This window comes from Pteropus alecto, unplaced genomic scaffold, assembly GCF_000325575.1.
Source record: "Pteropus alecto unplaced genomic scaffold, ASM32557v1 scaffold81, whole genome shotgun sequence".
NCBI classification, from domain to species: Eukaryota; Metazoa; Chordata; class Mammalia; order Chiroptera; family Pteropodidae; genus Pteropus; species Pteropus alecto.
This window is the reverse complement of record NW_006433378.1, coordinates 19,040,973-19,102,948: the sequence shown is the minus strand read 5'-3', so window position 1 is coordinate 19,102,948 and position 61,976 is coordinate 19,040,973. Positions and strand designations below refer to the sequence as shown.

At 39.1% G+C, this 61,976-nt stretch overlaps 1 protein-coding gene across 2 annotated transcripts; it reads right to left on the bottom strand.

Moving 5' to 3' along the window:
• Positions 1-21,728: 21,728 nt before the first annotated feature.
• BACH1 (BTB domain and CNC homolog 1) lies at positions 21,729-55,739 on the bottom strand. Of its 2 annotated transcripts, none has more exons than XM_025044222.1 (5): positions 55,066-55,739; positions 40,243-40,536; positions 36,054-37,394; positions 34,226-34,432; positions 21,729-25,532 (listed from the first exon to the last, which is right to left on the bottom strand). In XM_025044222.1, exons 2-5 carry the CDS (start codon positions 40,474-40,476, stop codon positions 25,077-25,079), a joined length of 2,238 nt encoding a protein of 745 aa, XP_024899990.1. In that variant the 5' UTR covers positions 40,477-40,536; positions 55,066-55,739; the 3' UTR covers positions 21,729-25,076. The 2 variants fall into 2 exon arrangements, with proteins under 2 accessions (XP_024899990.1, XP_015442021.1); XM_015586535.2 differs by lacking the exon at positions 55,066-55,739 and adding an exon at positions 43,284-43,402.
• Between the last annotated feature and the right edge of the window lie 6,237 nt (positions 55,740-61,976).

The following is a 61,976-nucleotide window of genomic DNA, read 5'->3' as shown; positions in this document are numbered from 1 at the left end:
CAACAACAAGGAGGCAAGGAATTAAAATGATTGCCTAGAAATTTTAGTGGAAGCTTCCCAAGTTACCTGCCACACACAGGTTTGTTTTTCCTTAATGATCTGGGTAATTGTTTGGGTTCCTCTACTTGCCTTTTCCAAGAGACACCTGGGCAGAAGAGTAAGCAATCTAAGTTTTTATGAGGGCTGCCTGTTGAGTAGAGCTTCAGGCTGCCCAGCCCACAGCAGTTGCTCCTCTTTTGTCAGTGGAATGTTCCAGTGCTCACTAGATAGTTATCAGTGGAGTCTCTGAACATTATGCAATGGGAAAAAAAATAGAGGCAAAAATTGAGATTAGGGCTTGTGAGAGAGTTAACAAACACACCGTTTATGTGGAGGAAAAGATATTTCAGAGAAGTAGAAATATACCCCTTGGTCTGAACATAAAAGTCCAATTGCAAGTACACATCAAAGGGTAACCCAAAAGGCTCATAGGCTTTCAGATTGCAGATCCCAAATAATACAGATCGTCTTCCCCTAATGGATGACAACAGGAGGTTCAGTCTTCCATATTCTGCTTCTTTTATGTTTGTGAAAAATCCCACTGTATGTATGAGTCAGATTAGGCCAGGTTATGCTGCAGTAACAAATAACTCCAAAGCCTCAGTGGCTTATAACTACAAATGAGCTTACTTCTTGCCTACTAGATTAGTCAGGGTTCTCTAGAGAAACAGAAGAACCAATCCTCAGAAGTATAACAACCTGAGCATCACCAGAGACTTGTTAAGAATGAGGATATTAGAATTTTCTCCCATCTGCTTCCAACTAGATTTTGGTTTTTTGTCTTCTATTATAGACATGTCTGAACATGGAACATCTTTCCAACAGCGCCATACCGAAAGAAGAAAAGGGTTGTGGTATATTGGAGGACTGGTCCCAATTCTTCACCCCTCCATGTGCCCACACACTAGCCATGGCTTCCTCATGGCTGGTGTATACTTTTGCCATTTTTAGATTTGTTCATATGACCTGCTAGTCAGTCAGATGTCTTAAGGACAGGGTAATGGTGCCAGTTATCAGACAAAAATAGTAACTTTCTACTTGGTAATGTACCCTTATATCTTTAAAGAGTCAAATTTAAATATTCTTGTCATCCATCTTTCAAAACTAACATCAAAAATAAGTTTAGTTAATACAGTAGATAATAAAACTGTATGTAATTTAAATGTCCATTATGCCAGAGAGTAGAGAAAGAAGAAACAAAAAGGAATATTCACCAAAACTATAAGCAGCAGTAATATTTCTTTAGATAAAATATATTAAAAAGTACATTTGCTAATAAAGATATTTTGAAATCTAAGTAAAAAAGAAATCGATTTTTTAATATATCATTTTATCCCAACTGAGAAAAGCAAGAACTATTTTCTCAGAGAAGTCCAAAAGCATTGTCTCTCAATTCACAGGTGTAAAGGTCACCTTTAATATCTTCTTCTTGTCATCTGGCTACCAGCATCAGGGCAAGGGACTAGCACAAACTACTATTTGGTGCAAAATGTCAAGGGCTAAGGTGAACTGAGCTAGTCGGAGAAGATACACAAAGAAAGAAACTAGAAAAGTGAGGCAAAGGAGAAAGAAACAGTAAGCTCAGAACAGGGATCAAAACTCACAGCCAGAGAGAGTACAAAGAGGAGAGTTTCTGGTTCAAAGCACCTAGGAACAACCACAGGGATAGTCTTTGGTGGGCAAGGCAGAACACAGCCCAGCGGAGAACCCTGGGACTTCAGATAGCAGCTTCTGAAGGAGTCCGTCCAAAATCGAATCAGAGAGAGCTAAGACAGGAGCCATGGGCATGAAGTTTGCAGGTGGGAAGGACATGGCAGATCTTGTCTTGGGAAAGAACACAATAGCATTTGAAACCTAAGCACCTAAGAGAGCCAGACAGAAAGAGGGCGGGTCGGCAGCCTGACTTCCCTGGGAAGGGCATTTCAAGGATGAACAACTTTCAGTTATGAAGCAGCCAAAAACTATTTCTACATTTCATTATCTGGCAAGGACAGTTCTGTTGATGTGCTGCCTTGGTGGCCTCTCCTTGGGCCCACGATGAATTGAAAACAGCCTGCAGATAATTGAGTATTTAGTACAAACAGCTGGGATGGGGCTAGAACAAAGCAAAGACTGAAATTTGGGGGACCCTAAAGACTTTAAAAATTATGTTACATCATTATGACTATAGACATATGTTGGTCCAACTTTTGATATTTTCACTAGGAAATGGGGTTAAGGCTAGGGGTCTCCTGCACCTTGTCTGACATCTTTTTAAGCATTTATGACATCTATAAATACTGTTCCCCTTTCTATGAATAAGAACAATGGGTGTATTAGTTAGGGTTTTCCAGAGAAACGGACCAATAGGATGTGTGTGTGTATGTGTGCATGTGTGTGCACATACTCATATGCATACATATTGGGACTCATTTCTAGAGATGGGGTGGGATCATGTCACCCATACCACATGGTTTGTGAGTGGGGGAGGGGCTCTTCACTGGCTGGAGTAAGGTACATTACATGCTAGAATGGTGACTACTAGAAGCCTGTTACCACCAGATGACAAAAAAAGTGGCAGGGCCCTACCCTCTTTCATTCATTCCCTTCTATGAAATAGGGACCCCAGATAATTACAAGGAGAAGAAATCAAAGTAATTTGCAGAACACTTTATCCCAACTTTGAGTGCCTACTATATGCAAGTAAGATACGCAATATACTCAATCTCATCTATGCAGTTATTTATGGTTTTCAAAGAACTTTCTAGATCAGCACTTAACTTGCTCCACAACAACTCCAAATGGACAGCCTAGTGGACAATATTACCTCATAGAGACCTGAAGCAACGCAAGCCTCCCACCACTCACCACAAGCCATTTCGTGTTTACTGCCATGGAAACCCCCTGCCTACAGGTAAGCCAAGGAAGGAGAGGCTGGAAGATTCTGGAAGGCTGCCTGACAACAGAGGGAAGAGTGCAGCAGTAGCGGGAGAAAGGATCAAAGCAAGAAAAGGGAGCCTGCGGAGTTATGGAACGAAGCGACACTATCAACAGAAGAAACTGTATTCATCTCCTTGGGCTGCCTAGCAAAGTACATCAAACTGAGTGACTTAAACAACAGAAACGTTTTGTCTCACAGTTCTGGAGGCTGAACGTCCAAGGCCAAGGCGTCACCAGAGTCGGTCCCTTCTGAAGCTCTGAAGGAGCATCTGCTCCAGACCTTTCCCTGAGCTCCTAGTGGTTTGCTGACAATCTTTCGTGTTCCTTGGCTTGTAGACGCGTCACCCCATCTCCACCTTCAGCTGCACATGGCGTTCTCCCTGTGCGAGTCTGCCTGCCAGTTTCCCCATTTTATGAAAACATCGGTCATGTTGGATTAAGGTGGTCCCTGATCACCTCATTTTAACTTGATTATCTCTACAGACACCCTATTTCTGAATAAGGTCACCGTCTGAGGTACTGGGGGTGAAGTCTTCAGCATAAGAATTTGAGAGAAACATTTTAACCTAAAGCAGGTGCTAAGTCTTCAGAGCCCAGCTGGATATCACAGCGAGCACTGGCCACACATGGATACTGAGCACTTGAAATGCGGTTAGTCTGAACTGAGATGAGCTGTGAGTGCAAAATATACACCAGATTTCTAATACTTAGTGTGAGAAAAAGAACGTACAACACCTCAATAATTTTTATATTGATTGCCAGCTAAAAATACTTTCAGATACATCAGTTTCAATAAAATATAATACAGAATTAAGATTAACTTCACCTCTTTCTTTTAACTTTTTCGATGCAGCTTCTAGAAAATTTTAAATGTACATGCAATTTCACATGCAACTCACATTTGTGCTTTGCTTTATATTTCTATCAGACAGCACTGATCTCGAACCAAAAAGTCACCAGTTCCCTGACACCTGGTCATTTTGCAAAGCGTTTCCGCGCCTTTCACATAGTTCTCTGACGATGATGGCAAGATTAAGCATTAAATTCACCTAAACATGACCCATAGTAGTCAGTAAACATCAAACTTTATACCTGTGTGACCCACTCTAAATGTTAAATAAATTCTCATCTGACCTAAGTGGCAGACGAATTTGATCAATAAGGATCACACTTCATTTTTACTAGTAAAAATGCAATTTGGAACAAGCCACCCAATATCATCTTGTATGAGTGGCTTCTGTTTAAGGTAATCACCTTCTCATTTACCTTGTGTGAGAAAAACGAGGTTACTAGCAAGGGTGACTTTTATTAATGATTACATCAGAGTGGTACCAGTCCTTATTAAAGATGGTTTCCGAGTGAGGTTTTGCATACACTTCATGCAGATAAATCGTGAGTTCCATAGCAAAGTTACACCTGTGTAGCTGGGTTTTGCTTTATGAAATGCACTGGGTTATAAATATTCTGACCTTGTTTATAAAGGAAGCCGGTTAGTTCACTTAATGAAGACATTAATTTGCCATTCAGCTTGGACTGATTACTCATTAGCTGCTCTCTCCTGACCAACAGCTCTGACTTACAAACTCAGCCTGTTTTTCTGACTGTAGGTAGTGGCGTGCTGCCATCTATAGACAAAAAGGAAAAAGATAATGTGCAGCAAGTTCTGACAAAGCCACAACTTTTGAAGAGTCACGGGGATAGAAAAACAAAACACATTCTAAAGTATACAACTTTCATGGACCTTTAACATGGACCTTTCTCCATGTTAAAATTCTTATAAGGCACTGACTGATTTATAGGCGAAATAAAACCTGGATAACGTAAGCCCTATAGTATCACAGCTGCAAAGCTTTAACTCAATTTTTTTTGGTGGAGCAGATGACTTAAGATCAGCAATACTGATAAGTCAAATGGCATAAGATCTACTATAATCACTTTCTAAGTAAGTCACTGTTTGCATTGCCCAAACTCACCTTGCAAGAATCTTTTTCACTCTTCAGTCCTTTACTACAGGATGCCACCATCAGCAACATTCAACTCCTAGGTTCCAGGAGTCATCCTGGGTACTTGAGATGCAAAATGGACCAAACAAATCTCCTGCCTTTGACATGCTTACATTCTAGTGGAGTGAAACAGATAATAAACACTAGACAAAAGATATAAGCCAATTTTATACGATGTTGGAAGGGTGTTATGGCGCGAACGATTCTGAGATCCACGTAGCCAATTGAGATTAATTATGAACCTTTATTAGCCAGCCAGCGACTGACTCTCTACCACGCAGGGCTAGAGGAGATCAGCCCCAAGCTTTCAGAGGAGGCAGCTGATAAAGCTTAAGGCCATATCCTGGTGGTCTCCTGAACAAGCAAGCAGATTACAGAAGCGGCTGTTAGCATATCTTTGCCCGGAACAACGCCCTTAATTAACAAGTAAATGGATTACAGAAGTAGACATTGGCCATCTTATATTTTATCCAATTCATTTCCTAAACCACACACAAGCAAGTAGGACAACTTCTGGTATCTAAAGATATTTCTTCCCTGTAGCTGACTTAGCTAGTTGGCTCACTTGAAAATCTTCTACCCTTAACAAGGGCACAGGTGTTATGGAAAGAGAAAATAAAGAGCATGATATGGGGGTTGGAACTAGGATGTTAGGATGGAGGTATCATGCAATCTGAACTACAGGAGTCTCATTGAGAAGGTGGCATTGGGTAAATGTCCCCGAGAAGGAGGTTAGAAGTTTCTGCAAGAAGGGAATCCCAGGAGGATGGATGACTTGGGCCAACGTCCCACGGAGTGACAGTGCCTGATGTGTTGAGAAAGAGGAGCTTTGTGGAGCTGAGGACCCAATAGAGGACAAGGGCTAGGGGATGAGGCCCGCCTGAGAGAAGGAGAGGGAGCCCATCATGGGAGGCCGTGGAGGCCACAGTCAAGATTTCAGCTTTTAGCTAAGTGAAATGTAACTTCTTGCTTTTAAATTTCTGGCTGACATATCCTTAAATTTTTCGCTTTTAGGTTTTTGTTTTTTAAAATTATGTTTGATAGTTTTCTTGTTGTAGTGGTTATTATCTCAAGACTCCTGTGTACTGATAAAAGCAAATTTGAACAAAAAGAACTGTTCGTCTTTGGTAGAATTCCTTTCAATATTTTTATATTCACAGAGAGATTTTAATATGCATGGTTATAATCATTCTGGGTACTTAAGTGTCTTGCTTTTATATTTAGCATTTGTCACATTTTTCATGTTATTCTATGTTTATCATAAACTTTTTATTAGTTGAATAAAACTCCTAAATCAGGATAATAGTTATATCTATCTTTCGAGGTTATTGTGAAAATTAAGTGAAATAATTCATGGAAAGAGATGAGCGTGGTGTATGGCCCAGGATAAGCCCTCACTACATCTTGAGTTCATGTATAGAAATTTACTTTTTTCCATTTCTACAGGCTAGTTCCCAACTATTTACTGTACTAAATAATGCTATGATGAACATCTTGGTACATAATGGAACTTTTGGGATTATTCTTCGGGATGGATTTCTACGAGTAATGTTACTGGATAAAAGTTTATGGCTGGTATACCATGTTTTAAATAACAAACTACTTTCTCAAAAAATGAAACCTATTTTAAATCCTACCATCCTCCCGTGAGAATGGCAATTTCACTACCCCTCACTGTTTCTATATTTTCTAATGTAACAAAATTTTTAGCTATTTTTTATTTAGCATTTTTTTACATTTCGAATAATAACAATATTCATCTATCATTTAAATAGTGTATATGCCAGAGATAGTCTAAAAGCCTTACATTTATAAACTCATTTGGTACTTAAAACAACCATGAGGTAAGTGCTACCTTTATTGTCATCAATTACTTCATTATCATCACCATCATCATCATTATTATTCCCGCTTACAGATGAGGAAATCGAGATATAGAGATGCACAGGTAACAGGTGGAGGAGACGGAATTTTAACCTGTGCACTCTAACTCTAAAGTCCTTGACCTTGTGCTTGCTGAGAACTCCTGTTTGCTCTTCTGCATATTGCCTGTTCATGTGTGTTGCTCTTTCATCCTTTGAAGTTTGGTGTTTTTTATTGAGTTCTGTCAAATGTTTTCATAGTAAAGATATTAGCCCTTTAGCGTGGCTTGGTTGACTATTTTAAATCTTGGTGCCAAATCAGTTTTTGCTTTTACCCTTAATTGCCATCATTCCAAAGCACCCTTCCTGCCCACATCCATGAAGAAACAGGCAGAAGAAGTGACCTGACTGGCGTGGTGAGAGTCCTCTCTCTCCCCCGGGTCGAGGATGAAGCATCAACTCATCTCTTTGGACCAGTCACTCCAAAAGAAAAGCCTAAGAAAAGGGTAAAAGTGAGGGAGCAGATGCCAGGCCACATGGAAAACTCCAAAGGGACTGTGGAGGCTGTGGGAGTGAGAACGTGAGAAGAAAAAGGATTGTACTAACTCCAACAGATCTCACAGGAGGGAGCAGGGTTAGTCTCTGCAAAGTCGTCTGATACCCCGCCCTCGGTCCCCATCTCCCTAGCCCGACATTCTGCAATCTGGGTAAGACATAGTGGTCCTCCAAACAGGATTACAGGAGAAAATAATACATATGATTAGACTGTTTAAAGAGCAAATTACTCATATACACACACACACACACTTACACACTCATTCAGATATACCAGACACCACTATACACACGCACACACATATGCACACGCACTCGTACCCATACATCAGTTTATAGTTTACATTATTCAGGGAGAAAGAGAGGAAGTAATTTATGTTGTATCAGGCCCATAGAAAGGGAGCCCTGAATATAAATCAAAACGTTGCCTCATCTGTCACCATGATGTCTTTCATATAGGTAATGAAAGTTTTGATTATTTTTTATTTCTCCTTTTTAAATATACAGAAGTTTTGACCTTTATCTATTAAAATCTATCTTTCATATAATTTTAATTCTATTGCTTCTAAGTTTACAGAGTACTGGCATCTTCAAAGGTTTGATAAAGTTTCACTTGTATTTTATCTTTCCATGATTTGATTTATTCCTATTTAACTGTAAGAAGCCTGAAATTTGTTTTTGATTATGATATAAAAAAATTTTTCCCTACTATTTGCTCTAGCATCATTTATCACACAAAAAAATAAATGAAAACTTCCCCTTTCCTGAAGACTCATGTATATATTTTATCCTATGTTCAAAATAAAATATACGTATTTCATACATATTATATATAAACATATACAAATGTAAACCTGTATCAAAATATGAATAAACACATTATAAATATATTTAATATGTAACATATTATATAAATATAAATTTATAATGTAATATATGATTAATATATAATAATATATAAATAATGAGAAATCTAACTTCAGCCCATTTCTACAGTTTTAACTAATAAAATTTCATAATATTTTTTAATACAGGGTATGAATAATCTTCCCAACCTCACCTCATGCCCATTTTTATTCAGAATATCCTTTACCATCTTCAAGTATTTATCTTTTAGGATGAAGGAGTCAGATTTTCCAAGTTCTTTAACTCTCTACCCCATACCTCCCACAAAAATATCTTAGAATTTTAATTGAAAATAATTTCTTTGACCAGAGCTAACACCTTGATGTCATTCCTTTGCTATGGACTGAATCGTGTCCCCTCACAATACGTATGTTGAAACCCTAAGTCCCAGTGGGACTATATTTGGCAATATGGCCTTTAGGGAGGTAAAGTTAAATGAGGTCATAGGAGTGGGGCCCTAACCCCATAGAGCTGGCATTGGTGTCATTATAAGAAGAAGAAACACCGGAAATCTCTCTCTCTGTGAGCACAGAGGGGAAAGGCCATGTGAGGACACAGCTAGAAGGCAGATGTCTAAGGCCAAAGAGAGATGTTTCCCCAGAAACCAACCCCACTGGCACCTTGGTCTTCCAGACTTCAGAACTGCAGGAAAATAAATTTCTGTTGTCTAAGCCACCCACACAAAAGGACAATTATATAATTCCACTCATATGACGTTCCTAGAGTAATCGAATTTATACAGGCAGAAAGTAGAATGGTGGTTAGCAGAGCCTGGGCAGTGAGGGGAGTTACTGTTTAATGGCCACAGGGCTTCAGTTTAGATGATGAGAAAGTTCTGGAAATGGATAGTGGTGTTGGTCGTACAACACTGTAAATGTACTTGATATCACTGAATTGCACACCTGAAAATGGTTGAAATGGTAAATTTTGTTATGTATATTTCACCATGATAAAAACATAAATAAAAAACAAACCCACTGTAATATAAAAGTCCCCCAGTCTAGAACCTGTGGCATCCTACAATAATACCATCATCAAATGCAGTGTTAACCACATTTCTCTAACTAGGCCATAAAATCTTAAACAACTTTGTGAATAAATTTATTACATGTCAAACCACCACTAGAAAGTTTGTACCAATTTACCTCTCAACTGATAGTGTTCATTTCTTTACATACTTGTTGACATTAAGTTTTGACAATCTTTTAAATCTTTGCCTATAAAAACTTTAGTTTTATTTAAACGTCCTCTGTCATTAGCTGAATGTTAAGATACTTTCTTTCACAGGTTTGTTGGCTAGAGTGGAGCAAGCGTTACCAATTCCACTCTCCAATTCCACTCTCTCACTCCACAATCCCCTCACTACATGTATTATCTTTGTCTCTCCACCTCTCAGCAATCAAGTCACCTAGTCCCCCTAGACTTGGTGGTCAAGGTCGCCCTGAACACCTCATCACAGTGGAGATGTTCGATCTGCTCTTACAGAAGGGGTGTGTCTCCTTCCTCACACCGCTCTTCTATAATTTTTATCTTTTGCTTTTCCTTCTCCTCCTCTCCTCCTTCTCATCTCCTTTGTGGGTTCTTCTTTTCTAACCATCCATATTCCTTCGGGGTCTGTCCCGGGCTATCTTCTCTACTCACCGTCCACACATTACTCACATGGCTTCAAAAGTGCCCATATGTTTGTTAATGGCATAAATGTAAAGATTTTGCCCAAATCCTTGATATATAAGCCTAAGGCTTATATATCAACTACCAGATAGACATTTCCACATGGGGCACACATTGTCCCTCTCGTGCTGTATCTTTGTCACTGGATTCAGCATCTGTCCCTCAAACCTGCTTTGATCTCATGTTCACCACTTCATAGAATAGCTACTCTGTTATTTAAGAAAGAAATCTGGGAATAGTTCACAGTTTTTCTATCTTCTTTACCAGTCCTTGTCCCCACCTCAAATCAGTCATCTCTTTCCTATATGATTCATGAATCTGCCCACTGTTTTGCTTCCCTAGTCCAGCTCTCCATGACGTCCTGTCTGACTGCAGCCACAGGCTCTTACTGGTCTCTCCAATTCCACTCTCTCACTCCACGATCCCCTCACCATAGGCAAAGCAAATTTCCTAACACACAAGACCATTCACATTGCATCTTTCAAAAGTTTCCCATTCTCTTTGAGATAAATTCCAAACTCCACAATATACCTAAGAAGAGCTGGATTCCTGTCATTCTTCTCCGGGCTTATCACGAGCCACTCCCCCAACCTGGAGCCATCACCACCCTGACCATACACACTGCTTCCAATCATGCTAAAGACCTTTTAATTTCACAAATAAGTCAGGTCCTCTCTCATCCCTCGGCTTTGGCACATGCGATTGCTGGGGCTCAGAATACTCTTCCCTAACCCTCTTTACCCAGCCTCCTGCTCAGCTTTTTGACCTGCATGGCTCAGCTTCTTGCAATCTCTCCTCAGCTTCTCTACCTGAGGGTAAATCTCAGCTTTTTTCTTTCAAAGTTGCCTCATCACCTGGCAGAAGCTCTCTTGTATAAGATCCCTTTGGAAATGATCCCAGACAAATGTCCCTCCCTTAGATTCCATACCTAGTGTCTACAATCCTATAACTCTGACCCACACCAGGGCAAAAATCCCACTTCTTCCCAAATGCAGCTCCCTGGTCTGCTGCCACAGGTGTTCATCCATCTTCTATCCAAGAGCTGTTTTCGCTTGTTGTTTTCATGAATCAGATACCAGTCCGTTGTTTCATGAATCAGATATCAGTCCTTTGCATCCCCCAAACCCTAAGTGACCATGTCAAGGCTTAACTAGTGGGCCTCTCATAGCCCTCTTGCTAAGCTTCAGAAAGTTAGACTCCCAGCACTGCAACAACTTTTTCTAAAGAAATTGTCTATCTCCTGCAATAAACTCGCCGTCTTTTCAACCACCTTTGTAGGCTGAAGGTGAGTGTTTAGCTAAGGATTCCCAACTAGTTTTTGGCCAGCTCCTTTTCAAGTGGAGATGGGGAAAAACTTTGGCAAGTTGAAGGAACAGACAGAGGACCTCTGACTGAAAGACAAGAAGAGAGGAGCGTAATTGGTGGAACAGAAAGGATTGGAGGCCATGGTAAAAAGTTTATATTTTATTTCGAAAGAAAAAGGAAACCACCGAAGCGATTTTGAGCAGAGGAGGGACATGATCTGCTCACATGTCACAAAAGTCACTCTCTTTCTTTCGTGTAGAAAGAAACGTAAATGGAACAAGAGGGAAAGCAGAGACCTGTTGGAAGCCCTCTCATTGGTCGGCGGAGAAATGGGAATGTCTCGGATGAGAACGCTGGCACCAGGTGAGAGGACCACTTGGTTGGATTAAAGATATGTTTTGTGGTAGAACCAGCATGTATTGCTGGTGGATCGAATATGAGAAATAAAATAAAGGGAGAAGTGAGGAATGATAACAAGGATTTTGCCTTGAGCAATGGTATGATTTACTGAGATGGAAATGGCTAGATGAGGAGCAGGATTCAGGTCAAGAAAGTGTACCCCAAAGCCTGTTTTGGTTATATGAACTTTGAGATGATGATTAGACATCCAAATAGCGAGATCAAGAAGGCCGTTGGAGTGTGGAGTCCAACTTTCTAGTGTTTCAGTTATCATCTATCGCTATGTAACAAACCACTTGAAACTTAGTGGCATAACTACATTTTTTTATGCTCATGGATTCTGTGAGTCAGGGACAAGGATGACTTGTCTTTGCTCCATGATATCTGAGACCTGAGCTGGGGAGACTTAAACAGCTGGGCATGGCTTGAGTGACTGTGGGGTAGAATGATCTGGAGGCTTCTTTACTCACATATCTGGCACCAAGCCTGGAATGACTTGAGGTTCAACTGGTACTGTCAATGGGAGTGCCTACACATGGCCTTTCCATGTGACTTGCACTTTCTCTCAGCCTGATGGCCTCGGAGTAGTTGGACTTGTCTTTGGTGACCAAGGGTTCCAAGAACAAGTATTCTTAGGGGTAGGGAATGGAAGCAACATGGTTTTTTGTGACCCAGGCTCAGAAGCCACATAGAAACACTTCCATAGTGTTGTATTCTATTGGCCAAAGCAGTCACAAATCCATTCACATTCAAGGAGAGGGGACATAGATCCTACTTTTCAGTAGGCAAAGAGACAAAGAATCTGATGCCATACCTAGGATGCCCCCCAGATGCTATGCTCAATGGTAGAGACCTAGAAGAAGAGACTGGAAGGGAAGATCTATGCGAAATAAATTTTAGAAACTAGTTTCACGAGAAAGAGATGAAGAGAAAAATCAGACTACAAGACCATAAGTAGGAAATAGAGAAGAAAGATTACACATTTTACTAGCAAATGTCTCAGTGCAACAGTACATAATGGAGCTTGAAATAAAAACTAAACCTTTTCGTTATATACCTGTAGGGTGCAGTAAATGAGCCAACCTCAGAAGATACCGATCCAGTAATGGTTTGGTTTTTCCTCCACCACTTATGATCACTTCTCTGTTAATGTCTCCTCCCTACCCCCTGGTGATAGCTTGGGCACATCTGAAAACTCACCATTGTTTTTGACTAAAAGAATAGTTTCATTTTCAGGTCTTCAAAAAGACCAGAACAGAATCTGAAATATATGCTATTTTTGAAAATTAAATGGTTTCACACAAAAACCCAGCAGTCTGGCCTCTTTTGAAAACTCAAAGATCCAGTAATACTGGACCCGCACTGCAAGGAATGGTGGGCTGAGCCACGCCTGCCCCTTCTGGACGCACCCTCGGGACCACAGTCCTGCTTGGCCTGTTCTGGCAATTGTGTTAACTTGACCTGCTTGGTTTCGTGGCTCTGGGACCAGCCGCAGGGGATAGACGAGAGGTCTCTTCTTTCACTCGCTGGCTTTGCATTCCTCTTTCTTGTGAGCCCTTGTTTATAGTTTCCTCTTCACCGTTGATCTCTCCTGTCAAGACAAGTCAACCCACACATCAGCTCTCCTAGAGGAGGCATATTTGAGATCTGCCATGGGGACATGGGTGAGGCACCTTCCACCTGACATCTGACAACGACGCTCCACCCAGACGCTTGCCCTTCACTGTACATAGAGTTTGTCCCTTGTCATGAAGGCAGGTTCTTAGAGGGCATTAGCCTGCCTACCCACTATGGCGTACACTCCACACCAATGTGGGCCTCTCTGTGGTGGCCACAAGGAGCAGGGCAGGCTGTTCCCCTGCTGCTCGCTCTCCCCAGCCTGTTTTCACAGCCGGCCCCCCACATCGTTAGACTTCTCCATCGAGGAGCAGGTAATGCCGCCCTTCACACGGACCCCTCCAAATTCTTAAGCACACACAAAAAGTTCACCCAAGAGCCCTTTCCTAATTGCCTCTGAGAGCAGCAAAAGAGGAAACGCACGTTTCTGCAGCTCAGACACATCCAGCCGGGAGTGAGATGTCAGCCTCCCCTTCCTCCAGACAGCCTGTCTCTGTGAGGCTCTCCTGGGAGCCCCTACAACACTCGACCGTAGGAACAGAAGCTCTCCCTCCCCGCTCTGCATCTCTCTCCTCTTTTGTGAACTCACCTGAAAGATTCTGGTCTCTGAATGAATCATGAGCCTCCTCTTAACCAGGCTGGAGATCAGAGATAGTCTGCTCAAGACTAATGTGGTCACCTTCGGTAAGTCCCACATGGATGTGTCTATGCCAACATGGCTCTTTTCTGTGTGCGAGCATTTGTCTCCCATTGTCCTCAGCTTTGAGGCTTGAACTGAAATCCTAAAGTAACAAAGCGCCACTACGCTCTTGTTGTATACAAAGATGCCTCTTTCTTGATTTATCATGTTAGACGTTCTGTTTAGCACTACCCAACAGAACTTTCTACAACTGATGAGTATGTCCTATATCTGCACTGTACAAAATGGCAGCCACTAGCCACAGGTGGAGAATTTGAAATGTGCCTAGTGAGAAACTACATTTCTTAATATTCTTTTATTTAAATTCATGTAAATTAAAATAGCCTCTTGTGGCTAGTAGGTATTATATTGGATGGCACCATTCTACACAAAAAGAAGACTAAAACTTATTACATGCTAGATATGTACTAACTGATCTATAGGAACTTTTCTATACCTTGTTTTGTTTAATCCTACTACAAACATACAACATTGGAATTTTCTCCATTTTTACTTATAATTTAAGCCAACAATAATGTGCAATTTATAACCAACTAAAACTCACTTCACCTTCTTAAGTTCTTTATTCCAATGTCGTCTTCTCAGATGACTTTCCATTGCCACCTTATCTAAAACTGTCATTCCTATCCTTCTTCTGTGCATATTTTTCTCATGTCCCTCTTCACCACCTAATATACTATATGCTTTATAATTCTGTCTGTTCTCTATCTATCTTGATTACAACATAAACTCAGTGAGGGCAGAGATTCTCTAATGAATCCCTGGAATCCAGAACAGTGTTTAGTGGTTCCTCCTGAGGCTTACTAGGTATCTATTGAATGAATAAATGAATGAGTGAGAGAGTAAATGAATGAACGGATGAATGAATGACTATATGAATGAGCTGCTTTCCAGACAGGGCAGATCCTGCTCTACAAGATTCCCCCTGTTCTGCTGAGTCCTTGTGTGGCTTTGTAAATGAAGATGGTCTAACGCCATCCTCAGAAGCTCAGACTAGAGAGGGCTGAGCTGCTCCACATGTGCCAGAGAGAAGACTGTGCAGTCCCTAGGACAATCAAGGGAATGAAGGGAAGAGACAGGAGCCAGCAGGATGGCATGAGGCTGAGACAGACATGAGGTTGGGCAGCCTGTGAAAATTCCCCAATGGAGGGGAAGATCTTAAGACAGAGCTATCTAACAGTGTTCACTTTGAAACATCTGCATTGCTGTGATAGAAAAACAGTATTTTCCAAACGTTCAATAAAACCTACTCAGAAAAGTCTGGTGCCGGAGCTACTTACTTATTTATTTATGTACTTACCTATTTATTTATTCATTTTGGTGGAACTAAAGGAAATGATTGTTTTAATGGCTTCATCAACAATGTGTAAAACACAGTACAAGACAATCAATGATAAGCTGAACTAGTTTGATGGAAGCAGGTGCCTAAGATGGGGTGACCATGAGACTCTAAGCCAGTCCTATCACTAATACCCACATTCATACACCAGAAATCCATCCCCATCCCCAGTTTAAAGAGAGCATTCGAAAAAAATATGTAAGAGTTGATTTGGAGAGTTGATTTTCACAGGGTGTGAATGAAAGTTTGAGTCAATCTTACTTTGATCCCAAGGGCCAGAAGATCCAAATATGGAAGACAGACAGATAAGGAAACTACATCTGGGAGAAATTAAGTCATTTCCTATGGTTATACATTGACTAAGCCTCAAAACCAGGTTTCAGTCTATCTTAACTCTAGGTCTATGTTCTATTCATCCCCACAGTCCCTTTTCTGCAAGGACTTGGTCTTGGGCTGGAGTCACTGCCTAAATTTGTGCAAATCCTTAGCCCTTAAGTGCTTACTTCGTCTTTACCTGATTTAAAGTGCGCCTGCAGCTGTCTGCTTTCCTAGGCCCTAGTGGACACAAGGCCAGTCCATGAAGGGCTTATTCTAGCCAAGTTCCTCTACCTCATCTTAGCCACGGGGTCTCCTTAATTCATACGCACTCCACTCCTCACTCTTGTAAGTTTTAAAACCCCATCTTTGATTCTACCCACGTTAGGTTCCCATCCCAGAGGCTGCTCATTCATCCATGTAGCCAAAACAGGACTGTCTGAGCAGATACCCAAAGTTCTAGAAATAGTATGGAAGATTGACGGCAAATTAGATTTTCCACAGTTCCTCAAATATCAGACGCTGAGCATAGTATTGAGGTCTTCTAAAAACCAGATAAAAAGCTCAGCCAATGGCAAAACATGGCCTTTAAAAATAATTCTTCAGAAAAATTTATTTTAAAAGTACCAGTAGTCGTTTTGTTCATGTAAGGTTATCATTTAAATCAAAGCAAGCGAAACATAAGTCTAGTTATTTTACAAAAAAAAAAAAATTCTTTGAGATTAACAGTCCAAAGCAAAAGGACTCCAAGTTTCTGAGGTGGTCAGAAGAGGTATTACTTTAGAAAGATCACAGTAGATGTTTCCACATTTAGTAGTGCTCTGGGTATTACTATCAGCATCCCACTGCAAGAAATTAATATCACATCAGAAACCTGCATATCAGTATGGTATCTAGAAAATGATTTAGTCCAGTCCTCTGAAAGAAGGAAATTAACTGCCTAGGAAACGAGCTGGCTTTCTGACCGTGAGTGTAAGCTGAGAGGGGCGACAAAAACGGTGTCTGCTGAAAAGATGGCGGCATTTACATGAAACGATTTTTAAAATCTTTTCCATTATCTTTTCATTTATACTTCAAGAACAGTGTGGATGATAATGCTGAGGGAGAGGAAGAAGAAGTGTTTGGGGTTAAGCAGGAAGGTAACACTTTAGTTGTGTTGTTGTTTTAACTTTTAAAAATATAATGCAGCATTGCTTTAAAAAGTCCTTAATTTAGTGGGGACAGGGAACACTTTGTTTTTAAACCTGAACCTCTGTTCTCACTAGGGGCGGTGTGGGAGGATGGGGGGATGGGAGGATGGGAGGATGGGAGGATGGGAGGATGGGAGGATGGGAGGATGGGAGGATGGGAGGATGGGAGGATGGGAGGATGGGAGGATGGGAGGATGGGAGGATGGGAGGATGGGAGGATGGGAGGATGGGAGGATGGGAGGATGGGAGGATGGGAGGATGGGAGGATGGGAGGATGGGAGGATGGGAGGATGGGAGGATGGGAGGATGGGAGGATGGGAGGATGGGAGGATGGGAGGATGGGAGGATGGGAGGATGGGAGGATGGGAGGATGGGAGGATGGGAGGATGGGAGGATGGGAGGATGGGAGGATGGGAGGATGGGAGGATGGGAGGATGGGAGGATGGGAGGATGGGAGGATGGGAGGATGGGAGGATGGGAGGATGGGAGGATGGGAGGATGGGAGGATGGGAGGATGGGAGGATGGGAGGATGGGAGGATGGGAGGATGGGAGGATGGGAGGATGGGAGGATGGGAGGATGGGAGGATGGGAGGATGGGAGGATGGGAGGATGGGAGGATGGGAGGATGGGAGGATGGGAGGATGGGAGGATGGGAGGATGGGAGGATGGGAGGATGGGAGGATGGGAGGATGGGAGGATGGGAGGGTGAGTTCATGGCTTTCCCTGGGGCTGCTTCTCTTCGGATATCTTGTTCTCTCTGACAAACTGTTCAAAGCCCCCCAGACTCACCACACCCACGTGATTCATCTCCTTACCCGCCTATGCTCAGGCCTCTGGAGGAAGAGCTTCGCTTAACCTCTTCTTGACTCGTTCCGTCCCTGGAGAGGCTGGAGTGACCCAGCTGATAGATAAATTTGGGAAGAATACCTGGTCGTTCTCCGTTCGGGTGTGGTCATCCTTCCCCTTGCGATATGCCTGTCTCCAAAGAGTATCTGTTGGCCCCGTTCCTTCACGCCCCATGCCGCCGAGAGCTGAGGCAGTGTGGGTGATGAGGTGCTGCCTGGAGAAGTCCTCCATGGAAACCAGCAGTGGAGAAAAGTTAGCTCCCACTAACAACCTCGCCCAACCGATAAGGTAAGCTTGCCTCGTGCCCGAGCCCCGCTAGGCTCTCGTTCTGAGCTTCTTCTTCATCTAGCCGTCATCCATAATTGAAGTTTTATTTTGGTTTTTCATCCACCATTTCTTTATTTGATTTTTCTAATTGTTCATAACTTAAAAGGGGATATGGAATGTTCTTCTGGGAACCCAACCGTTTTGGGGGTGGGACAGTGTTTAGAGACGTTGAGACATCAAAATCCGAATGGAATTTGGGCAGCAAGACATGCACGAGACCTGGGACATAGTGGCCGCCACGCCGTGTGGCAGAGGCTGGGGAACACGGGCGTTGGTGGTGTATGGAGGTTGTTAAGCCCTGTGGGTTTTTTCTCGGTGGTGCAAGTGGCCTGGGAGAGAGGTTTCAAACCCAGCTGTAAGCATTTGGAATCTCAAGGGTCATTTTAGTTTATGGTATTTTACTCCACAGACTTTCTGTGGAGTCCCAACTGCCCTCCTTAGGCCTTTGAAAAGCCTGAGTGGGCATTTTTTAAGCAAAAGTCACCAGGACCTCAGGAGAACTGCGGATCACCTCTCACAGAGACCGAGACATTCCTTCAGGGACTCAGAAGTTGTATTGACTCAATGCTAAGCATCTAAGGTGACTCAAGAGTTAATAATGAGACATTCGAGGTTATCATATTTGTGCCACCTGTGTTGAAAACCAGCCAATCTCCAGCTGTTAGAGCACTTATCCCAGGAACAGCTGTATTCCCAGAGCACAGTACCTAGGGAGCCCAACAGCTGTGGCAGACACCCAGGGTATCTGAGAGAAGGAAATCAGACGGAGAGGGTCCTTAGATCAGTTTCCCCTGATGCCTGTCATCCAATCCCTACTTTCTCGAATGTACTATCTGTGAACATAAACCCAATTGGCAGAAACATCCCCCAAAAGCCCCCCTTCCTTAGTAGACTGCAAGAGGCCTTTAAAAATGGGAGCAATTTGGCATAAATTAACTTGCAGGCCACAGGCCTGTGGGCATCCTCTCTAACACCAACAGTGCAGCAGTCTTATAAGCAAAGGCCCAGTGCAGCCTCAGGGCACCACTGCCCACTCTCCAGGGGACACTTTGCAGGGCTTTAGGTGGTACTAGGACGAATATGTGCTGCTTTCCTGATATTTTCTAGGGAGCAGGGTTCCAAAGCATTCCAGAGTGCTAGCAAGGTTCTAGCTTTTAACCCGTAGTGCCAGGGCGGGGTCACCAGCACTACCCCCATCACTACCCGCAACTTCCATTCTGAGTTTAGGCTCAAGGAGGGAACGGCGAGGTTCTAGCTTTGGATCCATGTGACTTGTCTCTAGTTGCCTCTGGATTGCTTTAGTGCACGTAAAGAAAAAAAAAAAAAACATCTCTAGGAGGCAGCTCTCTTAGGCCTGAACCTTGTGTAGTAAAGAACAGCCTGAACACCACTGCGGCTCAGGCCTGAAAATGCCTATACGCAGGAGTGGCCCCGAAATCCCTAGAGGGAGCCCTCACACAGTGGGTCCAGGGTGCCAGAAACACCCCCTCGTGGGAAGGGGAAAATGTAAATGAAGGCGTTATGCAATGAGAAGGCCTCTCTGATCCCAGATGCAAACAATGCACAAAGCCAAAATTAAGCCAGGAGTTCTCCCAGTTGATATTAAGAGCACAGGCTGCGAGTTCCGGAACACTGGCATCTTGGGGAGCAGAAACAAGATATTCTTGTTTTCAGGTACCACTGAGTTTATCCTCCGGTCTTTGGCAGCACTAGGTACTGAGATCGGGGAACACAGCTTTGTCTGAGATAACTGCTATAGCGCCTCTGAGTGGCTTGTTTCCAAACAAGGTCAGGTGTGGGGCCAAGGCTGTGATAATTTTGTGATAAGTCTCCACTCTAAAAAGTGAGCACTGGCCATGGCCACCCTGAACGTGCTCAATCTCGTCTGATCTCAGAAGCTAAGCAGGGTCGGGCCTCGTTAGTACTTGGATGGGAGACCACCTAGGAAGACCAGGCGTTATAGGCATAAAAAATAAATAAAAACATAAAAATAAAAAATAAAAAGTGAGCACATCAGAGACTGGTCTCTCGTTCCTTCTGGGGCCTGGAGGGAACTACTACCCCATGAGAGATAAGTCCAGCTACAGCTTCTGTAAGAACCTCAGCTCCACCGAGGAATCAAGAACTCCTTCGGCTGAGGCTGATCCAAATGAGAAATTCGGATAGATTTTGGATGTATTTTTCCTAACGTGTGTACATTAAACTCATGAGGGCAACTTAATTTGTTATTTAATTCTTATAGACTTCGTCTTTGGATTTTAATTTCCAAAGGGACTTTTTTTGAATGGGTTTTTTTCTCTGCAAGTTTACTAATGGAAAGGGATTTATAGTCAAAGTTGGACTATCATTTGTTGCTAGCGTTTTATTACCGAACTATCTTTCATGTATTTTCTTATAGGAACCTTTTTATATTGTAATTTACTCTCACTACAGATCCTCTGATATGCCATATTGGACAATGAAGCAGGAAAGAATTGAGGATGGAAAATAAAATAGTGAGTTAATTTTCAGTTTGGTACCTTTTTGACTTACTAGTACATTATTGGATCCATTTCAGAGCCTCTGGGAAACCAAAGATCTACTGACAGGCACAGGAAGTTACTCCGAAAAGCAGAGGCTGGCATTAGGGAAGTGGCCTCATAAAGGTGAGTGGCCTCATAAAGGTGACAGGAGGTCTGCTCTCCTCCAGGTGACTGGCCACAGCCCTGGTTGAGCAGTACAGTATTAAGCCCAGCACTGCAAGAGAACTTCAAGAGGAGGAATGTAGAAAGGGAACGCCCTGCCCTAATTTTGGTTTCCACAGGGAAACCCATAAAGTCTGACCTCAGGCCCTCAGTGACAAGGTATTTGCAAGGCACTATCCCAAGATGCTGGGGACACAGCTAGGAACAGGACACTCATGGGGCCCTATCTTCATGGAGCTTACAGTAGGCTGAGTCCCCTCACCCATTGTGACACTGCCTCCCTTTATTCCATTAACATACCAGGCTTATTGGTGCCACGTTGCCTCTTCTCCCGAGACTAACCTCATACGGAAATCTTGCAAAGCCTGAAATTCCACATTTCTTATTCATGCTTCCTTTGAACTCCTGTAGCTACCACACTGTCTCACATGACTGAGCACTTTCTTCCACGTCATCTGGACTCCATCGTTGGTCTTGTGAAGGTTTCTCAACCTCAGCACAGTTGATATCCTGGGTGGATAATTTTGTTGTGAGCGCTGGCCTGTGCACTGTAGGACGTTTGGCAGCCTTCGTGGCCTCTAGCCGCTAGATGCCACATCCCATATCCCGCACCCGCAAATTGCCAAATATCTAGGATGCAAAATCGACCCCAAGTTGAGAATCACTATTACTAGACCAGAGACCATGTTCTGTATCGCCAACGCTCTGAGCAGCTGCTCAAAGCCTGATTACAAAGGCCTGGTTAGAAACTGAATGTAACATGGTAGCACTGATTCGGCAGGTTAAGTCTTTAGAAACTAGGGACTGATAGACACAGTATCCCCTTAAAAAGTCCCACGTCTCTATCTTAAGACTGAAATTTAGTACATCAGAAGCAAGGCTAAAATCTGTGCTTCCTTAAATATCTGAGTGCTGGGAATACTTTTTTTTCAGGGATGATAATCTAATAATAAAAATTCCCTCAAATGCCATAGTCATACTGATTACTGATCGAAAGATTAAGATTAGTAAATTCACACAAGAGGTGAGAAAATGGAATGTACGACTCTATTCAGTTAGAAGCAATTATAGGGAATTTTATTTAACTGTCAATTTGTCACCGACATCTAACATTTATAATTTTGCTACATTTTGATAAGCACATTAAGAAGAAAATGTAAATTAAATACTGTGAAAATTTACTTTTAATGAAACATAATTTTAATAAGATATGGATATATAAATTTAGTGGTTTTATTGCATTGTTAGAAATTATATTAAGAAAGATACAAAAAGAATCAATAGATGTTTATTTACAATTAATATTGCCATTTTGGGCTTTAAATTTTCATTTATCCAAAAGGTTTCAAAGAATAGTTTATTACATGCCTTGATAAAACACTTAAAATATTTACAAATTCAAAATAGATGTTTTATAACTGAAAAACGTTCACCTGAGAATTCACTATAACATTGCCATTTGTTTCATTATTTTTCCCAAGTTGTTAATGTGGTTGAGTGTCCACATGCAGCCTGTATCGTCTACTGCATCAAATATATTTAATCCCTTATTTAAAATTGGTTGAGTATTAGGCTACAGTAAATTATGTTATAAAATTTACAAATGGAGAACCAAGATTTATATCCATATTTGCTTTGAATATAACCATTTAACAACAAATTACTTGCCACGGGTGCGGAATTCAAATAATGAAAATACTTTTAAGGTAATGTTATTTTACTGAGTTAGACATAACAGCTTTTTAAAAATCAAAACTTGAAACCAATTCAGAAAATAAGGAACAATGATCATGTAAATATGTAATTACAAACTGAAAACCTTTCCAAAATTCTGCATGAAGGAAAAGATATACACTGTATATACATAATCCTATCATTTGTCTTCGGCACCCTGAAAACAAAATCAATTTAAAACAAATTTCCTTAGAAAAAAACTTCTTTAGAAGTTAACTTTAAAATAGGCATAAATGTGTAATGCTATGCAATATACAGAAAATTTTCCCACCTTATGGCCAAATGTCAAAGATAAAAAACCTTTTTTATCTTTCTGTCCCTCTGTATTACAACTTGAAAGTCATGGAGGTATGAGGTAGTGTAGTTACTTGTATTATATGCTGGCTAGTAAAAGAAATGCTATATTTTACAAAATATTACAGTTGGCTAATGATCAGACTATCATTAAAATAAAGCCTTAATGCTAAACTGTTCATATGTAGAGAGAAATTTCAACCAAACGTCTTAAAAATCATATTTAAACTCTGGAGACAACATTGTTTTACCATGAAATAGGAAGCAAGCTTTCAAAGCAGTTATGTACAGTAGCAATTAAAGCAAAAGATCATTTGACATTTGCACAGACACGTACTGGTACAACAGACAGGTGAGTATACACTGAGGTAGGAAATCAAGGATTCCATTGGTTTGTAGAAGATTTTACATTTTGTAAACCAGGAACATTTTCATATTATATTTTGGACTTAAAATTTAATATTACAAATACCAAACAAAGAGCTACATGGGATTATATATGTGTGTGTATGTACATACCTACACACATAAGTCTTTTATAGTATGGGATGCGTTATCATAGAGTTAATATCATTCTCCCTGAAAACTTCGAGTGTATTTATAAAAGCCTTTAGAAAATAAACAAGCCTGACTAGTTTTCTCTTATAATAACTGAGTCAATAACAGAAATAACATATAAGCCACTGAAAATATACTAGGAATGTCTCTCCACAACCCCTCCGCCCATCAAAAAGGGTAACATTTGACAAATTACTCTGAAATATTAGGTGTGGTCCCCATATACTCTCACAGCAAAGGTCTACTTGCTTCAGACTCATTCCTCCATAATGGATGGCTGTCTCCCACGTTAGTTACACAGGCCCTCCGCTAGATTCAGGATGCGATCTATAGAAGTCTTTTCCTTAGGAGTCTGATCCTGGTGAAATGAAGTACTTTCTAATCCAAACACTATAAATTACTCCTTTGTGCCCTTTAAAACTGAGTTCTGCAAGTGCTTCTGTGAAGAATATGTGCAGTTTTTTTAATTGCTGAGAAGGTCAATATCGATAGCTTTCATTTGTAACACCAGACTGGCTAAGAACCACTACGAAACGTTATGGGATAAGCACTCAGATTATAAAAACTATGTTGTAAAACAGAACTGAATAAATACAAAGACGGATTTTTAAATGCCCAAGTCAAAATGATTTGTGTGCCCTCATACACCAGATCTGGGGAGGGGAGCAAGATTAAATCTGGTTTCCAAATTCAAACCCGCAGTGAAACAAGATGGTCTTATATCCTATTTCACATACCTGCACGGTTATTGTAGATACATTTTTAACTATAATAATGTTTTTTACGAGTAAACCATAGGATTTCAACAACAGGATGAAAAACAACTGCCACTCCTAACAAAAGCAGGCAACTTTCTCTCCCTGTGACGTGTGGTTTTTGCAGGGGCGAGCTATGGTGGGAAGGCGAACGGCCTTGTATTTTGATAAGCTCTCCAAGATGCCAGGAAGGCTGAGACAACTGTGCCAACGTGGTCGCTCAAAAGAGACAAGACGGTCAGGGAATGGAAAGATCATGATGGACCCAGATACGGTAGAGACTAAAGAGAAAAAAAAAAAAGAAAACAGGGAACATGACACCTATCTGTTTATTCAACCAGAATTTCTAAAGTCGACAATGGGAAGGAGCAGAAACCTCTGCCTTAGGCCAACCGCCTGTCTGTCCTGCTTCCTACATATTTCCAATGTAGCGCAGGACTCACAGTGCAGGCCAACCAGTCCCTGGTTTTTGTAGGAGCTGAAGAGCAAAGCTCCAGGATTCAGGTAAGATGCTTTCTTTCTTTTTCACACTGCGGTTCTACACAAATATTCCCAGTAGTTGACACCCTACTTCTGAGTAGATCTAAATTCTATCAGCATTACTTGGAGAGAAATTTTCTTTTAAATAAACCAGAATATTGCAAAAGGTCAGATTATTAAACTTTTACAGGCTACTTCTTTAGTAGGAACTAGCTGCAGACATTTCAAGCTATTAAACTATTGTTTGATAGGCTGCATGTTTCATTCTCATATTTATTTTGGAAGAGGAGAAGAGTTAGTACTAATAGATATTATTCTTTAAAACATAAGTTTTTAAAGGCTTACTACATTTTCACATGTGATTTTTTTTTTTCTGGTATCCAGGAGGCAAATCACCTCTGCATCTCTTGTGGAGTTAGGGAAAAGTCAGGGCTGACTTTGGAGGAATTCCCTTAACAGCCAACTACTGCGGGAACAAACAGTATTGTTCAGAGACAGATGGCGATATTAGGTTTTCAAGACAAATGTCAAAACTTCAGTAGAAAAATCAGATGGTTTCAAGGAAATGAATGCAAGTTTACTCATCAGTAGTACATTTATCTGTCATCTGCTGACAGAAATCTGAGATGCCTGCGCTCTGCCGACACTGTCCCGCAGGTCCAGCTTGTTCAGAAGCTGTGCCAGTAGTCCGCCTTGACTCCGGCCCCTGCACGCAGCCCAACTCACTGCTCTTCACACTGGCACAGCGAAGGCTTTGCTCGCACATGGGTGGCACAGCCGGAGGCCCCTCGGGTAAACTCAAAACTGATGGTAACATGAGCGCACCCTCAGAAGTATTTTTTTCTTTTTCAGAAATTAAAAATGAAAGTGGGCAATCTGAGGCTGAGTACTTGGCGAGTATCTGGATTTGTTCTTGACTTAGAGCTGCTTCTTTACAGACTTGCTGGCAAAGTCCAGTTAGGTTCTGCTTTGTCTCGCCCAGAGTTGACAAAATGTGATCTCTTTCCTTCAACAAGCTCTCCTTTTCATTTTGCTGTGAAGGCAAGAAAGAAAATACAACTACTGTGTTTATGAACTCAATCGACATTTCTAAGGTGATCAAACATTAGTATCTACGGTACTTTCTTATTAAATAAAATCGCATGGAATTTTTCTTTTCAATTCAATTCAAAAATATATTAAATACCTCAAGTCCATAATCCCTCATGCAAAACTCTTAGGCTAGATGTATCTTGGGATTCAGAATTTTTCAGATTTTAGAAAGATAACAGAGATACACACCTAATTCCTCTAGCAGGGTTTGGAGCAGCACCCCATTATCAAACATCTCCATACTTCTAAAAACACATGAAAATATCAAATAATGCACAAAGTAGGACAAAGACTCTGCATAGCCTAATGTCAGTTTGCATACCAGTCTTTTGGGGTTTTTTTGTTTTTGTTTTTTTGGGGGTTTTTTTGCCAAAACAGTTTATGACAAACTTGTATGGTGTTCAGAGCTTTTTTGGATTCGTGGACTGCAGATAAACAAAGACTGATTTGATATTTCAGATAGAATATAACCAAAAGAATACATCTGATGATAACTACTGCGACTCAAATCACTGCAAGTCTCTAATAATGATTAACATTTGTTGAGTATTTACTTTGTGTATTTGAAAACATTTAGCACAAGATTTGGCACAATCTCAATTGCGTTTCAAATACACAATTCACACAATGACTCCTGATTAAAGCAATATTAAACCCATTTTATAGATGGGACTCTGAGTTTAGCATGCCCGGACTCAGAAGGCTAGTGCATGAGTTAGTTTCAAGTGTGAAGAATTTGGTGGGTGGGGGGCCAGGGGTATCTAATATTGTGAAAATACACAATACCTATAAAGTACTACATTTTTATATTGTATTCTCCAATTTGTTTAGAATTTTACACAATAGTTCTGTTTTGAAAAATAAGTATAGGTCAATAATATATATCTATATGTTTATCTATAAATGAATAAATAAAACTAAGATCGATGTTCAACAAGTCCATTTTTTTCTTACAGAGAGTTTGTCAGCTGCAGCCTTCTGACAAAATGAGTCTGCAGGTGCCTAGAGGGTGAGAACAGCACCTAGGACTGCCTGTCCAGAGAAGAAACACATTTAATGCACTCAGCACCCACTTATCCTACAGATCCTAGGAAGAATATAAATATTTTTAACTTCTGTATCTTTAGATAAACGTTAGAATGATCTTAAATATTCTCACTACTCCTACTCCAGCAAATAAAGGATGACATTACTATGCTCTTTAAGTATGTTCCATACAAGGTGGCTCACTTCTTTATAACTAAAACCAACAGGTACACCCCTAAAACTCTACCATGATTATCTCCATAAATTAAGTGCTCCCATCTGTCCTCCACACTTTAAGCTAACTCCTACACAAACATGTTTCTAGGAAGTTGGTGACTTTTCCATTTCGGTCTATTTTAAAACACAAATTTACTTCAATAGCACTCAGATTAATAACTGATGGTTAAATAAATAAAAGTAATTCAAGTTCATCACTTCATATCATTATTAAAGACATCTTCCAAACATACACACGACCAGTATCCTGCTACCTATTGCTACAATATATTTTAATTATCTTACAACGCAACTTTATAACCCATAAGTTTGAAGTGCTGTGACTTTAATCACAGATGTATAAAAAAAAAATGAATAAAACTCATGTTCTAGTACTATTCTGCGTTTCTTCACAACATAACAAATTTGCATCCCAATCCACATTTTCATTCAAATATAAGAAGTTTAAAAAAATCATTTAAAACATAACTCACCCAATAAAGATAAAGAGTGTAAGAATTTGGCACCAAAAGAGCTATATGATGGTGTCAATTTATTTTAGGTTAAGGCGTATTCACTACTAGAAAAGGTGACTAACAGTTCCCTACAGTGTAAAACCTCTGCACAGACAGCTCAGAGAAATATACAAATGGCCCTTAAAATTTGAATAAAATGCTAAATTTCACTCATAAGAGAGATAAAAATAAAAATTACCATGAGATACCAGTTCTCACCATCAGACTGAACAAAACCAAAAGCTGACAGCAAACTCTTTGCTGAGGTGTGGGCACAGACAGACATACAAATACTGTGGAGGGAAGGTAAAATGCTACAACCCATACCAAGTGGAATTTATTAATATGTAACAAAATTACCTATGTATTTACCCTTAAACCTAATAATTCCAATTCTAGGAATCTATCCTAAAGATACAACTCAAACATCAAAAAACAATGTACACAGTTATTTACTGCAACATCCCAAATGTCCACCAGTGAGAAACTGTTTTGAATAAACTGCTACAGCCACAATTAGTATTTCAGAGCTCTAAGAAGAGAAACCACTTCTCAAATGAGAAGAGAAGAATACAGAATAGTGTACAAAGAGTACTTCTATGTAGCGAGAAAGGGTAATAATAATACACATGAAATATTAACCTGTTTTTAGAAAAGAAACACAAGGAAAAAAATCCAGAGACTAATAAAAATGGATGCCTAGAGGAAATAGCTATCAATAGAATGTAGGGAGAGGATGAGATCAAGCTTTTGGAGTACAGCTTTTTTAAAATATAGTTTTAACTTCTGACATACAAATGTTTTATATATTCAAAAATGAAACGAATAAAAATGTGAAGAGTAAATCCTAGTAATAAATATAAACGGAAACTAATTTAACTGTATATCGAATTGCTAACATAGACAAAGAACTGTTTCAAATAACTTTTAAACTTTAAACCAGTACATGATGGTATACATATTTAAGGACAAAAAAGGCAAAGAAATCTTAAATTTTACTTCATCGGTTTATTGTTAATATTAATATTGGCATTACAATTTTGTGACTTACATATACTAGCATAAAGCAAATAATAAATATATTAATGTAATTGGGAGCCGAGATTTTCCCTATAACGGAAAGAGAAAAAATACAAACATAAAAAAGAAGCAAATACAAAAACTCTACTCTAAGTTTTGGTTGGAAATGTCTATAAAAACTCATGATTTCTAATATGCTTTTTACTTTTATTGAAGCATCACGTACATACTGAATGCACTCATGATTTGATACATGCATACACACATGCGTGCGCACACACACGCACACACACTCTCTCTTACTTCCCAGCTGTTTACTGAAAGGTCCCAGAAGAAGCAACACTCCAGCAGCAAGCATGCTTTCTAAAGCCTAATATATCTGCTCAAAAAAAAAAACTCCAGAATTTTAGAAAAAGGAGTGATTCCAAATCTTGGGACAAGAGAGGTACAGGTGAGCCTGTGACTTCTTGTTCCAGATGGCACAAAAGCACTAACGGCGTCATGTCAAAAGGTCATAGGAGTTGGCTTGATGGGGCTCTCCCCAGCCAAGTTTGAAAAAATGTCAACCTATTATGGACTCTAAGAAATTAGAAAAAAATTAACCCACGAGTCCATAGTGACACTTAAGGAGTGAGATGGGAAGGAGGGCAAGGAGTAGGGAAGAAAAGTTCTTTTTAAAGAGGAATACAAAGAAGTGTAAGTGGAATGACAGAATAAGGAAAATTACTATTTTGCAATTCCCACTGTAAAGGGTATTTTGTAATTCCCAGACACAAATCTGGCCAGAAAGAGACAGAGACCCACAGAAGGAAAGAGAAGACATATGTTGCAATTATATGTCTGTAACTGAATCTACATGAGATTGTTTATTGTATTATTCATTTAACTTTTATGACAGCTTGAAATATTTAGAATTGGGGGCGAGGGGGAGATGAATCTCAAGAAAAAATAAAAACACATAAACCTGGCTCCCTATGAAATAAGCATTTTATTGGCAAGGATTATATCTCATTCATCTTTGATTTCCTGTACCCAGTACAACATTTAATATGTAATGGCCAGCAGATGTTCATAGAAAGGAGAGAGAACTACTTTTATTTAAAATACAACTACTCGTATTTATTGAGCCCTGAATATGTTCTAAGCAGTACAAAAAGCTTTCCATCCCTGATGGCATCTGATCCTTGCACCCATCCTAAGGGAGATACTATTCTTATCCCTATATTATCAAACAGGGATTGTGGGTATTAGAAGTAAAATAATGTCCCCAGCCACGAGTCTACCAAGTGGCCAGGCAGAATTTCCAGCTGCTTGACCCCGAAGCCTCCTCTGTGTTCTAGTGCAGTAGGTTCTCAAAACTTAATGTGCATTATAAAGACTTACCCTGGAAACTTTTATAAAACATATATTCCCACGAGTCCAGGATGGGACTAAGGAATGTGTGTGTTGAGGGGGCACCCCCAGACAACTCTGATGACAATGGTACAAAGATCACATTCCAAGATATGCTGCTCAAGGGCATCACAGAGCAGCAGAGGCCAGGATTCAGAAGGGCACGTGGCTGTGTCTGGAGATGGCAGTGTGCATGTGGGTAGAGCAGCCAGCACAATGTGACCAAAACAGGCTTACTTTTAATAAAATAATACAATCTTCAACACAAAATGCAGAACACTAAGGACGGATGAGGTCGCTTCACTGTACCATCACCATGGACAGAGACAATGAAACAAAATGATGTCTGAACACTGAGTTCAAGTGTTTTGTGAATATTCTGATTTCCGATCACTTATAAGCTGCTTTCAATCAATAGTTGATACCTTATTATAGAAATATATTTTAGCAATTTAACTTTTTTTAAATTAAAGAGCAAGGTTTTCTTCATTTCCGGTTTCCTTTGTTTGAAGCTTAAGTGGTATTAGAGACATATATATTTTCTAATTTATAAATTAATCTTCCAGAGAAGAATAAACATGGGCCTTGTAAAGAATCCTTTAAATCCTAAACACACAGAAGTTGAATGATTCTTGAACTTTGTTCAAGGCCTTATATTTGCATATTCAATCTTTATAGTGAAAGCAATGCTGAATTAATTAAAGCCTAACCTCTAACATACTATCAAATTCAAAATAAATGTTAAAAGTCATTACCACACCTTTCCATTTCTTAAAAATCCTATTTTGACTGACAGAATTTCTTGTTGAAAAATACAACTCATTAATTTACTGAATTTGAACATTTCCTTTTGGCTTTCCCAGCACATTAAGATTATAAAAGTGTCCTTTATATATGGTAAATATCTTCTCAATCTACCTTGAAGACATTTTAAAATCGTTATTCTTATTGTAATCAAAACGTTTTTTTCATGTGCTGATCCATCCAGTCTATTATGCTATTACTCTTAGAACCAACTGCAAACAGTTTACAGCTAATAGCCAGAGACCAAGGTTTACTAAAATATGGGGCCCTTTGCCTGAATATTACCAGAGTAGGGCAATATATATTGTAAATTTATTTATATGTTAATCCAATCTACTATTGGCTATATAGAAATGGCTATTTATGAAACAAGTAATTTCTCTTAAATAGGATTGCTAAAATCCCATCCAGACCATAAAGACTGGGAAATACTGCTTGTCTATTGGCCATGCGCCCAAAAAGTGACATCTCAAAATTAAAAAATAGAACATCTATCATACTCCTCTATATTCCCAACTCTCTGTACTACTAAATACAAAGCTGTGATGGAAGTGTGGCTGTAAGTACCTGGTTCTTTTCCATAACGTCACCCAATAACCAGGATCTAAGTTCTAAGTAAACTTCTTAACGTAATAAATATCCTAAGCATCAAATTCTTTTACTTCTAGGAAAAGGACCAGCTTTCTTTTTCTTCTAAGCTATAAGTAGCTCACTTTCTGCTATGTTTCATCTGAGGGAGAGATCTGTAGCAGGACTGAAATTTATAATGTTCCCCTATACTTTGCAACTGGAGTTTGCTGTACAAATCACTAGAACGGATAGCAGTGTGAAGGACTCAGCAGAGAGTTCAAAGAAGCTAAAACACAAGGCAAGTCATTCTAATTTTTTTAAAAAATTCTAATATGTTTTATCTGAGGATATTTTGGAAGAGGAGAGACTGAGCTGAGGTCTGACTGGTACGCACCTGGGTGAACAGACCCATCAGGCTGTCCGCACTGCCAGCCAGCCCAGAGAGCTGGGCTCTTGGCAGCCATGTTGCTATTCGTCCCCGCTCTCTAGTCACAGAAGGGGACACCTGAGGCAAAACAGGCCAACTCAATGCTCTCCTCAAATGGGAATTTAGAACTGAATTTATAGGCATTAGTCCATACCCGTCTGGATTTAATTTACTGAACTGACTTAAAACTGTCGTTTGCCTCTGGACCACTCCCTGGAGGACAGTAAAACTATTAGGAGCTGTGCTGCAGGCACTTCAGCCGCACACACAAAGCCACCCTGTGGTGTGGAGGGTTAGCGGGTGCACAGAGCTGCGCTGAGAGAAGGTTTTCTGGGCTCCTGCCAGTTTTCCACTTTCTTGTTTTATGCTATTTATGAGGCCTGTATCTATTCTTTGGCTTCCATATTAGACACACTTATATCCTTATAGCAAATTCATTCATTCATCCAACCATCCATCCATCCATCTATCCAGATGCTTTCTGCTGCTTGCAGCCAAAGAGTCTGAATTAATACAATAGGTAAACAGGATATTGACTACTCTAATTTTTTTTTTTTTATTATTTCATAAAAACTGCTGGGAAACCACATATCCCTCTGAATTGGAAATTAACCAACAGTTACTCTACTGACCATATGAGAGGCAATTTAAGGGTGAGGTCCAAACCCAGAGTTCACAGTTTAGGTAGAGATATTAAGAAAGAAGCAGTTAAAGGAGAGAAAACTGAAAATTGATAAATATTAGTATTACAAGAATAATAATAATAAAAAAGGTAATATTTATTGAGTACTTACTATGTACCAGGAAGTTTCCTAAGTCTTTTAGATATATTAACTCATTTAATCTTCATAAATGAACATCCGCTCCATAGAGTAAGAACTAGTGTTATCCCATTTTACAGATGAGAAATTTGAGAAAAAGAGAAATTAAATAGCCTGCCCAAAGTTACAAAGTGCCACAGATGGGAGTCTGATTCAGAATTCCATACTTTTAACCACTGTATCTCCCACCTGTCTCTCTGATGAAGCAAAGGCAGAGGAGACAGAAAGTCCAAAGAAAGTAGCAAGGCCCCTTCGTCATAAATATTTGAAATTTAGTAAAAGCATCAATTGTGCAGCAATCCAATGTCTGACTTCAATCGAAAAAATATAAATAAGACCTATAAGCCAGGAAATAAAATATTTCTAAAAGGTAATAGCTACTCTCCAAAATATCTGCTTAGTACCCATGTATAAAATAAAGTTACCAATGAACCAAATTTGATCAATGTGAAAGTTTTGTTTTCCTTATTGTTTTTAGGAGAGAAAGAAAACTGGATAAATTCTACCTACAGTTATATATTATTTTTATCCCGTTTTCTTTCTCTCTTCTCATCAGCTGAGGGGGGGAAGACAGAACTATAAGCAGCAGATCTAAGAACTCTAATAGTGTGATTTTACATAAATTTTGTATAGTTCTATATGACCCAACAGCCTAAAAGGCATCTCTGTATTACAGCAGAGAATAATAACAAAAGGTAAAATGCCAACTCTGTCTAAAGGCAAGTGTTTAATTCCAAGTTGGATAAGAAATACTAGTGCTTACAAGTGTGGACTAATACACACCCCCAAAATACTGGGTAAATATTACTGAATTTGTAACTTTTCATCCTTGATCCTAACCACTTTAATCATTTAAAAATAGCACATAGATTTTTCTATATCTCTCATGCCTCTATTTGTAAAACATCTGATTTCTCTTTCATCTTTTTATATAGTTACACTTCATCTTTTTTCTAGTTATACATTCCTCTTGTTGCATAATCAAAGTATATGCAAAATATATAAATAATACATTTTTAATTTTCCACTTTTTTGAAGGTACATAAAGGCATAGTTTTCTTTTTCTAAATTGTTCCTGTTTAATTGCTATTCATAGCTAGACTGTCCAGGCTTAAAAGTTTGCTACAATCACAATTTTAAACTCACCAATAATTAACAAGGACCCAAAACTGAATATTCCAGGAATGTTTTTACTTCTAGGTACTGTTTCCCTGCTGTCTCTAAGCACGTTTTTAGCTTTAGCTGGCCTGCACTCACAGTTGTTTTTTCATACACTGCTTCCTTCTACCAATCACTAGGGAAAACAGAAAAACGTGGGTGGAAATTAATCCGTATTTCAGTTAATATGTGTTTTGATGCTAGAATAGAAAGTAAGATTCAATAAAGTAAGCATTCTTCCCACTTAGTCCCATTAGATCTGAAAATTTTCCATTCATATCAGCATGTAAATTTTTTCCCTTAGAAGACAGACCCAAGTTGGTTTGGTTTCTTTGGGGTGGTATAAACCTAAACAAGTTATTCAAGTCTACAGTTTATGTTAACTAATAACTGAACCATTAACTTTTATACACGCTAAACTCAGCACAATTGAAGTGCTTTATAATTTCTTTAATCCTTACTCAGCTACTAAGAATTAGGTAGATAGTAAAATTATCCTTAATTTGTAAATCATTAAAAAATAAAAGCATCCAGAAGTAATCTTTAATTTACATATTATTATTATATGATCATTATAATCTGACTTAGGAAAAAAACTGAAATAGCTACCTCCTCTACACACACGCACACAAAAAGAACGAATGAATGTGGTGGAATTTAAATAGTAAGAAACTTGTATACTTACCAGTTTCTCGATTTCTGATTCAAGATTCTGTATACAGTCAAGCTTTCTCTTGCGACAGCGCTGAGCAGCAATTCTGTTTTTACTTCTTCTCCGAATATCATGGATACAATCCAGTTGTTCGGGAGTTAGTTTGTGCATTTTCAACAAGGATTGAAAATCATTTCGAGAGAGTGAAATTATTCGTTGTGCATTAAATGGCAGTTTTACCTAGAATGTGAAATAAACATTAGTAATTGTTGCTGCATTTTGTAATTACACTTAAACCCAGGATGAGGCAGATACACAACTTTGTTTTCCAGAGAACTTCGTTTAGACTTAAAAAAAGACCTTTATTCTCAATTTCTATACAATCCCTTATAATAAAGACTGATAATTTGAGATTTCTAGGTCTCTTTTAAAGAGGGTTCAGAAGACAAATAAATTGAGAAGCGGGTATTTTATCAGCAAATCAAACACAGTAATACAAGTATTAATGTATTTAATATGAAAAAACAGATTTTACTAGGGCATGTTAATATCCCACAGATATCTTTATGCCTCTTTCTAAAGTGTTTTTAACCAAACCAAAAACAAAACAAAACAAAACAAAACAAAAATCCATGTTATTCCTTGATTTATATTACTGTGTGGCTCTGATTTAATTATACACTGGTATAATTACACTAGTATTTCTAGAGGATTTCAAAAATTTTATTTTTCTGTCGGGAAATGGTAGTTTCACCTAACTCATTTCAAAAGCTACACATTTCACTTACCAATGTAGAAATAATTGGAAAAACTTTGTAAATATTTTAAATTCATTTTCAACATATATAAATTTGGAAAAAGATTTTTTTTAAATGACTAAACTTGGGACAATTTATATTAATGATCAAAAATGCAAATAAAACACTGGTCAGTTTCTTTGGCAACCTACTTAGTTTGTTATAAAAATTGTTTTAAAATTTCTTAAATATTTTATTTTTAACATTCTTTCCATAGTTTCAAACAATGGATTTATAAATGTCATACAGAAATCTATAGTTGTAACTCATGCACGCATATTACTTCTTAAAGCTCCTTCCAAAGCTAAGGAGAAAAAAAACTCTTATACTCTATCAAACCTGTGTCATCCAACAGGTGTAAAACCAAAGAAAATGATAAAGAACTCACAAGCCCTTATTATTACTAGAATCACAGTAATGTTTTTACAAAAAAAAAAAAAACAGCTATCGAATACAAACATTTGTACACAAAGTACACGGATCAAGCTTAGTATGATTAATATCATCCCAATTACATGTAACACATGCTAAATTATTAAGATATTCATTAAATTAATAGATGAAAGGGCTAAAGAAAAATAAGAAAAAAATAATGGCTATGAAAACCTAACGTAAAGAAAATTGTGCATTTAAAGCCACATTCCTGCAACTAGTCACTGCTAAGTCACTACCAAGTGAGTAGTCCTAGGTCTAGAGATCCTTGTGAAAATGAAAAGGACTGAATATATGCTACATTTTTCCAGGAATTACCATGTAATGATCACAGAATCATTCTTCCTCTTCCTCCTGGGGTATGGCATTTGCTATAAACAGTTAAACAGCCAATGTGTGAATCCACGCCATGGTTAACATAAACGAACCTGCTTGAAATATATGAACATGGACGTTCCTAACTTCATCACACTTCTGGAATGGGTCACATGGTTTTACAACTGTGTATGGGTTTCCCTCTCCCTCCCTGAGCCTGCTCATTTCCTTACTGGTGCAAATGGAGCTGACACAGAGCAAATCCCCATTAACGGTGGTAAAGCAATGACTTAACGACACACTCACGTTCCTCTCACCTCACATTCTTGTTCTCTGGCTGAACATGGTTCACTGTCTCCTTCGGTATCCGTCTCAGAGTCGTCCCCCAAGCTAATCACACAAGCATAGGGACAAGGTTCCTGCTGGGGTTCTGAAACATAATCATCGTTTCCAATTTCCAAACTGCTTGAACAGGCTTCGGTACTCAGAGTGCTTATGAAAGGGCAGTTGACAGAACTCAATGTTGCAAAAGTCCTCTGACCCGGTTCTGGGCTTTCGCTAATCCTGATACCTAACCAGGGACACTCGGACCGTTTCTGTGAATAGATTTGTTCTGAACCATCTTTGGCCACGGCAGGTGATAACTGCATTTGGCAAGGAGAGTCCGTGCTGCAAATGTCACTCCAGAAGCCTTTTGCTAGGTGCTCTGCCACTTCTCGTTCCACACTACTCCGATCACTACAGGCAAGGTTACTATCTTCTCTGGGGCCAGGGTCGGATTTCAAATGTAAATCTTGACTTTCACCAAATGTTTTCTCTTCTCCGATATCTGGACCTGACAAAGGCTTTTCTGTTAACCCTGCTGTGTTTTGCATACCAGCAAAATTCAAGTCACCATACTGGTCGTAAGTGTGTATAAGAGACAGAGAGTAGAGCCCAGGAGGGTCTGTAGAAGAATTATGGGGGAAAGGGGTCACCTCTGCTTTTTCTGATGGGCACTGAGAAGCAAGATCTTTCTTGGCTTCTTCATGTTCCACTGCTAATTTACTGTCCTCACATTTTAAAACCACCTGCAAATCTGCACAGTCCTGGCTTCCTCCCAGACATTCATTTTCGGATGTCTCATTTGGGTGAACAGAAGTGTGAACGTCTTTGACACCAGATTCCACAGTACGAACTCTGTCAGTTCCAAATGCTTTTTGAAATTTTCGGTATTTGGGGCATAAAGATGGCAAAGCCAGAGCAGCATCCTTCTCTAAGCACATGGACTCACATGTCTGACTAGCACTGTCTTGTAGAGGAGGTGATATTTTTGCATTTCCTTGATACCCACGGAGTTTACACTGAGGAGTCTGAACATTTTTATTTTCCAAAAATTTCTCCACTTCATCAATTTCTAAATCCCTCTGGTCCAAAAGTGAAAATTTAAGGTCTGTATTCTGACAGTGTGATGGGAAGCATTTTTTTCTTGGGCATTCTTGCTGGTCTGCGGTGGAGTCCAAAAACTTAAATTTGAGAAACTGAAAGCAGGATTCTTCGATATCATGCACACCTAAAAATTCCACACACTTGCACACTTCATCCACGTTGTCTTTATTTAAAAACAGTTTGGCAGTGTAGGCAAACTGAATTAAAGGTTCAAATCCTTTAACTGTCACCTGTTAATATACAAAATAAAAACAAATGCATCACTTGAAAGCTGTCCAGTAGATAAATATAAGAGAAGTAGAAGGGGAATAGAGATGAATAACTTATTTGTGATAATTATAAAATCGGCATTTGAAATGGGTAGAAAAAAATCTTCTGAGAAATATAAAGCTAAGGGAGTCTGGAAAAGCATGTTTATCACACACTATTCGTTGGGACCACATCTCTCTTACTGACACACGGATCATGGTTTACTCACATGAGGTAAATGAAGACACAAACATTATCACAATTTTTTCACATTACCTGAAATAACTATGAAAGAAAGTAGGATGGACACAACTTGCAACACACACATAGTCAAGTGCCAGGTGTCTGTTGTCAGCCTAGCTCCATGAGACCACTATATTTCAAACTGCTAACAACTACAAAAGTTAACATTTTAAGGATAAAATACATCTAAAGTACTTAAAGTAGTCTTGATTGATGGTAAATGCACAGTAAATGCTAACTGTTACCTTTCTCTCACGCTCAAAATTTTCTTATAAAATATTTAAAGATTTAGATTTAAAAAGTGATCAAAGTGAAATTCTAAAAATCATGCCTAGCACTGTTTCGGCAAAGGTTCGTAAATTCAGAAAACTTTAAGCAGAAACTTGTACATTTACAATGAACCTACCTGCCTCTGCAAAGTGGGGGCAAATGGAACCTACTGAAGTGCAGAGAAAGCCTTGTTCTGCATTAAAAATACAAAATTAATTTTAAAACACTAAGTTCCTGTAAGAGTGATGAAGATATAGTTTTTGTGATCTTCTTAAAAACGTTCTAAGCTGTGAATACTTAACTAGCTTTTAAATGGGTTAAAATAAAAAATAGTGACAACACCAAATACTGGTGAAGATGCAGAGAAAATGGGTCCATCATACATTCCCAATAGAAATGTAAAATGGTACAGCCACTTTGAAAAACAGTTTGGTAGTTTCTTATAAAACTAAACATGCAACTACCATAGGTCCCAGCAATTATAATCCTGTTCTTTATCCCAGAGAAATAAAAACTTATGTTCATACAAAAACCTGTACACAGATATTTATAGCAACTTTATCTGTAATAACCAAAAACTGGAATTAGCCTGATTTCCTTCAATAGGTGAAGAATTTAATAAATACTGGTACATTCATACTATAGAATACTGCTTGGCAATAAAAAGGACCAAACTACTGACATACACAACCTAGATGAATCTTAAGGGAAATAAGGTCAGCGTCAATGGAAAAAAGCCAATCTCAAAAGGTCACATACTGTATGATTACAACTATACAACATTTTTGAAACGACAAAACTTTAGAAAAGGAGCAAAGATTAGTGGTTGCCAGGGTCTAAGTTAGAGATGAAGGGTGGGAAGGAAGTGGGTGTGGTTACAAAAAAACAACTATTCAGTATCTTGACGTGGTGGGGCATACGTGGACCCACACGGAAGATGAAACTGTACAGAACTTCACATAGATACACACAACTTAGCACTAGTTAAACCAGGGAAAAGTGAGTAAGACGGTGTATTGTATTAACTTCAGTCTCCTGATTGTGATATTATACTTTAACTTTGCAAAATATTACAACTGTAAGAAGCTGGGCAAAGTGTGCAAGAGATCTCTCTGCATTGTTTGTGAATGTATAATGATCTCAGTAAGATTTTAATTAAAAAATAAGTTAAAATAATCAAAGAAAGGCTTTTAAGACAGTGAGTTAGCTGTATGATATTTTTAATGTCACGCTGATGAAACACTTTAAATATGTGAAAACAAAATTTACACTCAAATTAGAATGAATGCATACATACACACACACACATACATGCATGCATGCATACACCTTTCCTCCCAAACTCATGAATAAAACTTTGCTCTACTTGGAAAATTTCATTACGTAATTTGAAAATATAGACCATATGAAGTATGCGACCACTATGACATCCACAGCTACATTTTAGAAACAATGGCTGACCTATAGTTGGCCTTCTGTGTCATTTTCTTGGTTTTGCATTACTTGCTCCAACCTCTGCCACAGAACCTACAACCTGTTGACTCCCCAAACGGCAGATACGATTTCATGGAAGTATGCACGGCTAACGTAGCCTCAGTATCTGTCACAGGGCAGCCCACACGAACCTACCGTACACAAAAGTTCTACATACTTTCTCCAAATTTCTGTTAACAGATTCTAATTTGTGTTCCAGTGTCACAGGGCTCAAGGTTCTTCTAGCTGTAGTTACTAACTAACTAAAGCAAGCTGTTCTAATAAGGGTCAGTTTAGGTGTTTGAGCTCCAAACCAGGCTGGTGGAATAAGATGTGTAAAAACGGGGCTCTATAAATAAATTGTCCTTTTTCTACCGATGTGCAGACACGATCTCAAGAAAGAAGACAGAGGAGAGGAGAACACTTATGGAGCATCGACTCTCCATGAGGGCACGTCTCAGAAAAGTGGATGATCTATCCGATGGTTTACAAGCGAAACCCAGCCACAGTTTCCCATGACAGGAAAAAGGCCAAAGGGAGAGAACGGCAGGTAGGGTGACCTCTCTGAGCGGCTCTTGAAATGTCGTAACAGTGGGTCAAGTTATTTAACCGCTCAATAAATATTTTTAACTGACACCCAAAATAATTAATTTTACATGTAAAATGTCATAATTTTATGAAAAAAGGTAAAGAAATGCGTTGTTGCAGAACCTGGGAACTGCTCCTGAGCCTCAATGACAAGCAGACTGTTTTATTTTTAAATTAATAAACTGTAAGAGATTTAATCAAGTTAAATTAAATTAAAACCAGGGCGATTTCCAGAGGCATGTGCTCGTCACTCACCTCTTCTGGAAGAGTAATGTTAAGCTCCTCATCAGCCTGGTCTAAGATTCTCGAGTGGAAGTAGCTGCTGCATGCCGCCAGCACAGACCGGTGGGCGCGGAACGGCTGGCCCTCCACGAGGACCGTGACATCGCACAGCACGTCCTTCTTCCGCTGGTCGTCGAGGCTGAGCAGCACATTGGTGCTGTGCACAGAAGATTCATAGGCAAAAACCGCGTTCTCACTCAGAGACATTCTGCATAACAAATGGTGCTGGAAAGTTCAGTGAAAGCATGCTTCTAATTGCCATCAAACCTGTAAAGAACCATGCGACATTGCATTTACTTAAGATCTTGTTAAAAATGATTTTTAAAATGACAAGTGTCAAATATAAATTCAAACACTCATCACTAAAACAAAAATTGAAAGAACTGTTAGCGAACTTAGAAGCATTTTCTTCGACTTACATCATTTAAAAACGGGTCTCGATATCAGTTTTTCTAACTATTTTAGGAAAAAGGTTCTCGGAGTAGGGGAGGAAAGAAGTTTTTGAACCAAGGATTACGTGGCTCTCTGAAAGTGAGATGTTTTTCATCTTGAAAACACCTGCAATAAGCAAACATGGGCCAAGAAATTTCTGGGTGTCACCCCATTCCTGTTGCTTTAAGACATTAATGGGTGTGTGGGGGGTGGTCATCGGAGATTACAGTTTGGGACGGGACCAAACAGTGGAACAAGCACATGGTGAACAAGCACATGGTGGTCCATCAATTCTCCGTGCCCCATACCCTGACATCTCACAGCTGGTGGGAGGTCTTGGTGCTTTAGAACAAGGGACACGTTCTACAAAAGGTAAATTTCCTCCAACACAAAGAAGAAAATGACTTCTATAAGAAAAGACTGACATGTGTCAGGCCGAGTCTTAGAAATGAGTCTTTTTCTATAACAAGTCTTACAAAGTATAGGCCACAAGTACAACTACTTTATCATTAAGAACATGGGTTACCACGCAAAAAAACTCTTGGTTTTCTCAAAACGTTAAAACTAAGAGAAAGTTATCAAAGATGTATATTTTTTTAAATACGACCCTATGGTAGCCTCCAAACACTTTTTGATCATATACACACTACTTGCAAAAAAAAAAAAAAGTGTAGCTCCAATATATGCATGTTGGTCTATATATTTCAGATATGCACTACGTATGTTTTAAAACACCAGAGGCTAAAAGTAAGAGGTGACAAGTTCTAATATTTCCTTTCAGATCTCAACAGCCTATGTGGGCACCTCCAAGCTTAGTGCACCCCACTAAGACACAGTGACCATGTTGATGGAAGCTGACGAGCTCACAGGTATAGTGCCTGTGTCATTTACTTTTGTTCCTCTGACATCTTACTCACTGCCTGAAGCATAAAGGTCCTCAAATCTTCAGGGACTGAATAAATAAATGTTACTGTTTTCAGATTTACTATATTCCAAACAAAATGAAAGGAGAAATAAGGACTACTGAAAATTTCAGACAGACAAGGCCCGTATCATGGGTGAATGCCACCTCAAAGACAAGCTGTTTTAGTCACAAACACATGAAAGACATAAATTCCATTCTATTTGGGTGTTTATTTTTAAAGTGTTCAATAGAGCTGAAATGCTAAGTTCATCGTAAGTTGTCAATAAAAACTGAATCTCTCACACGGTTAAACTCTGCCCCGTCATTTACCGATTCAGCATGCCACATGAAATCATGGCAACTTCAGAATGATGTCCTAGAACTAACTCAATTTCTAGGGTATGAACAGAAGCAAAAGTAGGTAATTCCCTTTAACAACTGGTCTTAACATTTCAGTTATCAATGCAAGGAATGAGTGTTAAGAATAGTAGGGAAGAACCATCATTCAAAGAAATTACGTACCTTGTGTGTGGATACCCCACAGACCACTGCCCTCCACTTTCTCTAAGACTGTCCCCACCACCAGCCAAGCAGGACTCAGCAGGTGACCACTTGCCTTACTATGTTCCTGCTCCCAAGTCCCCAACCTCCTTATTCTTTCCTGGCATCTGCCCTGCAAACGCTTAAAACTACACTAGTCTTACTTTTACATCTTCTTATTCTGCTGAACACAGCACAGCCAGGAAAAACTATCAAAACATGCAGACTGGTGTCACTATAAATTAATAGTACAGTCTCCAAGTCTCAGCACTATTTATCAATTATTTGGTATGTCCCTGTCTCTCATTCACAACAGCCTTCCAAGTCGCCGCCTTCCTCCCCAGTAAGCATCTCTCCCGGTAAACCACCATAACTGGGACCCAATCTCAGAAAGCGTGCCCCTCCTACCACCTCCACAGGTTCCTCTCTTTTTGAAAACAATCCACTAATGTCTGCTCTTGATCCCACACCATCCTTGTTTCTCTGAAATCTAATGCTTTTCTCAACACTCACTCTTACTTATGTACAGCTTCTCTGTCTATGCTGGCTCCTTCCCACCGTCTTTGTTCATAAACGTTTCAGTCTCTCCAGAAACTGTCCTAAAAATACCGACTGCTAACCACAAATACTCACTGAACTCTGAATTCTGCACCAGACACTGAAATGAGTGCTAGATACTACGGCTTACCTCACCTACTCCTCGCAATAACCCTACGACACGGGTGCTCTTATATCATCCCAACTTTACAGATGAGGAAATTGGGGCTCAGTAAAAAGTGTCAAAAAACCAATCAGACAGAGAAGGAGGATTCGTACCAAACACCATGACACCATGTTCTGTTTCCGGTTAGTATCTGCTGAGTGCAGAGTATGGAGACAGCGCAGCAATGAGGGGAGCCGGTTATCATGCAAAGGTCATACGTGAGAGTAAGGACAGGGCCTCACAGAAAGCCAGGAACAAATGAACTGGACCTGCACTTCAGAAAGAGGGCTGCCGACCCTTCAACACTGGAATCTAAAGGTTCTTTGGACTCCAAGGGGACTACAGCAAAAACGATTCCCATACGTTCGCTCTAGAGCCGCTGTTCGCCCACGTGTGCCTGTGTCGCCTGCTGCCTCCAGCTGGCTCACTACTCACCTCAATTTCCAGACAGAGAATTTATTCTTGGCTCGACCCACCCGTTTAGGCCATCTGGGTGACAAATCACCTCCTAAGTCCACAGCAGCTTACAGATTTGCTGTAAGATACAGATTTAGATGATAAGCAAACCCCAAGTACATCAGCCACAGCTGAGACAAGCTAGAGAATCAGGTGGTTTGAGAGCCACCAGGAGGATCCCTCAAAAAAAGGCTGAGCACAGGCACCCCATGACTGATCTTGCTCCCAGCAGAAACCAGAGACTCATCCAAGAAAGCGCCCCACATTCGGAGCCTCTATCCAATCTCTGATCGATCTCTGGTGCCTCTGCCTCTTCGCACCGAGACCCAGTTCTGTCCACACGCACTGCCACAATTCTAGTCCAAGATACCACTGGCTCTTGCAGAGATAAACGTTTACTTTTTGCAATGGCTTACCCATGTACGATACAGTTATATAAAATAAAATACAATCTCGCCCATGTACGATACAGTTATATAAAATAAAAAGTGAAACGAACTTTCACATGTCAATGTTTTATCTGTTCTAGTACAAAGTACTCCAATTTCTACTCTGTTCTATTAAAAAAAAAAAATTTCCAGTGTGATCCACTCAATTTCAAGAACCACTAATAGACCATCACCTCACCCACTGAAGCACAAGCCAAGTGGCTAACAGCCCTGGTCTAGAATCATACACTGCCTGGGTTCAAACTCCAGCTCTAACACTTACTAACTACATGAGCCTGGACAAGCTGCTGATCCTTCCTGCCTTTGCTGGGAATTGGGATTACAACAGCATCCTCATGCGAGGTTCACATGAGACAGTGAGGGTAAAGGGTTTAGCATATTATCTAGCCCATAGCAGCTACTAATAACAACAAAGTTTCATTCCCTCAAGCCCTCTTGATCCCCTCTAATTGATTCTCCTACGTTAAAGTGGTTTCTCCTTTGCCTAAATTTTATGATCTCTTCCAAAATCCTTATGATCAATTCTAAATCCTTAGCATGTCCTCCAGATCTGTGTGTCCAGGTTTTCTATTAAACCAGCTTTACCTCAAGACTTTGTCTCCCCTCTCTTGCTATTTTCCAGCCTTGCCATCATACCTTCCTGCCCCACAGACACCAAAATTCTTCCGACCTCTGGGCCTTTACGCATGCTGTGTCCACTCCCTGGACTTCTCCTGCTCTTCAGCTGTCTAACTCCTGACCTTTTAGGTCTCAAATTAAATGTCAAAACCTTATTGCCTAACTTATTTTCTGCCCTCAAGCATCTAACAAAGTATCTGGTCCATTGCAGGTACTTGCTTCTGAACGAATGACTTGGCCATTTTTAGTACAAATCCAAAACCTAGATCATCTACATTTTCTTCCAAACACAGCAGTCAGCTAGCTATTCTAATACATATGGGAACAATAATGTCACCGAGGCAAGCTCTTGGAGAAAAGTCCCTGGACAGCTCTGCAAGAGCCCTGAGGAGTGAATGGGAGTCCTAGCTCATCCCTCTGGGAGCTCAAAATATACCCGCAAGACAAATGACCAAAGAGCAAAGATTAGCCACTACGGGCACAGATACTACAAATGACGAACGAATGAAGCCACTTCGACCCTGGCCTCAATGGCATGGGGCACTACAGAAAGTTCATCTGAAAATCAATTTTCCTAATTCTGCAAACCATCCAAGTGGTCAATAACCCATTTGTACCCAGTAATGACTAAGTTAGGTATGACACACATCCTTCTAACATCTGTCTGTCATTTTCCAACATTTCTCAAACCTAAAAAGATTTAACATCTCCAAGGAACCTTCCAGATCTAAAATCCTGTTAATTGATTAACATCAAATTTAGATTCCTATGTTATACCTGAATTTTTCTATGTTCTTGGAAATATACACTATTGCTAAAATTCAAAATAAAGGTTTGCTGACCTTAGCAAATTGCTGACTCACTCAGTAATGCTGATAAAGGGTGAACATGCATTTTAAAGCTTCCTGCACCTCGATTTGGAAATAACTTGTGCTTTCTGGTCAACATACACAATTTAAGTTTTAATACATTACCACTTGATGTTTTTGCCTTCAAAATCATAAAGAAAATGAAACGAGAATCTGTGGCTTTATCATGTTAATGAATTTAAGGATAATTTACTTTTAAAACAAATTTTTAAAAATCTAAGGTATATATCTGATCATGCAGCCAGGTCTGCGGCGCTTCATAGCAGAAATTCAGACGATGTCGTGTCTGGGGATGAAATTCCACATGTCCAAAAAGCTAGGATCTTACTGACCTCAAGTCTCACCGGATTTTGTTGTTTTTTAATTCTCAATGTAGAAGGGCACACGAAATCATCTAACACCAAAGATTCATTTAAAAGAAAGACTATCATCCAAACATGTTTGACAGTCACCGAACAATGACAAATGTTCTTGCGACAAGTGATATCCGTGCCAAGCAACAGAGGAGGTGCCGTGAAAACACAAATAACAGTCTCTACATTCAAGAATAACAAAACTAGAGATGTTCAAAGTAAAAACGACACCTCACAGTGAGAGAGACAATGATGGTTATAATCAATTTGCACAGGAACGTGGACATTTCTAAAGATAGTTGCAGTAAGTCTTCAAATAAAAACTACTTTCTGATCAATTCCCACTTAACCATAATATTCGATTAAAGAGAACAATGATTCCCAAAATAGTTCTTTTCCCCAGGGTTTACGGCGGGGGACAGGGGACGGGGCATAAGTGATTAGTGACCTTGGATAACAGAAATGGTGCAATATGTAACTGTCTTTGGCCTTTACAAAAAGCAGTGCCCTTCATCTGCAGCCTGGTCAAGTCCTTAGAATCTGCCTTCCCCTCCTTTTTAGCAGCCATTTGGATTTTTACTCTTTCCACCTTACAGCTTCTGCCTGCCAACCCCCTCCAGTGCCCTGTCAATTAATTTTGCCTCATTCGGTTTCAGGGCAGGGTCTCCAATGGTTCAGACGACGGGCAAGTTTCTCTTACTATGCCATCCTCCTTGGCTCCCTCCTAAATTTCAAAATCCCCTAAGCCAGATACTGTTACAATACGCTGGCGATATCCAGGCTGCCAGTGCTCTTTGGAAATTAGGTGACTGTTATCTTGTTTTCAAGTGGATGGCAAAGACCCAACAGGATCATGTGTGTACACCTTCAGCGCTTTGTCTCTCCTTTAAGGGCCTTTATTTAAATATATATATAAAAAAATATATAAATACACACACACACACACACACACACATATATATATTTTTTTTTTTTAATGACTGTTATCTTGTTTTCAAGTGGATGGCAAAGACCCAACAGGATCATGTGTGTACATCTTCAGCGCTTTGTCTCTCCTTTAAGGGCCTTTATTTAAATATATATATAAAAAAATATATAAATACACACACACACACACACACATATATATATATTTTTTTTTTTTTAATTTAAGGTGGAGATGCCCATAGGAAAGAATTTCGTTGAAGAATTTCTCCCCAACATTCCAAGACCTGACTCAACTTCTAGAAAGAGCCAGGAAAAAGAACTCAGTGACCAATGTTTTCTATTTTCTTTAACCTTTTGCAGATCTTAAATATTACACTTGTTTAAACACCATATCTGATCATCCCATTTTCTAAATCCATTTCTCTCAGCCTTATGAAAAAATCATAAGTATGACTGTGGACAAGGTACAAAGATGAATATATCAAAAAAAGCTGAATGCAAATGGAAAACAAAAGTTTGAATTAAGTAACAGAAAAGCTTACAGCAGCACCAACAATGACAATGCTGTGAAAGACTTTTACAAAGACACTGGCAATCCACGTTAAAACTAACTACACATGCCCTACTGTTTTTAAAATGGAGGCAATTTTTGCCACTCATGATTATTACATTAGGTGAGGTTACATGCATACAGAGAAAGTTAGGATTTTTTTTCCCATTTATTTTTCCTAATTTAAAATGTACATATTTAATCATAGAGCTTTGTTATATTTACTTGGCATAATTCCATTTCTGAGATTATAAAGCTGAAGTTATACTTAGAGGGGGGCAGTCTGAATGGTTAGAGAAGTTTGAAGATGTTTACAGATTTACCTACTAACAGGTCAGAAACAAAAGGTAAATGTTTTACTTTCCAAGTCAACAAATCCAACTTTGATAATTTTTGGTAGTAAGTTTAAATAGCTTGGAAGGAAATAGAAGGAACACAGGCAATCCAAACTCCATAACCAAAACAAGAAAAACTAATTCCACTATTATACTTTCTTACTACGAAGAACTTAGGAAATACTGAAGTCTTTTATTTGCTTAACACAAGTGGCAGCTACTTACTTGATCCTTAAAAGGATTGTTATATCTCAGTGAAATATGACTGTTATGAAAATGAGCTAGCAACTAGAATTGGCCCGTATAAATAAAACTAATTTACGGAACACATTTTTATCATGTATTTGTCGGTCACTATTTTATCTATCAACTTTGAGGTATGATTATATAGAACAAACTGCACTATTTACAGTGTACAGTTCAGTGAGTTTTGACACTTGTAATCTGTGCATAAAACCACCACCACAATCAAGATATAGAAATTTCTGTCATTCCTCAAAATTCCACATGCCCCTTGAGGTCTCTCCTTCCCTGATCCCCTCCCTCCAGATAACCAATAATCTGCCTTGTCACTTTAGATTAACATGCGTTTTCCATGATTTTAATATAAATGAAATTACACATTGTACTCTTGATTTTGGTTTCTTTCACTCAGCTTAATGAGAATCATATTGTGTACATCAGTAGTTTGGGGTTTTTTTATTGCTGAATAATATCCATTATATGGATATAGCACCATTTGTTTATCCATTTAACTGTTGACGGACTATTGTAATAAAGATGGGCAATTGCATTGTTTCCAGTTCAAGATTACTGTAATAAAGCTTCAGTGACCATCTGCATGGACATATACTTCATTTCCATTGGGTAAATAAGGTGTAGAAGAGCTAAGTGATGTGGTAGATTTATGTTTAACTACTCGGAAAATGCTAAACAGTTTTCCAAAGCAACTGTACATTTTACATTGTTATCAACAGTGTATGACAATTCCAGTTGTTCCACATTTTCACCAACCCTTGGTATTTTTAATCTTAGGCTTCCCTAACAAATGCACGGTGATTTCTCACTGTGGTTTTAATTTGTTTCCTGATGGCTAATGATGTTAAGCATCTTTATATATGCCATTGGCCATTCGTAGATCTTCTGTTGTGAAATGTCTGTTCGATTCTTCTACTCATTTTTAACTGGGCTGTTTTCTTCTTATTCCTGAGTTGTAAGAGCTAGTAGAATTTTTATTTTATTAGTTTCAAGTATACAGTACATAGATTAGACATTTATATAGTTTATAAAATGATCCCCCTAATTGTTCTTTCTCTCCTCTGGCTCTCCACCTAGTCAATACATTAATGCGAACTGCATTCCCTATGCCGTGCTCCCCAACCCTGGGAGCTGGTAGAATTTTGATTAGGATTGCAATGAATCTACTGTAAGAATCTGGGGAGAACCAACATCTAACAAATTGAGTCCCTAGATGCATGAACATAGCATATCTCCCCACGTAGGTCTTCTTTCATTTCTCTCAGGATTATTCTGATATTTTTAGTAAAGAGGTCTTGCATATCTTTTGTTTAGCTTATTCCTCAGTATTTTATGTTTAGGTCTTTTTTTATAGTTACTACAAACTAACTTGTTTGTTAAACCTCATTTTCTGGTTTTCTGCTGCTATTATGTAAACATTAAATTGATTTTTTAAATATGAACCTTGAATTCTGCAGCCTTAACTCACTCGTTAGTTCTGATAGTTGTTTTATAGACTCCTCAGCATATTCTTTGTGCACAATTATGTCATTTGCAAATAGTGAGTTTTACACCTTTCTCATCTTGACATGTATTTCTTGTTTCCCTTTTGGCAATGACTGAATAGTGAAAGTGGCGAGAGAGGCATCCTTGCCTCATTCCCTTATAAGGAAGTGCTGAAACTAGATTTTTGAAGATGCGCAACTGATGGGCAGAAAAGAAGGTGCAGTGGTTACTACCCAGTTAACGTAGGGCTCCCACAAGAAACTCAGAGGGAAAAAAAAAGCAAGGAGTGAAAATTCCCAAAAGTTCCCCCCAAGAGTGAAATTCCAAAACTCACCCAGCCTCCTCCGAGGCTACCCTCATTCCTAAGCCACTTTCTGAGTATTTGCCCCTGAAGACCTAAGATCACACAGTTAGGGGCTGGAGATAAAGACACAGAGTGGCTACCAGGGAGCACACCTAAGGACTGAAAGACTATAGCAAACCTCACAAACACAACAGTTAGCTAGCTGTTCTAGAGATCACTGTGTGGATAGCACAGAATAGCATTTGATACCTTGATGACCCCTGCCAGTTAACCAGTTGAGTAAGTTAGTTTATATCTTCCATCTCTCTGACGATTTATTTATTGATTTATTTTTTTTGAAAAGTAGGGACAAGGATAGCACTTCTTGTTGGGAGGACCAAATTAAATAATGTACTTGGTGTTCTCAGAACAGAGCCTGGCATGTAATGAGTGCTCAGTAATTGTTAGCTCTTATTTGAATTTGATGCTAGAAAGGTTTTTTGAGTGGCACAGGGCAAAAGTAAAACGGTAGGGAGAGAAGAATGATTCACACTTACTTAGCTTTCCAGTGCCCGATACTGCACAGATATAACAACATGAACACTGTTCACTGGTTTTGAGAACAGACAAATAATGTAAGACTTAATTACAGTTATAGAATGAAATGTAAATATTATTAAACCTGACAAAATAAAACTGACAGGCTGAAAGATGGAATCAGAGAGAACTGAAAGGAAAGGTAGTATTTCTATACGACTCATGCAGAGTCAAAAGATACTTAGATTAATGAGACCAAATTTTTAAAAAATTGGAGGTGCAGAGGTAACCAAGAACAGAAATAAAATGATTATAAATGTAGGTTGAGAGATGGTAGAAGTAAACAAAATCAACATCCATGGTAACAGTAATTCACAGATGTCTTACATTCATAAATAAACTGAGGTATAAACATCTTAGAAACACAGAGGTAACTACCAAAAAGATTAAATAGCAGAAATGGATAAAGATAAGTATTAACCATAAAACAGAATTAGAGGTGGGATGGGATGTAACAAATAAGGTTGCTTTATGATAAATATCTCTATTTTTTTTAAACCAAGAACATGTATTACTTTAACTAAAAAGATGTTTAAATGGATAGTAAACAAAAAAAGTAAAACTCAGTTAAGTCTAAATTGTTGATAATTTGCTTGACTCTTAATGCAACTTTTTCAAGATTCTATAAATAGAAAAAATTTTGAAAAAGAGAAAAATCAACCTTTAACTAAAGTCTTAGATTTTGACAAAATTAGGAAATGGGGAGGGTAGGAAAAATATAGTAAGATTTCTTCTTGTTTGAGAACAATGTTATACACACTACTTAATATTTTATATTGACAGTGATATCAATTCAAACAGATTCTTTAAAAATTTAAGGGTATCTTCTGAAGAAACGAGCTGTTGAACTGCCAAATCACTAGAGCACTGGTTCTCTGTCTTATAGAACCTGATGAAATCTGTTCTTCTTCCACCAAAAAAAAAAAAAAAAAGCACCTTAGTAATGAAGTTTTTTGCCTTTGCTTTTGGTAGAACTGATGAATTAAACCACAAGCTGATTCTTAGAGAAGATCAATAAAATGGACAAACTTCTGCAAAGTCTCAAGAAAAAAATGAGGGAAAAAAATTACACGGCATTCCCATTATCGCACAAAACTTACTGCAATGACTCTTCTCTTAAAATTGCCTGACCCTCCCTCCACCCTCCTATCTAAAGTGCAATTCTCTGCTCTCCTTTATTGAACTCCCAACAAAAGCCATGTATAGTCATGCCATCCCCACTACCCTCTCTTCCCAATTTCATTTGAGCCCACCCAAATCAGGCTTTCTCCCCTCCACTCCATGAAAACCACTTTGTGACGACCAATGACCTCCATGTGGCCAAAAACGCAAATTTTCAGTCTTCTCATACAGCATCCTGGCAACACTCAGCAGGTCAACCATTCCCTCCCTGAAATCCTTTCTTCGCTTGGCTTCCAGGATACCATAAACCTCTGATTTCCCATCTTACTGGCAGCTACTTATCAATTTTCTTTGGTGGATCCTCCACCTCTTCCAAACCTCTAAACACTGGAAATCTTCCTTAATCTTTAGATTTCTCCTCTTTGCATACACTTCCTAGGTGAACTCGCCCAGACCCACAGCAAGCACATGATCACTCAGACCTGCTGTACACTCTCATATTTATATCTGGTCTAATTGTGACTATTGTCTGAACTTCAAACTCAGGTATCCAACTGCATACTCGAATTACTACACGTATTTCTAAAAGGCATCTCACATTTAACATATCCAGAAACCTTGGCTCCTTCACCTCTAGTTAGGAGGCATATCAAAATATTAACAATGTTTACATCTAGGTAATCTTTGTTTCTGCATTTAAATTATTAAACCATAAACACATATTACTTTATAATCAGAAAAATGTTAAAATAGGCAATAACTATAAACAAAAATTCGCTTTCATTAAAATTGCAGTTCACATTTATTTTGCTTGTCTTGAAGCCTCCCAAAACATGTCCATTACTTTTCCCCCTTAATCATGGATAATTCCTCCAGTCATCAGTGGAGGAATGTCACTATGTACAAAATTCATGGGCAACTCTGAAACATAGTACCCTCCACTGCTATCTTCACAGTAATCACAAAAGAACAAAATTAAATTGCACAGAAATCTAAAATAAAATGATCTGATGTGGGAAAAAAGAACCCTATTAAAGGAAAAGAATGGGGAAGACCGTCAGGTCAGGTCTGGAAGTGTGGACCAGGCAGGGTGCGTTCGTGAGCCTTCAGTGGGCAGCTCTTGCCCTACTGGTTTCACAAAACCCTCTGAAAAGGATAAAGGGCTAAACTAATACACAGAATTATGAAATGCAAAAGAAAATCAGTTTTAGGTTGTTGTAACACTACTTGACAGGATAATACTGAAAAGAACACACGTACTCAGCTATAATGAAGACTGTGGAAACTAACAACTGTGTGACCTTCTGTACGACACTCGTCAGACTCCCCATAAGGAAAACGACATCAACCTTGACTGTAAGGACTGAACGGTTTGGTGCATTTCATAGCACAGTGCTTGGCACAGGATTGCTAATACTTAATCATCATTATTATTATTGCCATTACGATGCAAGTGACCAAAAGAAAACTGCATTTTAAAAGGTTTTACTAACCCAAGAATTAAGTTACAAAATGAAGAGATTCCTGAACCTTTAAATATAAAAATTCAGTAAGCCTAATAAAAGATCTCAACGAGGTAAAAAGAAAATATAAAACTGTACAAATCTGCTCAAGATAACTGCTAATTTCACAGGGCTAAAGATTTCTAATTAAAAGAGCACATTCTTCCAGGATGACCCACTTCCCCCACTTCTGTTATGGATGAAGAAACTGAAGTCCTTGAGAGGGTCAGTAACTTAAAGGTTGAAAAGCTCTTCTGGCCCCCAGGTCCAAATATTACATTTCAATTTATACCACATGACCTAAGTGGTGTGGGTACATGTGTGTGTTTAGGGCGGGGGGCGGGGGAGGTAAAAGTGAAGAGAGGTAGAACAATAAGTAATAGAAGAAAGTACACTCTGTGTGTGATGAGAACAATGGTAAACAGATTAAAAGGGCATTAAAGGAATAGTAAATATTTCTTTATTACTCAATATTTGGTTAATTTCTTATTAATACTTCTTAGATTATATTTAAAAAATCTCACATATCACTAAAAGGAATCTGACACTAAACTATGGTGACCTTAAAGTCAATAGCTAGACCATACATGGAAAATTCTAGGACTGCTAGGAGATATTCGCTAAAGGTTACTTTCAATACAAAGTATTAAGTGTCCATCTCCTATATTCAAATTGAAATATTAAAGATTCTTCATGTTTTGTTTTCAAACTGTAATAATTATAACCATAATCTAATTATGTGCCTAGAGTAAGTGAAAGCCCTAAAATAAGATCAAAGTCAGAGTGACCCTCTGTAGGTCTAGGAGTTAACACACATAGTATGCAAAGTAACTGAAAAAAAAGCAAGCACAAGACAAAACAATAACCAAAAACATGCCCTTCAAATTTCTAACCATTCCTTAAACACCATCTTGTTCCAACTCATTATAAATTTGAGTCAAAAAAAAAAAACTGTAAGATGAAGAGTAAAAATAATCTTAAGCAACAATTTTCATTAAATAAAGCAGCGGTTTCAGTGGAATAATTAAATTAAAACATTGCCTGAATCACAGATTTGAAACTTTTTAAGTAGAGGTATTAAATGAAAATGATTTATTTAAAAATAACCTAATCCACTAATCCCTGGCAGCTCCCATAGTGCTACATACAGTAGTATCTCAATGTACACAGCTAAAACTAAAATGTTTAAATCGATTTCTTATTATTTATGTTAACTTGGGAGTCAAGTTACCATCTCTAAAATGGGGATTTCCAAGCTGTAGGCTTTCCACCTAAGCCCTCAATAGCTACTTTCCAAAATATAATAATTATAACATTAAGTCAAATAAGTAATCATTTGAGGCCTGTAGAAAGAAAAAGCTGAAATATTTCTGTTTAAATATTATCTGAGGAACAACCGAGTGGGTAAAAGATATTGTTTTTTTATTTGAGACAAAATTATTTTGGCAGTATTCTAACTTTTCTAAATTCTATACAAAAACATAATACCATTTCAGAAGCCCACTCTATCATAGCCTTATAGTTATTATCAAATAGTATAAAATCCATTAGCAATGAATTTCTATTTTGTAAATGTACAACAAAGTGTTTATGTATTTACATCATTTGTTTGCCTTTCATATAGCACACAAAGCACCAAAACCTGAGATTTAGAAAAAGGAACAAGAATGACACATGAAAGTGCTCTAAACGTATCAAAGTGCTCTAAAAAGTTTAGGAGTGCTACAAGAACAATGTGTAAACTTAAAGTGGCATTATTCTTGAAATCTGAAAAGAATGGCAAAGAAGCTAACCACAGGACAGCTTTTCCTACTAGGAGGGGGGTGTGTGTAGAGAGGAAATGATATTTCCATTTCTTTCCCTGATATAAGAGTTTGGGTTCCAAAGAATGCCCGCCCATCCAGGCAAAGAAACGACCACTCTGTTGGAGCCAGGCCAGCCTTGTCAGTCAGTAGGAGCCACAGATATAACAGGTGGGCACGCCCGGCAGATTAAAAGAGAGCAGTTCTCTGGTATATATACAATCAGAAGCTACAAGATATAACACTTTCTCTGAAAGTGTTAAAGAGAAGGACAAAGAACTTGAGCACTGTTTAGAAGACTGAAAGAAATATATTCCTTCTATATGTATTTCAGGGGATTAGAATGGCGTTCTCAATTTTTAAATAGTTTTTAAATAAAACATTTATTTGATTGATCTGATTGTGAAAGTAATACTTGGTATAATAGTAAATATAATGAGATAAAAGGGGAAAGAAGTCACCAAAAATTCCAAAGACAACCGCATTCTCTTTTTCTACTCAGAAGTTTGTGTCTGTGCAGACTGGTGGCAGAAGCGGCAGGCAAAGATGACGCAGCGACTGCCCAGTGCCTTCATCCCCTCATTTTCTAACCGAACCTTGACTGTACTCACAGATCTACTCCCTGTTGGAGGCCACACGTTTCTAGGGAAGCAGCTCCAGTTCCAACTCAAGATGAAACACGATCCATTTAAGCCAATCGCAGTGGTCCCATTTCCCGTGACATTGGCTGATTTAGACATGGGCCTTTGTGCAGTGTTGGCTCATGAATAGAGAGGAGATGACAGGGATGGCATCCACTTGAGGCAGTGGGGAAAGAGGTTTTTATCCCTGATAAAGAGACATCCCAGAAAAAAATTGTCTTCTTCCAAGAGACTGAGTCCTATTTACTTATGACACTTGAATAAGTGGCAGCCATCCTGCAACCAGTAAGGCAAAAAAAGACATGTCCTAAATCTTCAACCTTTTCCCAATGACCGTATTTTTAAATGCATACATACACAGACACACAACCTGCAAACCCAAACTCCCCCTACTAAAATCTATCTTTCTCTACTCTTCTTTATTGCTAAGCCTCTCAAAAGAGCAGTCAAAACAAGCTGCTCCCCCCACTAAACTACTCATTTATCACTGATATGCCTAATGCTTTCCTGATTTCCCAAAATTTAGGCTTCTCATATTCTATGGTTCCAAGACACACTTGACAATCTTGCTAGTATAGCAATTAACACAAGCTATAGCAATGGTTTGCTTGTCTGCGAGACTGTAATTTCTGAAAAGCTCAGTATTGCCAATATCTACAAAAGTTCCTGGCATATGAAGGGATAAATATTTGTTTCATAAATCAAATGTAAACCTAATACCAAAGATGTAAGCATACCACGAATGTTGAAGTTAGCAACCCAACTCTCTACTCACACCAAAAGTTAAATTTGTGTTTGTGTGTAAGTTTGGGGAGAGGGGCAGCAGGCACAGTAAGAGACTAAAGTGCCTTGAAACTTAAAAACACACTTATTCTTTACTTTTCAGGGATTAAAGAGCTGCTTAAAGTCAATTCAAGAGGGGGAGGACATACCACACGGAGTCTGAGGAGCAATGGCAGAGATGTTGCCAGTACCTCGGCTCCTCTGCTGCCAACCTGCTCCAGAAAGGAAGAGGTACCCTAGCTTCCCCCACCCGCCGGGGTCCGGAACGAACAACAAACTAGGCCAATGACAACAGGCATGCCCTTAGAGGCAAACACGTTTTCTACAAAGTGAATATATCTAGAATTTTAATAGTACTTGTAACAGTCCTTTACCACAAAGAGCCAATTAAGTAGGCAAAGTTGACAGCTAGAGACTCATCCCTATGTGGCATTTCCTTTGATTTCTCTGGGTGACAGGCAGGAATGAAGGTATGTAACCTTATTCGGTTGGGCGATTTTCTACTTCAAAAGTCTTTGACTAATGTGGAAAAAATGATTAAAAGGGCCAATGGTTTTTTTCTTCTAATTTAAGTGATAAATTCTATCTAGAGGAGAACCCTGAGCCATGCTCGAAATACTTCTCAGAAAAAGAGTAAATAAAGAGATATTAGATACTTTGAAAATTAAAAGTGTCTTGGGCCAAGCTTGGATAGCCACTTTACATTTTTAAAAATAAGACTTAAGGGCAAGATACACACTAATGAAATTACTGATCTTACCAAAAACCACTTACCACAGAATGACAACCTAATAATTACAACCTAATAAATTTATTAAAAGACTAATAAATCTTTTATAGCCTCATATTTTATAACAAATTCTCTGATGGATGAGTAACTCCCTTCATTGATTTTGCTGACTTCCGGAAGATGCTGGCACTCTTTAGAGGAGGAATAAGGCACTGAATAAGGAATAAGGATATGAAGATATCAGTAAACAGTCAGTGGAGTGGATGAGTCTCCCCATTTCAACAGAGACAGAAGAGTTCATTCAACTCCTTAAGCCAAAAGAAAAAAAAAAAATCTCCACTGGGAATCCTGGAGGCAGACAAGTAAAAAGAAGAAATCAGCGGGGGGAAAAAAGGCAGGAGACGGGGACAAGACATCTCTCTTACTACACTATTTACTCAATAATCTCGGAGGTGAAATACTGCCAATGTCCAAGCTAAAAAGGAATTGAAAAAACGACCCCTCTACACAGACCACTTTTTAGTGTAATTCCACTTTAACAGGGGATGGGGAATGGTGTGCAGCTGTCAACTATAACTCTGATCAAATCTAATAAATGATAAAAAAAAAAAGGTGAAGATAACTTTACCAGATAGCTGTGAATATTTTATTACAAAAATATCCTTTTGAATAACGAGTTTCCTAAGGCATTAAGAAAATAATTTGAATTTTTAAAAGAACATAATTTACACACAATTTCAGCTGCATTAAGGTAACATTTTCTAAACTGTGCCAGCACTGAGAGAGGAACCAGCAGCCTGCTAACTTCACCGCATGCCCACTGCGATCCCGCAACGATCATTAACCACCAAGGTACTCGCAACCACTATATCTTTGTTGCTTAGGGGCAATTTTTATTATCCTATTAATATTCTCTAAACTGTCCCTGATCCTGTATAAAACAAAGGATGTTCTAGAGGAATGATGATATTAAAGGAAAATTATTAGATGCGTAAGAGGTTTAACACCTAGGCAATCCAAATTATACTTTGCTCAATTCAAAGTCACGAGACAAATTTTCTTTCTAAGGAGATGAACTAAAGATTTAAATCCAGCTGCTTCCTCAATACTTACACCAATGATGAAAACAGAAAGCAGAATTCTAAATGATCAAGAGTTTCAACCCAGTACATATTTAACACAGCTTAACAGATACAACACAATGTTCTCTCCTTCCCTTTAAAAATTTCCAAGTTTCGAAACCACAGAACTAAAATGAATCCTTTATTATACCACCAGTGCAGCAACCGACAGTTTACTGAACATGCACAGCCGAGGCACATTCAATGTTCCATGGAAGACAGACAGAAGATACATCCTTTCGTCACCAAGAAACTTACATTCCAGTAGAAAGGACGGTCACCATGTTTGATACAACCTTTCTCAATTATTAACAGGTGCAAGAAATCATAGGATAAACATATCCACTGCCTATCATGGATAATTTTTCTCTGTTGGCACAGGCATGTCATTTAAAGAAAAAAAAATACTCAGAAATAACTGGCAGGTAAACTCACACTTCAAATGTTCCCAAGAAGCTCCTCAGAAATGAGAATCGAGAAACAACTTATGTCCTGATGTTAATAAACAGGGAGGGAATGGGCAAGTTACTGAATTTGCCAGACCATGACGTCCTCAAGTATAACAGGGAGAAGAGACTAGATGCAGGTGGAAAGCATTTTGATTTCTTCAAAAGTCAGTTCCAACTAACTGGTAATGACTGCCTCTAGAGCATTTTGCTGTGACTGTTAACGCCACCTGGCCCTCAAAGTTGGGTGTCTGAGGTGCTACTACTGATTTATCATCAGAATGTTCACTTGAGCTGCCTTTCTGGTGGCGGCTACCTGCTGGACACCCACATGCTCTCCTCCATCCTCCTTCTGATCAATGGCTGCAATTCAGCCCAAGGAGGCTGCCAAAAGGTGGCTGTGCAACCAAGCACTTCCCCGATTTTAAACAACAGATAATAACACCTAGCATGTATTGATGCTCTCACCACTTAACACATATTAATGACTTAATCTGTAAACAATCTCTATGGTATAGATTCTATTATCATCATCCCCATTTTACAGATGAGAAACAGAGGCACAACTAAGTGAAGTAACTTGTCCAAGGCTTCACAGCAGGTTAGTAACGGAGCCAGAACTTGACCTTAGACCGTCTGGCACCAGATCTCTCACTTTTAACCACTTCACTTAAAGTATCTCTGTCAATTGACAGTCAAACCCATAACTTCAGTTCTGTTAATGCTATGATCTGAGTAACCTAGGAGTCCAGCTTCCACTGTGGTGTAAGTATGTATTTTATCTGTAGTCCTGAAATATTCTCTCTCTCCAAGGGTCCTGGATTTGGGCAAATAGTGCTCAAATTATCCATATCTTGGGCTCCAGTAGATTACCTTACTTGGCATATTTTTTTAAGAGAAAATAGTTTCATAAATCATCCAATCCACCACAGAAAATATAGCCTCCATTTAGTAGAACCCTCAGGAAATGCAAGTTTGAGGATTAAAGCAATTTTCCCATTAACAGAACATTAGTCAGAAAATTGCAAGGAGGAGATGATTCCTAAAACATAAGTATTGGAGAGATAAGCATTGTGAAGAGAAACTCTGACAAGCGGTCATTTAAAAGGGCTTCACAATCTTTATTCTGAGCATCACTTCTCAGAGTCCAGGAGTGTAGACATTTGGGCTAGGAGACTGAACGGAATGGCAAACATCTCCCAATATGTCTAGAAGGTTGCTTTTATAAATAAAGTAGTACATTCTCCTACAGGGGGAAATGTCACTTCTCAAATGATTTGCTAAATGTGTTCTTATTAATCCTCGATAAAGAGGGTGTACACTTGGCCCAAAAAATGCAGACTTCAAGGAGTAACAGTACAGAGTCATTTTAAAAGAATCTGTTATAGAAAAATTACTCTCCAATGTGTAGATAATTGTCAGGTATTCTCATTGGATCCTTTCACATATTACACTCCAGAGCATATGCATTAAGCAAACCAACCACCTGGCTTCTTTCCTATTTCAAATACATGGTATCAAATATAATGGGCAACTCTGTATTGTCTGTATTTCCTTTCCCTGACATCGACAATGTAATAAATATTTACACTCAAGCTTCTAAACTTTATAGTATAAAAAGGACAGAACTAAATATGAAATAAAAATTAAATGAATATTAAGAACATTTTGAAAGAATGATAGGTCTTAAGAGGAAGTAAGTAAGTTTTTTTAAGTATTCCAGTCATTGAAAGAATGTTATTGGCAGTGATTAAAAAACTCTTTATGTTCTCCAACAGAAAAGGGGGGCATGCACCCACATTATATAATATGCATGTAGTACTATTAATCTGTATCTTGAAGTGAATGTCTTTATTTTACAGAAAAGTAAAATTTTAAAAATCAAAGTTTTCATGTTTTTCCAAATGAATAATTTTGCAGCCCAGCTTAGAGATCCTAATACTTTTTTTAAAATCATGATTTCTAGTCTCCTCTAGTCCCAAAGCAATAAAATTAACCATTTTTTCAAAGACAAATGTTTTAAATAAACCATCAGTAAGAATTAATCTTTTAACCACAGGTAAGGGCCGGATTCCCTCCTCCACATTCCTCATTCCTGAATGTTGTAAGCTCTGGGAATTGGTAAGCCTGGGTCATTTTCAAAGCAAGAAGTAACAATCTAAGATGTAAAGACACTAGCACCGTAACTAAGAGATTGAGACAGGAAAACGTTTGCTTTTCATTAGACAGCTCTTTCTATACTCTACACAATGAAACCTGTTAATCCCATTCACACTATCCATACCATTGCCTCTGCCACCAGAAACTACTAGTACATGCGCTAAAAACCAAGGGCCACAAAAACCAAGGGGCAGTCTCCTTCTGTGTTCTCATAAAGAAATCTTTATGAAGAACAAATTAAGTTCACTTTGTGAGATGCATAAGCCACACAACAACAAAACCACAAAAGGGAAACAAAAAACTATGTACGTATGAGAAATATTTTTGTTAAAATACTATTAGGTTACCTACCACTAGCTATAAATTTCTTCCTCAGTTTTAGCTCCCTCCAGCACAAATTCATTCTCAGGCAGTAGGTCACGAGGCTGCTCTGTGTTTAAACACCACCTCAGCTCTACTTGGCCACTTCCTAAGAGTGATTGTGCACTTCACCAACGGATTACCTGGATCAAAACAGACAACCCCAGCTGGATCCCTTTCAGCCCTCTGAAGCAACCCCTCTTGAGTGCTCCTTGGCCTTTTATAGTGGAGGCATGTGATGACAGTATCCACACCAGCTGTTTCTAATTACCTCTCAGGCTGGGACAAATGACTCAGCAACCCAACTTTTTTAAGGAGTCAATCTACCTTGTTATCCAACCAACACATTGAACCATGAAAGACGACCACTGGACACAGCCATTGGTTAAATACTACACAACGCAAAGCAATCACTAAACCAAGACCATGCTACTTCAAGATGACTCACCACGAGTGTCTCCCCCTCCCCCCAGGCTTCTTTAACCCAAAGGCAGAAGTGGCAAGTGTCTTCAAGCCCAGCCCAGCCCTTGCACCATGACCCAAGACCAGGAAGAGGCGGACCTCTTCCCATTTCTCCTCTTGACCGTGTGAAGCGCTCAAGTGCTCAGTCACTAACACGCCCTCTCTTTCCACCCTTTATTTTTCTGAATTGTCTTAAATGCATACCCTCTGGGATGTAACGAGTGTTAAAATATACGAATAAGCTCCTAGTACTGGCATCCTCCATGGGTAACTGTCCCAGTACTGATATAATGCTCCAAAAAGATAAGCATCCCTCCAAAACAGCCTTTGTTCCTTCAACCAAGCATTGTAGCTTGTTTTTCCCACACGCGTTTTCACAATTACTACTACACTATACCTTGAATCAGCCCAAGTTAAACGCAGAAGGCTGAAGCACAAAAGCACTCCCCACAATTCTACTCAATGACATGAAACTGCCGTGCAAGAATGAGAAAGCAGTGGCACTCGTGTAACACGAGACCAGCACCGAGCTGGTGTCTCTCACCATATTGTGGGAGTCTTAATTACAACGTGTGGGCAAAACTCCAACAAAGGGAGCCCTGGGCGCTCCGGTCCTCCAAACCGCTCTGGGCTAAACCCAGCCCCGCAAGGTGGTCTTGTTAATCCGGCCACGAACTCGGCCGTTCTTACGTGACTGATTACACGCGACACACAGCGGAGCTGGGAGGACCGGAGGCGAACAGCTCGGTGGCCGCCGCCGCTGCGGAGGGAGGGAGGGAGGGAGGCGGGAGGGGGCAGGAGGACAATACCGAGCAAGCC

Coding starts and splice junctions, on each gene's coding strand:
- BACH1 (XM_025044222.1), bottom strand. CDS start 40,476: ATGTCTCTGAGTGAGAACGCGGTTTTTGCCTATGAATCTTCTGTGCAC. Junction 37,395..40,242: donor ACATTACTCTTCCAGAAGAG/GTGAGTGACGAG, acceptor GTATATTAACAG/GTGACAGTTAAAGGATTTGA. Junction 34,433..36,053: donor CCAGAGAACAAGAATGTGAG/GTGAGAGGAACG, acceptor TTCACATTCTAG/GTAAAACTGCCATTTAATGC.